At 36.4% G+C, this 70,143-nt stretch overlaps 6 protein-coding genes across 14 annotated transcripts; 2 read left to right on the top strand and 4 right to left on the bottom strand.

Annotated features, from left to right (window-relative positions):
• Positions 1–4,540: 4,540 nt before the first annotated feature.
• LOC113772658 (proteasome subunit beta type-4-like) lies at positions 4,541–8,453 on the bottom strand. 2 transcript variants are annotated; one of them, XM_027317253.1, is made up of 8 exons: positions 8,284–8,453; positions 8,113–8,186; positions 7,937–8,010; positions 7,575–7,651; positions 6,900–7,029; positions 6,555–6,714; positions 6,268–6,453; positions 4,541–4,966 (listed from the first exon to the last, which is right to left on the bottom strand). In XM_027317253.1, the coding sequence occupies exons 3-8, from the start codon at positions 8,008–8,010 to the stop codon at positions 4,853–4,855; spliced, it is 741 nt and encodes a 246-aa protein (XP_027173054.1). In that variant the 5' UTR covers positions 8,113–8,186; positions 8,284–8,453; the 3' UTR covers positions 4,541–4,852. The 2 variants fall into 2 exon arrangements, with proteins under 2 accessions (XP_027173054.1, XP_027173081.1); XM_027317280.1 differs by lacking the exons at positions 8,113–8,186; positions 8,284–8,453 and having other exon boundaries at positions 7,550–7,651.
• Positions 8,454–23,083: 14,630 nt separating this feature from the next.
• On the top strand, positions 23,084–35,799 carry LOC113763264 (E3 SUMO-protein ligase SIZ1). 6 transcript variants are annotated; one of them, XM_027307057.1, is made up of 19 exons: positions 23,084–23,261; positions 23,373–23,531; positions 24,450–24,530; positions 25,418–25,460; positions 26,147–26,219; positions 26,446–26,605; positions 27,067–27,200; positions 27,779–27,847; positions 28,407–28,494; positions 28,608–28,683; positions 29,126–29,199; positions 29,472–29,579; positions 29,702–29,863; positions 32,346–32,450; positions 32,540–32,620; positions 32,709–33,921; positions 34,631–34,736; positions 34,913–35,038; positions 35,130–35,799. In XM_027307057.1, the coding sequence occupies exons 2-18, from the start codon at positions 23,508–23,510 to the stop codon at positions 34,944–34,946; spliced, it is 2,631 nt and encodes an 876-aa protein (XP_027162858.1). In that variant the 5' UTR covers positions 23,084–23,261; positions 23,373–23,507; the 3' UTR covers positions 34,947–35,038; positions 35,130–35,799. The 6 variants fall into 6 exon arrangements, with proteins under 6 accessions (XP_027162858.1, XP_027162836.1, XP_027162851.1 ...); XM_027307035.1 differs by having other exon boundaries at positions 23,384–23,531; positions 34,631–35,038; XM_027307050.1 differs by having other exon boundaries at positions 34,631–35,038; positions 35,609–35,799.
• A 948-nt stretch (positions 35,800–36,747) lies between these two features.
• Positions 36,748–41,488, bottom strand: LOC113761887 (transmembrane protein 209). The gene is made up of 7 exons (XM_027305095.1): positions 41,145–41,488; positions 40,626–40,681; positions 39,623–40,530; positions 39,027–39,225; positions 38,732–38,917; positions 38,232–38,608; positions 36,748–37,272 (listed from the first exon to the last, which is right to left on the bottom strand). Exons 1-7 carry the CDS (start codon positions 41,318–41,320, stop codon positions 37,132–37,134), a joined length of 2,043 nt encoding a protein of 680 aa, XP_027160896.1. The 5' UTR covers positions 41,321–41,488; the 3' UTR covers positions 36,748–37,131.
• A 1,987-nt stretch (positions 41,489–43,475) lies between these two features.
• LOC113773281 lies at positions 43,476–46,027 on the bottom strand. Its single transcript, XM_027317897.1, has 5 exons — positions 45,255–46,027; positions 45,025–45,146; positions 44,683–44,906; positions 44,572–44,631; positions 43,476–44,435 (listed from the first exon to the last, which is right to left on the bottom strand). The coding sequence occupies exons 1-5, from the start codon at positions 46,025–46,027 to the stop codon at positions 43,476–43,478; spliced, it is 2,139 nt and encodes a 712-aa protein (XP_027173698.1).
• A 4,062-nt stretch (positions 46,028–50,089) lies between these two features.
• On the top strand, positions 50,090–59,407 carry LOC113751865 (2-methylacyl-CoA dehydrogenase, mitochondrial). Its single transcript, XM_027296016.1, has 15 exons — positions 50,090–50,502; positions 51,458–51,541; positions 51,621–51,678; positions 52,448–52,572; positions 52,659–52,703; positions 54,718–54,766; positions 54,855–54,964; positions 55,974–56,050; positions 56,990–57,040; positions 57,138–57,202; positions 57,960–58,114; positions 58,255–58,295; positions 58,367–58,421; positions 58,537–58,593; positions 58,931–59,407. The coding sequence occupies exons 1-15, from the start codon at positions 50,401–50,403 to the stop codon at positions 59,072–59,074; spliced, it is 1,218 nt and encodes a 405-aa protein (XP_027151817.1). The 5' UTR covers positions 50,090–50,400; the 3' UTR covers positions 59,075–59,407.
• Positions 59,408–59,652: 245 nt separating this feature from the next.
• On the bottom strand, positions 59,653–66,903 carry LOC113759542 (auxin response factor 4). Of its 3 annotated transcripts, none has more exons than XM_027302132.1 (12): positions 66,105–66,903; positions 65,885–65,941; positions 65,530–65,715; positions 65,335–65,419; positions 65,158–65,248; positions 64,299–64,463; positions 62,496–62,615; positions 62,332–62,407; positions 61,685–61,940; positions 60,845–61,593; positions 60,530–60,720; positions 59,653–60,123 (listed from the first exon to the last, which is right to left on the bottom strand). In XM_027302132.1, exons 1-12 carry the CDS (start codon positions 66,483–66,485, stop codon positions 59,970–59,972), a joined length of 2,511 nt encoding a protein of 836 aa, XP_027157933.1. In that variant the 5' UTR covers positions 66,486–66,903; the 3' UTR covers positions 59,653–59,969. The 3 variants fall into 3 exon arrangements, with proteins under 3 accessions (XP_027157933.1, XP_027157992.1, XP_027158041.1); XM_027302191.1 differs by having other exon boundaries at positions 60,845–61,590; XM_027302240.1 differs by lacking the exon at positions 59,653–60,123 and adding an exon at positions 60,134–60,330.
• Positions 66,904–70,143: the final 3,240 nt, after the last annotated feature.

Below are 70,143 nucleotides of genomic sequence, written 5' to 3'. Positions count from 1 at the left end.
GCTGCTGATATTATGCAAACGTCAATTCCATCTATCGCTGGACCTGTCCATGTTTAATTTAACGACAATAACGAAACGAAGACCACAAGCAGTAGGGACAGAAGTTAATCATGCAAGCGACTTCTGTTGATAAATAAATGAAATGCAAAAATAGCATAAGGCTGGGTCTCGATCCGGGGGGCCATGCCCAGCAAGCCTAGTTTTACACGGTCTTAAAGTTATATTTTTCAGCAGTGAACTCTCTATAAATAATGTACTGAGTAGGGACTTGGCCACATGCTCTCGCGGATGGAACAAAGAAGAAAAGAAGCATTGAGAGGTTCCTCACGCAGGAGAGATGGCGCCGATGACTATTCCGGTTTCTAGAGTCTGGAGATAGGGAGGCTCATTGGCTGCCATCTCTCTGCGTCAGGAACCTTATATCTTTGCAGCCATGTCCCTTTTATGTTTACTTTTCCAATTTCTACAAGAAATTTATACTAGTTGTTTTCGTTCACAGGGTTCATGTTGTGCAGATTTTGTGGACTAGGAAATGGTCAAAAACGGCGGTCCCCATGGTCATATCTTGTTTCCCTCATCTTCTTACGGCTTGAATTTACTATATCCATAATTTTCCTTCACGAATTGCATCTGACCTATCAGTCCCAACATTCCTGCAGTTTTGTTCTTTGATCCATGTGGCTGCCTGTGCCAGAAGTTTACCATTATCAAGTTTACATGTTCACACTTCGGTAATGTTTCTTTTCACCTTATGCTTTGGATGCTTCCATTTTAGCTACTGAACAAATCACCGACACTTTTAGTGTATGTAGTAAGAGAAGACATCCGTTCTGCGGATTCCTGAAACTTAAAAGGTACCTGCATAATCTAACCGGGACTCCATTTTGGCTTTCTCATGCATATCACTATGCTGAGAACTATTTTGTTCAGTAGAGTCAACGTCAAACCAATGGCTGTAGCTCTTTCTTGTTTTCTTTCCGCAACTCGCAAGCCTACAGATCAATGCTCATCCCTCGCGAGCCAACATCTCTTAAATTACCAAAAGAGAAAAGACAAGCTACAGTATATACTAGTACCGACACTCCTCCCCACTTGGATGCGGGGCAGGTACAAGCGTGCCTGAAATGTGTAATTTTTTTTGAAACGATATGTAAATTTCTTTTACCTCTTCATAACAGAAGAGGTGTGCATGTGAGTTACATATGTAATAATTATGCTTTTATTGTTAAGTTTTATAAGTAGTTCACGTAAAATTATACCTTGTTCAAAAAATTATTATTCTGAATGATTGTTACTGACAAGCATCCAAACCCGTATGGCCGTATCCCTCCCCACTTTGCCTGCACAGTAAATTATTTGATTGTAGTAATTCGTATTACTTGATCAGGTATATGCATTTGCCATTACTCTTAAGCTATATTTGCAAAACACTCAGCTGTATTCACACACGTGTGGCCTTATTAATCACTTCTCTCTTAAAGTAATTTTCTACCATATGATCTCTTTCTTGGATACAAGAATGATGTTGAGAAGATGTACGTGTTCTCTCTTAAAAATTGTAGTGCCTATTTTTTGTTCTGTCTGCAACTTTGCATGACTAGCTACTGATTCCATTAAAGTTGCGCTTATGATGCTGCTAAATCTCAATTTGTGAACGTAATCCTTGAAACAAAGGTATCGTTTTATGTTTCTGGAAACTCAAAACCCAAGTTGAGACTGTTGACTGCTGGGTTCAAATCCTCGCTCGGTCGCACGTTAATTATCGGTCCGAAAGACCAATCCACCAACACCTTAGCAACACAACAAATCTTTAGTGGTCCGCTTTCAAAAGCAATAGCTCTATTATTCTGCTGCAGTTACTGCCGCCATCACCACCGAAGAACCATCTTCATCAAAAACTAGAACCATAAAATTACTCATTCAGGTTTAGTTAATGGATTGGGTTTGGGCATCCATTATTGCTTCCAAGCCGTAGAGTCCGAATTAAAGTAAACGTATAATGTTCAATACTTACAATTACAGATTGATTTGGAGTTTTGGTTCAGAAAATTTTGAAAATATTTCTGGGCATCCATTTGCTAAAATCTTTCTAAATAGGAATTGTTTGAGGATGGTGACATTTTTTTTTTGTCTGCAACGATAGATGTTATATAAGCCTAATCTAGGGAAAAGGAATAAGAGGAGATGGTCAACTAAGATCAGTCACATATTATAATAAATTTGAGGGAGACGGGGGTTGAACTCTGACCTCCGGCACCATCAAGGCGGCTGTGGTAACTGGCAAGTGAAAAAGGTGATGAAAGAAGTTGACTTGGACTTGGGTAGAGAACAGACAACAGGAATTCCAAAAAAAAAAAAAAAATTCTGTGGGGTGTTTTAAATGAGTGCAACGTGTCTTCCTTTAATTTGTGCGACTGAGGATCTGGTACCAATGACGGCTTCGCCAATTAATGCCACCGTATCAGTGTCTCCCCAAGGTACAGCCATTGGAACAGGTATTATTTGTACTTACTGCAAAATAAGGAAAGGAGGCAAAACATGGGGAAAGAAACCTTTTTACGAACAATACTCGGCTTCCCCAATATAATACTCGGCATTATATTCGCGTTTTCTGAATAATACCTAAAGCCTTTTTACGAAAGAAACTTGGTAGATGGGGGCCTCCTATCATTTGAGATTAATGGGCAGATAATTGGATCATCTACGGTATTTTGCGATAATAGGCGCATTTCTGAAGTATGGGTGATAATTTTCGATCCGAAAACATGACACGAATAGGGCTGCAAACGAATCGAGCCGCTCGCGAGCGGCTCGAGTCAAGCTCGAGTCGAGCTCGTTATTAATCGAGCTCGAGTCGAGCTCGAGCTCAGAATATTAAGCTCGTTAGCTCGCGAGCCGGCTCGCGAGCTTGGGTATATATATATATATATTTTATTTTTATTTTTATTTAATAATAAAATTACGTATATTATATATATTTTTTTTTATTTTTTATTTTTATAGTAAAATTACGTATATATCCTTAATATTTTATTATTTATTAAGAAAAAATATTATTTTATTTATTTTTTTTAAAATAAAATATTTATTTTTTATTTTTTTTCGAACTCGAGCTAGAGCTCGAGCTCGGCTCGACTTGATTCGAGTCGAGCTCGAGCTCGAAATTTGCCGGCTCGTCGAGCTCGAGCTTGGTAAAATTTAGTCGAGGCTCGGCTCGATTAGCTCAAAGCTCGACTCGGCTCGGCTCGTTTGCAGCCCTAGACACGAATCTAACACGAAATTAATGGATTTGGTTTGAGATTTCACGAGTTCGGATCAGAGTCGAATCGAACTCGATGAACCCGAAAAAAGCATGTCAAATTCAGGTCAACCTGATAACCCGCTTATGAATTAAAAATAATTTAATAAATATAAAATATTTTATCTAACTAAACTAAGTTATTCTTTTTTTCCCAAAGGCATTAACCACTTAATCCTAAATAAATTTATTTAACTTGTGTGAAGTTTGAATTATTATGTTTGGACAAATAATATTTTACATTATTTTCTATTTTTATAGTGTCTTAATTTATTTTCAATCTGATTTGGGATAAAATACTTTTAGAGTGTTTTAATTTATTTCAAATTTGATTTGAAATTATTTTATCGAGATTTTTATTACTTGATTATTTAATTAGTCTTGGGCGAAATTGGTTCTGTTAGAAACTAAAGTGGTAAATTAGTAAATTAAAATTATATTTCAAGTCATTCGGGTCAACCTGAGATTTTCGGGTTCATGTCAAATATCCTAACCCATTTCGAATTGACGGGTCATGTTCGAGTTAGCAAGTTATCTATTATACCCGAATTTCAAACCGACTCATCAAACCCGTTTCTGACCCGATTGTCACCCCTCTTCCGAAGGGCTATTGTTGAAAGAAACGAATACGGACGAATGGAATTGAGATCATAGCTTTTTTTTTCTGTCAAGAGATAGACAATTAATTAGATTAGAAACACTCAGGAGTTAACGGCTAAATGACCCAGTTAAGAGTGATCTAAGGGGGATCCACAAAAAACCTACATCCAGCGAATTGGTGGAATTGAGATCATAGCACCCTCCGGGATTACTTGTTTACCTGACATGTTCAGCCAACCAATTGTTTTCTCGGGTTTGGGGCAGGATTGAGATTTACCACAGTTTTGCTACAAACTGTCGTTGCACGAATGCACTCACATAAATTTGCTGTACGAGTAAATTTTACTCCGACTCGTGCCCACTCATGTCCACCAATTCAACATGTGAGTACAAGCATGACTGTAACCGTACAAGTGTTAAGTTAACCATCCCTGCTTCAATCACTGGTTTCTTGACACTCCATGCGCAGTGCTCGACTTCTGCGCACCGAGTTGCTTTTGCGGATGTTCCCGCCTTTTCGCTGTAAGCCCAAGGAAGGCTTAGACAATAAATTTGAAGATTAATAGTCCCGTACGTCTATTTTATTGTACTCATGAAAACTGGCAGTACCACTTGTATGAAAATCTCAAAGTAACCAACAAGTAAAAGCTTGAAAACTTGTTATTCCGCAACAAATAACTAGAACACAGAACTAGAAAAACCAATGAGCAGCAAATTACTGTTTGATGGTCCAAAATAAAATGGACATCAGGGAAAAAGAAAAAAATCCAGCTTAATCTGTAGTTTTGAAGTTGCGCAGCAAAATGACAAAAAGCTGCCAAGGACTACATATTAAGCCACCCTAATACACAGGAACTCTGATTTATAAAGATATTGTTCACTTAAGATGCTGCAAATCCTCATGCCAAGCGTAAAGTTGAGCAACATTTGTATTTCAGGCACCACAGTGGCTGATTACCATGAGCCCTCAGCACCAACTGTTGGATTCTTAAAAGCAGCAAGATTCCAGGATGTCTTCAATGCATACGGCTGAGAAATTGTCACACCTTCCTCAGTGATATTTGCTATCTGCAAAATCAACTCATGTGAATACAACATCTTTCAATCAAGGAAAGTAATGTGTGTCTAAAACACAAAACTGGAAGCAGCAGCGCAAAACCAGTTCAGATGCAACAACACATCCCCAGGAAGAAGAAAAGTCTAAGGTAAGGAGAGAGCACAACTTTAGCATGAGATAAAAATATAACTGAACCATTAGTTCTCTGAGAAGCTGTGAAAGACTAAAGAGGGAGTCAAGGGGATGAAATGTTGGCAATACATGACTGAAAATTAAGCCTTAAAAAAAAAAAAAAAAAAACTGGTTGCACTTTTACTACAGAGCTTAGCAACTTTAATCCACAACTAAATTCGAAATTGCAATGCTGAACATTTTTTAACACGTGACACATCAGTGTCCTTTTATTTAAGCAAAGTTCCTCCTTTGAGTTGGATTTAGTATGACTATAATTAAGGAAACAAAAACCACAAAGGCCCTGCTAGATGGAATTTTGCATTACTGGACACCTTGCTCAACATAGGACTCATCAAATGTCCTTTCACCACAGATGAAGTCACTCCTCGCACATGAGTATCCTTTCCTAATTACACAACCCTACTGAACCCACCACCCTGTGGTTCACAGGACCAATCTATGATTCTACATGCTCCCATGGTTTTTTGCTCAAGACTCTTTGACTGCTCGTGGATCACACGGGATAGAAACCACAGTAAAAATTGGTTGCCTAGATGACTATCTAGTAAAACAACCTTTCCCAACCATTACTACCTTGAGAAGTTCTTTATCGACACCCTGTCCCATCCCTTTTTTCCAACTCTATCCCCTTTTGTTGTTCCCATAGAACTGGAAATGCTGACTCGAATCACTGACACTCAGCATAATATTCTTAGTAGTATTGAAGAAAATCCAAATTTATCACCAACAATTCATGAGGTTATTTGACCATTAGAAATCAGTATTTGTGAATAAGTTGAATATGTATCCAATGGTATACAGAGTCAAGAGCTTAAGCTTATTTCAACCTATTCACCTCCTATGGTACTAAAGCAGGTGTTGGAAAAGGAAAAACTATGTCTCAGTAAGAATACACCTAAAGGGTAGCCATTTCAGTGAAAATAAGTCAGGTGCCATGTCAACATTTAAATGGCCAGACAATGCTTGATTTTTTACATTCCAAAATTTCAATTCCTTTTTATTTCACCTCACCAAATACCCAAGTATGCAAAAGCCACAAGCAAGACATCTCAAGCTCAGCCATATGAGTGTAAATTACCAAACAGACAGCAGGACCCGAATTATACATTAAACTTGCCTGGAGCTTGTTCACTGCTGATCTATCGCGATAGAGAAGCACACGCATGCATTTCTCCAGTAGCTTAACACCATCTTCAAAACTCAAGTTTTCATGCCATTCATCCCGGAGAATAGGTCGTGCCAGGTGATTCCCAAACCCAGTTGCAACATGATTGTCCTCGTAATGCACACCAATCATATTAACCTGGGGAAAAAAAAGTCACGTGCATCAACAAAAAGTAGATACTATGCAGTCATACATACATAGCAATCTATGTATCCAAAATAATACTGAAAGAGGTTTACTGTTCCAAGATACTTCTGCCCATTCTTCACTCCACCAAGCACAAGAGAATTCCACAACGGATTAAACTGGTTACGGCGATTGTACATCACTCGGGTTAAATAGTTATGAACCTCTTTAGGGCCCAAGGAATTACCGTTGTCCCACAGGTTATCATATAACCTGCATCCACAAAGTATAGATAATAGCTATTTTCACCACAAATTGCTTCCTGTTACATGTATCTCCATCATCAGCAGTCAAAATCCCAAACACACCCTAAATTGAAGGAACATGAATACAGAACATAAAACCCATTCATTGCGCCCTAAGTACAGTAGCACCCATCCAGGATAAGAAAAACTTACATGAGTTCATCAAGGTAACGTAATATCTCCTGGAAATCACTAAGTTCTCCACTTGCGCCAATAAGCGAATGTTTTCCTACTGGTTTCATTCTCTCAACACCCTTATACCGAAGGGTTGAGCCATAGGAACCTGAAAGAAAGACATAATTACACAAGAAGACTGATATAATTAGTATGTTTTATACTCATGAATTTGTCTTTATCCCAAGCAGACCAACAGCCTTCTGATGTCCTCATTGAAAAACTTGAACCCCAAGAACTCTAGTAGTTCTTAACATGATGGTAATTTAAGAATGCAATATGGATCTATATCTGCACACATCAACCTCAGATTCTCTGGACCGGCTCACTCAAGATTAGGCAATTATAATTCCCAATGAGGGCAGAGAAAGCGATATAGCTTAGCAGCAATGTGTCGTCTCTTCACAGTTATAACCTCACCAGTTCAAGCCTTATAATCTAATTCCCATAGAAGCCTGCCACAGTTCAATGAGACTGAGATTGGAGGCTTGTATAATTGATGGGATATAATTTAACTTGGTCATGCCGACTGACATGAGCTTAACTCAGACAAATATCCTCCCAACCCCAAAAGTAAGTAAATAAACAACAGGGCATAAACTCAGTTATGAGTTGCAGCAAGTCAATACATGGATGGAGAGAAGGAGATCTGACCTCCCATATCAGCAGCCATAAGAATGCCATCCTTGTATTTAATCCCAACCACAGACGTCCCCGTCACATACGGGTACCTATAACAAAACCACTTTAATCAAACATATACATATGAATCCCACCCAAAAAAAAAAAACTATACTTAAAAAACCCCACACATTGATCATGCATGTAATAAACGTAAAGGTAACAATAGATAGTTTTTTCAACTTCCTTTTCCCGACTCTGCTTTAACCCAACCCTAGTCTCACAATTTTTAAAAAATCAACTGATAAAAAAACAAGCTAAACTGATCTCCACTTAAAAATTAAACATGAAATTAGTAATTAAGTACTAAATGAGAACGAGGGAGAAAACACTACAAAGTTCGCTGCGAATCGGCTTCAGAGATTACTGAGCTATTCTTAGAAGTAGCCGGAACTTCAGAGTCCAACATCTGTAGAAATTTTAAAATCCAAAAAAATTAAATTAAAAAAAAAAGTACTGAACTTCAGAGTCCTATTCTTAAATTAAATGAGAACGAGGGAGAAAACACTACAAAGTTCGCTGCGAATCGGCTTCAGAGATAACTGAGCTATTCTTAGTAGCAGCCGGAACTTCAGAGTCCAACATCTGTAGAAATTTAAAAATCCAAAAAATTAAATTAAATTAAAAAAAAAGTACTGAACTGGCTTCTGCTTATTTTCTATTGATAATTGAAATTGCTTACGTTCAGTTTTTGAATTATTAATCGATGCAGAAATTGGGAAGACGGGTCCACAATTTGGGCGGTGGTGTGTCATTTGAGAAGCTGTCTTGTTTAACGTTTCCCCTCCCTTGAAGAAAACATCGGTGACGGGTCGGGTTTCTATAAGAGCGGTTAGTTCCCGATCCAATTTTGAAACTGATACAAATATTGAGGCAAATAATAAGAGAAGCAAGGGACAAAATGTTTATTTCTTTGTAAAACTGACATTCCTCGTAACATGAAATTAATCTATTTATAGAGTTGAAACCAACTCCATTAATTATCCCACTAACTCCATTAGCTACACTAATTCCACTAGTTGCTCTACTAATTATTTCACTAACTCCACTAATTCTACTAATTTCATTAATTAATTAATAACGGTAAATATTTCTAACAATTCCTCCCTTAAACTGAAAGTTTCTCAAACATTCAGTTTAATAGGACTTATCAACTGCACAGACTCCAAGTAACTTCCTTAATTTCTGAAACGTGAATAACTTCAATGGCTTGGTCATTATGTCTGCAATCTGATCTTCACTTTTGCAGTAGAGAAAATCAATTATTCCATCCCTTGTGAGCTCCCTTAGAAAGTGAAACCTAACGTCTATGTGCTTGGTTCTTCCATGTACAACTGGATTTTTAGAGAGCTTGATGGCAGAACTGTTGTCACAATAAATTGTAGTAGCTCCTTCTTGCTGAAAATACAACTCTTCAAGAATATTCCTTAACCAAATTAGGCACAGGCGGTTGCAGCTACATACTCTGCTTCAGTTGTTGATAACGTAACAATTGGTTGCTTTTTTGAACACCATGAAATAGCTGCTGAACCCATCATGAACACATATCCAGACGTACTCTTTCTATCATCAGAATCGCCTACATAGTCACTGTCAGTAAAACCAAACAAATCTGATTTTCCACCATTCTTGTAAAATAATCCATACTCAATGGTTCCCTGCAAGTATCGAAGAATCCTCTTGGCAGCTAGAAGATGTGTCTCCCTTGGACTTTCCATGTATCTACTAATAAGACTTACAGCATGTATAATATCAGGCCTAGTTGCTGTCAAATACATCAAACTTCCCACAATTTGCTTGTAAAGGGTGCTATCAACCATCTTTCCTCTTGGTTCTTTGATGAGTTTTAAATCCATTTCAACTGGCGTACTAACAGAATTACAATTCGACATTTGAAACCTGTTCAGAATTTCTTGCACATATTTTCTTTGAGAGACAAAAATTCCATCAGCAGATTGCACCACTTCAATACCCAAAAAATAATGCATCTTTCCAAGATCAGACATATCAAATTCAGTCATCATAGATTTCTTGAGTTTCTCAAACATGGCACTATCATTCCCAGTAAAAATAAGATCATCAACATATAAGCAAACAATCAGCAATTTACCTCCATCTCCAATCTTTATAAAAAATGTATGCTCATATGGACATTTCTTAAATCCTTTCTTAAAAAAATAAGCATCTATACGACTATACCAAGCACGTGGGCCTTGTTTTAACTCGTATAATGCTTTCTTGAGTTTGTATACCTTATGTTCACTTCCAACCTTCACATAACCAGGAGGTTGATCAATAAATACCTGTTCCTGTAAATCACCATGTAAAAATGCTGATTTCACATCCAATTGGAAGATAGGCCATGAATTTTGAGCTGCCAATGCTATCACCATCCTAATCGTGTCATGCCTTGCGACTGGAGCAAAGATTTCTCCATAATCTACCCCAAACTCTTGTTTATAGTCTTTAACTACCAGACGTGCCTTGTACTTGTCAACTTTTCCATTCTCCTTTAATTTCGTCTTGTACACCCACTTGACACCTATAGATTTTTGTCCTTCTGGAAGATTAGTTAATTCCCAAGTATTATTTCGTTCAATAGCTGCAATTTCTTCATCCATTGCCTTCTGCCACTTCAAATCTTTGACAGTTTCTTCAAAAACTGTAGGATCATAATTGGAAAATAGTGCAAAATATGTAAGTGGGTATTCAGATTGATCAATTCCAGTTACCTCATAATCAATCATCCATGCAGGTCTTTTTCTAATACGTTGAGGCCGTCCTTCATCTTCTGCTACTGTTTGGGAAATTGATACATTATTTGGACCATTTGATGGAATTTGTTTTGCCAACTGCTGCCTGTTTTCTTCATCAACTCCATCAAAATCAGCAGGTATTTGTTGTTTAATAATATTGCTATTCCATGGCCAAAAATTTTCTCATCAAAAATTACATCCCGACTGATGACATTTTTCTTGGTGATAGGATTATAAAGCTTATAAGTTTTTGACTGATCATTAACACCAAGAAAAATGCATTTCTCCCCTTTATTGTCTAGTTTTGTCCTCTTTCGTTCTGGAACATGAGCATAGGCAATGTATCCAAAAATTTTGAAGTAATCCACTATTGGTTTCCGTCCACTCCATACTTCCTCAGGCGTCATATTTTTAACAGCAAGTGTGGGACTTCTGTTCAATATATGAATGCTCCAGTTGACAACTTCATGCCAAAAATTTTTTGAAACACCACTTTTTGTCAAAATGCTCCTCACCATGTTCAATATTGTACGATTCTTCCTTTCTGAAACACCATTCTGTTGCGACGTATAAGCTGTTGTAAGCTGCTTCTGAATTCCATGCTCCTCACAAAAATTTATAAATTCTTGTGAATTATACTCTCCACCACGATTACTGCGAAAAAATTTTATTGATTTGCCTGCTTCCTTTTCGACAAGAGTCATGAAATTTTTGAATGTTGAAAATGCTTCTGATTTTTCCTGCAAAAAATAGACCCAAGTTTTTCGACTATAATCATCAGTAAACATCATAAAATAACGTTTTCCACCATTAGATGACGGATTTATGGGTCCGCATAGATAAGAGTGAATCAACTCCAAGACATTTTTTGCTCTCCACGATTTTCCTTTTGGAAAGCTATTCCGATGTTGTTTGCCAATAACACACTCTTCACAAACTTCTGAAGGAGTTGTGATTTGAGGTAAACCAGCTATCATATTTTTCTGTTGCAGAGTTTTCAATCCACCAAAATTCAAATATCCATAACGAAAATGTCATAACCATGCCACATCTTTCGATTTTGTCGAGAAACATGAATGAGTCAAGTTCTGCAAATAGAGTGGGAACATACGATTCGCCGTCATCTTAACTTGAGCAATTAAGCCCAACTTGGCATCTCGAATCTGACATACACCATTTTTGATTGAAATCTCGTACCCTTTTTCGAGCAACTGACCCACGCTAAGCAAATTTGTCTTTAAGTTTGGAACAAAGAGAACATCAGTAATAGTGTGGGTAGAAGAATTTTCTTTAGCTTGGATAATTACCCTTCCTTTTCCCATAACAGAAATTGTAAAGTTGTCACCAAACTTGACAGTGCTACGAAATGACTCGTCCAATTCAGATAATGCCTTCTTATCTCCACACATATGATTGCTGCAACCAGTGTCTAAATACCACATGTTTTGTTGAGTTTCTTCACTCATGTGACATACCATCAAAAGAGACACTTCTTCTTCTTTTTCTGTAAAATTAGTCCTTTCTCCATTTTGTCTATTCAAATTAGTTCGACATTCGGACTGATAATGGCCATACCTATGACATTTGTAGCATTCAACATTGGACTTGTCTGCTGACTTTGGCCTTTGATTTGTTGATGGATAGCCTCCTCATCCTCTTCTTCTTCCTTGAAATTGATTTTCTTGGTGTTGGTATTGTTGTTGTTGGTTGCCACGATCATTATTTTCTCTACCTCTGCCTCTGCCTCTGTCTCTTCTTCATGTTGAGTGACTTTCTGCTGAAGCCACCCGTGCTTGCTCCTCTTTCTCTTGCTGGTTAATTTTTTGCTCATGATCCAACAAAGAACTCTGCAACTCATCAATTGAAATTGCATCAATATCTTTCGATTCCTCTATACAGCATAAAACAAAATTAAATTTTGTTGTCATTGATCGAAGAATCTTCTCGACAATTGTGGCATCCTTCAAATTTTCTTCATGGATTCTCATCTTGTTAGCGATTGCCATCGTTCTTGCGAAATAATCAGTGACTGATTCGCTTGACTTCATGCGTAAAGTCTCAAATTCGGTCCGAAGAGCTTGAAGCTGCACCCGCTTCGCCTTTGCATTTCCTTGATACTTTTTATTCATGGAGTCCCAAATTTGTTTGGAGGTATCTTTGCTAAGAATTGTCTCCAAAATGGCTCGATCAATAGCTTGAAAAAGATAATTTTTAACTTTAAGATCTTTCAGTTTCAATGCTTCCAACTCCATTTTTTGCACCTCTGACAATATTTCTCCGGCTGTTGGCTCTGCTACTCCAGATTTGACAACCTGCCAATACTCCTTGGATCTCAAGAAGTTCTCCATTATCATACTCCAATGATCATAGTGACCAACAAAGCGAGGAATTGCTGGCTGCACAAAATTGTCGGTGGCCATCGTAATTAATAATTCTCACAACTCACTTTTGTTTTCGCTCACTAGCCTAGCTCTGGTACCACTGATACATATATTGAGGCAAATAATAAGAGAAGCAAAGGACAAAATGTTTATTTCTTTGTAAAACTGACATTTCTCATAACATGAAATTAATCTATTTATAGAGTTGAAACCAACTCCACTAGCTACTGCACTAATTCCACTAGTTGCTCCACTAATTATTCCACTAACTCCACTAATTCCACCAACTCCCCGGCTTTTGTCGTCCGGATCCTATGACTGATTCCATTTTGACCCTTTCAGGGGTGGCCGGAAGAAGCCATTGATCTAGTGACCCACGGTACCCGCTTCAATTTACTCTGAAATTTAAGGTACTAAAAGATTCACAATTTTTCATCGGATCCAAAGAAGGTCAGGTACACCTTGTATGTAGGGCTGGAAAAGCCAGAGGTTTAAATTTTTTATTTTTTACATACATATTCAAAGTATTATCTTTAGAGCTAAGTAAGTAACTTTATTGAATAAATTGCAACTGAAATATGAGAGTCTATAATTTGTTTACAATATTCATTTGTATTTGTAAATGTTATGATCTTATTTTCTTAGAAAAAGAGTTTAATTAACGTAGGCAATTAATGCTGATTACATTTTTCATTAATTTTGGATTCTTATTAATATTTTCTCTTTCTTTTTATTCTTTTTTTTTCTATCAAAAGATAGAAACACACACACTCAATTATATTAGAAACACTCAGGAGGTTAACGGTTAGAGGACACAATTAAGAGTAATCTAAGGGGGACCCACAAGAAACCCACATCCAACCAATAGGTAACTGAACGATGACCCTATGAACCTTAAACCCAAGTTGAAGAGCCTATATCCAACCAATGTGGGAAGGAAGCCCCATCCCCCCCAGCACACCCTTACCAAATAAATGGTATTCTCTTTGGACGTTTGTGTAGAAACTATTTTTTAAGAAAAAAATTAAATGTTAAGAAGGATGGGACAAATATCTGTTGATCTGACTTTTTTTGAACAGGTACCCAATGACTGAATATCAAGTGCCCGTTCATTCGCGAGATAGATAAAAGTCAAAAAATAGCTAATCTACAATGTGCAGGTTGGGTGATACAAATCCCGTTGATAACGAAATTTGCAACAACGAACCTCGAATCGATGGTGATTAACACAAATTTGGAATTGGCGGAATTTTCTATTTGAACCCCTCTAATTCCCGTGATTGAAATTTCGATACATTCTCGACCCATATTCATACGAATTAGTGAATCCTAAGAACGATAGAAGGCGTGGCAATCAAGAATGATGAACTTGATTGATAAACCGACGAACACGAAAACTATTCTTGGCGTTCAATAGTAGCTCATAGAGCCAAGAGAGCAAAGTCTCAAGAAACGATTTCTGTAGAATGTTATAATCTGTTATTGAAACAGGAAAAATGATGTATTTTTGTTGTTCATACAGCGTAATGTAAAAGATACAACCAACCTTGAAACTCGGCCCATAATCCAACTTAAAGGACGGCTCCAAGCTTTAAGAGTTGGACCGTTTATTAGCTACCAATTCGAGCCCAAATACTGACTAGCTATGGACTAACCTAATGACTAAACTAGCTAAACATTCGGCCCCAGACAATGATTAATTAAATAATAGTTGAATACTTGAATAGCATTGAGTCCCTTTTTAGGTCTGCATCATTGGGTCAGTCAAATGTGCACGAGACCAAATATCCAATCCATGCCCACGCCTACCTTTAAGAATCCCACCTGGAATATACTTGCATGGTGACGCATTCTTTTGCTTAGACCATTTTTTGACAATTTATACTTTAGAAAGTAGTACACAAAAATGCCAAGTATCATGTTTATGTTTAAAAATACAAATGGCATTAAAACTTTTTATTTTAGTCCTAAAAATTGTTTTCATTCAACAATGTGTGTTCAGAACATGACTCTAGGGAGAATCGTGTCTAACATGCTATTTCTGAATATTACAACTATAAATTATAGTAAGTTTAAAGTAATTTGGAATCCATTTGATAAAATTAAAGTTTGAAATCCGAAATCTGAAATTTGAAAATTAAGTGTTGAAAGTGTTAAGTTATAGTTGTTTAATAACTAACAAGATTATAGTAATGAATTGAAATATCACACAAACATTGTGTTTCTATCTTTAAAAAATTGCTTTTATTTGTGTATTTGGAGAAGAAAAAAAAAGTGTATGTGAAAGAAAAAACAATGAAACAATTTAGCGGTAATATTAGCATTCAGCTATAAATATTTATCAAACAGCATAAATAGGTTTAGCATTAAAATTCAGACATTCATATATTTTTTTCAGTGCTTAAAATTCAGCAAATTAATTATTTCAGTATTCAGATTTCAAAATTCAGATTTCAGAATTCAGATTCAGTTTTATCAAACGGAACCTAAGTAGATTATTGTTTATTAGCAACCATTATTGTTTTGTTTTACACCTGCTAGGTGTGTTGTGTGTTTTACATAATTATGTTAGAATGACACGATACGCAAGCTAAGTTTACAGCGTGTTCTACCAAATGTTATAGGATGTCTACAATATTGGCACGTGCGACATGCACATTGCCTCCTAGTGATAGAAATTGATGGATATTAATTAGTTTGGTTAAAACTAAAGATTGGAGTTGGAATTAGGGGTGAGCATGAATTCGGTCAATTGATTTTTTGACTGAATTTAATTAAAATAAATAAAAGATTTGGTGAAATCAATTTCGATTTGGTTTTGGTTAAAGTTGAACTCTAAGAAAGCAATAATTGGTTCAAAATTGATTTTGGATTTTTAGCTTTGATTTTAACCGAAAATCAAATTTGATCTTCTTTTATTTTTTTACTATTTATATACATTTTACATGTGCTTGTATGTTTTAAAAACGCTTGTTAATTTTTTGACTCATAAAAGAAACATTTTATCTTTCGTATAGTATTGATGTAAAGATAACTTTTAAGTGCATTTGTATATTTATACGTGGTAACACGAATACAACCTTGATTATGAATTGTGAGGTGTTTAATTGTACAATATATAAAGGGAGGATAGTGGTAGTTGGTTTAAATATTTTTTTGCTATTTCTTGAACTTTTGATTACATTATTAGAAATACTAATTGTTATTCTAACTACTTACTCATATTTGTCAGTGTAATCGCTCATAACCGTGCGTATTATAACTACTAAATTAATTATAACCCTATTGAAGAAAATGTTACTAATATGTCAAAGTTCTTTAATGAAAATATTATGTGTATAAACAAAATAAGTATATTTATAGGAAAGAAAAAATATTTTTAAATTGCACACGCATTAAGTGTGTTGTTAACACTAGTTCATGTAAGTAGGAATACTGGTCTTGTAAGTAATAATAGACATACACATGCTAATAAATTCATCTAATAGCCTATAATTACATTTTCATGTTAGTTAAATATCTATTTTAGAATTGTAAAACATAAACAACTGTCTATATCATCAATATCAAATACTTACTAATTGTTATAGTTAATACTGTAAATCTCTTGCAATTCACATAAATGAGTTATGTGAGTAAATATTTTAAGTAACTCACTGAATACTTAATAAAATTCTAACCAACGCATTTAAACATCATGTATCCAAATTACCAGGGCTAAATTGCATTCTTTTGGTGAAAAACCTCAAGGAATGTGTGACAGCCCCACCTCACCCTAAGGCGAACCAAAGGGTTCGGTGGACCGCCTGCCCAACTCTCGCCAGGACTAACGGTTCAGATTAGAGCGATCGAATACGTTCCGGACCGTACAACGCGCATAGACAAGTCAAAATCCCAGAATAAAACAAAACGAAATCGGAGTCGGCCATGAATAGGAACCGACATGGCAAAACCCAACCAAACGTCAAGCAAATATTTACATCTCAAAAGTTAGCATATACAACCCAAAGGCATACCAAAGTGATTCAAAAGTGGATACATGTACGGTTTGCCAAATTCAAAAGAGAAACGGACCCAAAAGTATATTTAGGGTTTAAATCAATGAGCTATACAAAAGATATGTCTAACTAGCTCAATTCGGCAACCATTTGTCAAATCCAGTCCAAAAGTATTTATTTTCCTGTAAGGAAAACAAAAAGGAACAGAAAGGGGTCAGCTTGCGCTCAATGAGGTACCAAACATATAGCAGAAAATCATGGCATTTCACATTTAACAAATCAGATACACATGCCAGATGTAAAGTAAAGTAACTAATGATTCAAATCAGAAGGATACAGGTGGCTCTCAGGAGCCAAATTTCCAGCGCAATACTTGATCCAAACCGGTTGACTCTCCGTCAACGTATATAGAACCAACGCGTCCGTAGACCTCACTTCGCACCGAATTCCGTCCACCAAACACCCCTTTACCGGGCCCGCTCACCGTATTCGAACATAAATGGTAATACTCGAGTATACCCGGAATCAAGGGTCTCAATACCCAAAATCCCCGAACAGACTACCGTGGTTCGTTATCTAATCGTCCAGGCCCTTGCCGACCCGACTCGAATAACTTAGCCACAGGATTGAGCTCATAGGTCATAGAAATCCGAACAGATATAGACACAGATAACAGATTCAAATTTTGCATAGTAAATTGACATATGAACAGACAAGAGAACGAGTGTGATAAAGTACACCCTCGTCTCGAACAAATAAACAGATTGCAGAGCAGAAATCAAGTTAAACAACAATGGAGGGGAGTGATACACTCACCGATTCAACTGCAAAAGTTTTTACTTCAGATTGGCCTTAATCGCCAAGAAACCCTAAAATAATCAAAATAAACCAATTGAAGGTTTCACATCCATAATCGAGTAAACAAAATGCACATGAGGCTCAACTACTAGTCGTATGCCTCGCCAAATAATTACAAATGCAAGGGTACAAAACATGATTTTTGGGAATAAAAAGATAACATGAAGACCTAGGTTCAACAACCCAAAAGCCCTTTCATTTCTACCAAAAGGCAAATCCAACTTAAAAGAACCAAACGGCCTAGAAAATCGGGCAGCACTTCCCCTAAATTTCTTACTTTTCCAGCCATTAAGGCTTCATTATTTCCTCAAATCAGTCCCAACATCTCACACAAAAGTCATCTCATTTCCCAAGAGCCGTTCACGAGGCTCAAAGTAGTACAAGTACAAAAGTTAGCTAGGAAATGACCGGAATGAAAGCAAGCCCTAAAACATGCAAACAAGTACAAGGAGACTCGATAACGAGTCATAAACCAATGCCAAGTATGACCCCAATAGGGTTCCATAAACATATACAAACATTAAAGAAAATCAGAAATTTCGGACATGCAATTAACTTTGGCCCTGAAAAAAACAGGTTTTGACTTTACTTTGCGGTAATAGCACCAAATGCACCACGATTATCGGATGAGGGTGAAAGATCCACCATTTCGAAGCTAAAAGACAGGGCTACAACATCACAGAAGGTCACTCAACCCAGTTTTGAGTGCAAACAGGTCAAAAATGCAAGATACTTCATCAACAACGTAAAACAGATTCACCAAAACGCATTCTAGCGGAAACATCATAACTCAGGCTCTACAAGTCCAAATCCAGAAATTCCAAAACCAGTTGAAAGCTAAGAAACAGGGCTAAATTTCATCAGAAGGCCTCAACAACCAATTCGAAAGCAATTCCAACCAAAACAACCAATTACAGTCGCAAATCCCAATTTCGGGGAAACCAGAATAGCAATAGTAATTTCGACTTTTCTCACTCTACACTACTCCGATTGACCTGAAATTTTGTAGAAACCTCTAAAATATCATTCCCTACAACTTTCATGTTTTGAGGTAAGGCCAATTCGGCCTCTATCTAGGACCAAAAATTTCGGACAGAATGAAGAGCCAAGAACCCTAATTTTCCAGATTTCTTCCAAAACAGAAATTAATTGCAATCTTCCACTTTTTCCACCTCCTAGAGTCATTAAACATCAGTTCCCATCATCAAGGATAGCCACAACATCACATTCATATTAAACCAGAAAATTCATCAATAAATTGAAACTTCATCAATTCATCCAAAACCAAGAAGTAAACCACAAAATTCATCACTTTAACTACCACTAGGCACTAATTAAGCTTCATTAAGTGAAGGAGAAAGTTCAATCACCACTCACCTAGTAAACAAGAGAGGAAGAGTTGTTTGTCACCTTAGCTTCCCAAAACACTTCACCAAACCACTTACTAACACCTAAAGAAGAGATTTTATGGAGTAGAAACAAGTCTAAGTGATTGCTTTGGATGATTTGCACTAGATGGATGCCAAACTTTGAAGAGTTTTTCTTTCTTCCTTGCTCAAGGTGGCCGGCCACAATGGAGGTAAGAAATGGTGATTTTTGTGATAATTTTTTGAGATATTTAATCAATTGGTCAAATAAGTCAAAAAGGTGAATAGTTGTCATAAGTTACAACCACTCTTAAGGTGACACTTGTCACTTCCTTTAAAACATCTCTATCCTTTAAGTCCCTCTCACATAGGGCTGCAAACGAATCGAGCTGCTCGCGAGCCGCTCGCGAGCGGCTCGATTCGAGCTCGATTAATATCGAGCTCGAGTCGAGCTCGAGCCGACTCGAGTCAAACTCGAGCTCGAGCTCGAGCTCAGAATATTAAGCTCGTTAGCTCGCGAGCCGGCTCGCGAGCTTAAGTATATATATATTTTTTTTATTTTTATTTTTATTTAATAATAAAATTACGTATATTATATATATATATTTTTTTATTTTTTATTTTCATAGTAAAATTACGTATATATCCTTAATATTTTATTATTTATTAAGAAAAAAAATATTATTTTATTTATTTTTTAAAAAATAAAATAGTTATTTTTTATTTTTTTCGAACTCGAGCTCGACTCGAGCTCGGCTCGACTTGATTCGAGTCGAGCTCGAGCTCAAAAATTGCCGGCTCGTCGAGCTCGAGCTCGAGCTCGAGCTTGGTAAAATTTAGTCGAGGCTCGGCTCGATTAGCTCAAAGCTCGACTCGGCTCGGCTCGTTTGCAGCCCTACTCTCACATCAATCACATCTCAACCTCTACTTATCTCTTAACACCCGATAAATTTCAACCAATATCCGAAACTTAACCTAATTGGCAGAATTTTTTCGAACTTCTCACACTAGTGGGTCCCACGTCCGGTATACGCTCTTAATTTCTCAAAATCTATTCGATACTAGAAAAATCATCTAAAAACTATATTTACTCATAAAAATTATCTAGAAAATGTTCCGGATACAGAAAGTGCAGAAAACAAGTCATGAAAAATGCGAAAACCTAGAAAATGCAATTTACGGGTTCTCACAGAATGTTATTTTGTTTGATTATTTCATTGTGAGTTGAAACTCTACAAGTCAATTTTCTATTGGTCATATAAATAACAAATTTTACCTACCACTTGATGAGAGGGTCACCTTTTGTTATCTCTTCTTTTTCGTAAATGAAAGTATCACTTAAAATGAGATTGATAAACTTTAATTTCTTATGATGTCACTTTAATTAAAGTATCACATTGATAAAATTTAAAGTGACATTGATAAATTAAAGTATCATTTTAATTTCGTAAATGAAAGTATCACCTTTTCTTTTCCTTTTTTTAGTAAACAATTAATCATGTAATTTCTTATGACATCACTTGTACTATATTATTTTTCATAGCAAACCAATATAAAAAACGAGAATAGTGAGAATAACATTATAAAAACTTAGTGAATTGTCATTAAAAACTATCTAACAAAAGAAAAAAAGGCTTTTTGTTAGTGTTGATATGTGCTAACAAATAATTGATCCAAAGGACCAAGTTGATCGGATTTGTTTTTTTTTCGCAATGGTAACATTTCTAAACATGATCTATCATAATTTAGGAAGAAGGGGAACCGATATGAGTAGAAATTTCATTGGAGAAAGCCACTGAATACAACCACATATAGTAGCAATATGGTGGAAGATAAAGATTGAACTCTTGACTTCCGACTACAAGACCAAAAGGCTGGTGCCCGATTGGATTTGTTTATCTATTGGCACAATTTAGTTTGAGCATTAACAAAATGACTAATTAGAACATACAATAATTTTTACCTTTCATTGTTGTCACTACTGAGAATTAGAAGTGGATTTTCATTACTTAGATATGAGTTTATTTAAAATAATTACTGTATCACTTTTCGTGATGTAATATTTATGAGATAAAAATATTGTTAGAAGGATAAAATGTAGGCTAAAAAATGTGTTTGGGATGTAAATAAATAATTAAGGGGAAATTGTTCAAGACGTCTTTTACATTTTGTAAAATGACTTTTTTTGTCATTTCTTTTAAAAGTGTAATTTTATATCCTTTATAAATTCACATTGATCAAATTTAATCCTTACTTAGGTTTTTGACTAATTTTTTTATCGGAATTCACCACGTGTCTTGCACGTGATCATTTTGTAAAGATAAAATTATTAAATTAAATTTTACATAATTCGATTTATAGTTTCTCACATTTCACAAAATGAATTTTTTCGTCCTTAACATTTAACAAAATGAATTATTTTGTCCCTCATATTTTACAAAATAAATTTTTTCATCCCTTACATTTTTTAAAATGGATTTTTTCATTATTCATTGATTATGTGTACGAATAGTTTTTTTTTTAAATCCATGTATACATCTATGTAATTTCACCTGAATAATACGAATAATATGTAATATATCTCTATTTGATTTCACCTAAACAGATTAATCGTAGTTGTACACATTCTATTCAATATATATATACAAAGGTTTAAAATTAACAATTTTATTTTAAACCCATATATATATATCTATATGATTTCACCATGCGAATCTATTCAATATTTGTAACTTTGCTCTTTTGATAATAATTTATTTATTGAGTTGTCTAATAAGACCATCTAATTAATTAGTCATAATTCAAATTTTATAATCGTGTTAACAAATTGCAGTTTAAATCTGAAATTTCTACTCGCTACTTTTAAAATCAATAGTTGAATTATTTGCATTGTGATTGTTTTAAAATTTGAAAGTGCTAATCACTTAGTTCTTTTTATCATACTTTTCCTTTATTTATTTTTTCTGTCCAAATTTAATTCGATATAAACACTCAATAATGTTTAGAATTAAATGTCATCTTTATTTTCAATTTTTAAGTAAAGGAAATGAATATAAGTGAAAAACTAATAATTTTTTAAACTAATATATATACCTATTTGAATTTACCTGAGTAGTACAAAATAACATATAATATATCTTTATTTGATTTCATCAGTTGAAATCAAATAGTGACACATTACATACTATTCGTACTATTCAAGTAAAATCAAATAGATATATACATGGGTTAAAAAAAATTATTCACACACATGATCAATAAGGGATGAAAAAATCTATTTTGAAAAATGTGAAGGATAAAAAAATTCATTTTGTTAAATGTGATGCCGAAAAAATTTATTTTATAAAATGTGAGAGACTAGAAATCGAATTATGTAAAATTTAATTTGATAATTTTACCCTTAAAAAATGATTACGTGCAGGACATGTGGTAGATTCCGGCAAAAAACTAATCGAAAATTTAGGGAGGAGCCAAATTTGATCAATGTGAATTTATAAGAGACGTAAAATTATACTTTTAAAAGTGAGGGATGAAAAAAATTATTTTATAAAATGTGAGAGATATTTTGAACAAATTTTAATAATTAATTTTTGTTAAAATAATAGCTATTCATATTGTTATTATTGAGGAAATCCACATTATTATTCACAAAACTGCAGAACTCAGAATGCTAGTAGAATCGTAGCTCCAAAGTCAACAATAAGGTGATCCGAGCAATCCAACACCGACACGGCTCCTCTGCCCTCGAACGACACCGAAGCTTCACATTACAAGTTGCAAAGCCTCCAAACGTCGGACCCACATAATTCTGGGTCCCACCCCCTTTTTTCCGTTTTTTTTTGGGGTCCCCAAATTTTTTATAGCGGCTCTGCAAGCTAGTGCCAGCGTCAGAGGGGGAAATTTCCAAAAAAAAAAAAAAATCAAAAGGAGAAAGAAAAGTAAATTTAAAAACAAACAAAAAATGCAACACGACGCCGTATGCACCCGAGAACACAGAATCTGAACCCGGACGTGTCGGGGGTGAATAAACCGGATTTGATGAATCCATGATACGTCCGTGGGTAATTGCAGGATTAGACCTCTTAGTCCTCTTCCGGCTTCTTCTTCTTCTTCAGTCAAAAAAGGGAACGCAAAGCAAAACTCAAAAGAAATTGTGAAGAGGAAAAAAAAAAAAAAACGAAACGGCTGAGTCGGCTTGAGGAGGCGAGTTGGGAGACTTTAACTCACTGCCGTAAACCTTTTGTCAAACGGAGTTCATCAGTCCTTGTCTCCAAACAGGCTCCTAGCTCTCTTCACCGCCGTAAGTTGCCTGACTAATTTTTGTACTATCTTATTTTGTATTTTTTTTCGTGCTGATTGGATTGGAATTCGTTCATTTTTTAATTTTTTTTCTTTTTTTTAATGTAATTAGATCGATTGTAGTGTGTGGGTAGGGCACGGTTTTTGCTGATTGATATCCGTGCTGATTGATATCCGTGCTGATTGAACTGTTAAAAATCTGCGGCGGTGGCGGTGGAGGCTGCAGTGGCAGCAACAGGAATTAAACATGGATTTGGTGGCGAGTTGCAAGGTTTGTGGCTGTATAGGTGTTACGTGGAATTCGTCCATTTTCTTTTGGGTGGAATGTGCATTGTTATGTTTAATTGTTTTTTCAGCTGAAAGAAATGTTTTGCTTCAGTTATGAGTTTCGTGATTGATAAGTTGTTTTGCCGTGTTTTGTGATTTGCACGAAATTGGAATCCTGTCTAGTTAGGCAAACTCATCTCTGAAATGGGTGATGGAATAGAAGTCCTTTTTACTTGATCATGGGTTAGTTGTGCGAAGGTAGATTTTATTGTAGAGACATGAGGAAAAGATGTTCATTTCTTGTACCTACATGTGGGGATGTTAATTTATACCTTTTATTAAGACTCCCTCCTCATCAACCGTTTTTAGGTAATTTCATCAACTTGTCACGTAATTATCTTAGTTTGACAACTCATTTATGAGTCTACATAAATATTTGAAATTTGAGATGTACATAATGGACTTTGAATATGGCAAAAAATGGTTGTTCATGTACCCCAGTTTTAGGCTTAAGCTCAAGCGATATGGTATGAAGAAACGCACTCGGCATAAGCTTTTTGTGCCTTAAGGTTCTCTTTATTTTCCTTAAGCTGTGTTTTATGGCTCTTATCATTAACTAGATCCTCACTTATTGCAGAACTGCAACTTCATCTTTCAATATTATGATTTTTTTTTTAAATTCCATGCTCTAAATTTTTTCGCTCTTGGCCTAGCTTTTTAATCTTTTTATCACATTTGAGTTACTGATAAGGGGATTTCAATGTTTTACGTATTGACCAATCTGTCCTTTCTTTCTGCTGTTACGGGGTCTTCACTTCTATTCCTTCTGTTCCTGTTTTTTCGTTTCTTTCTTCTTAATGGATTTTTAAGATCATTTACATTCAATTTCAACTAAACTGGTTGTTGTGGTTCTGTTTTGTAGGACAAGTTGGCTTATTTCCGAATAAAAGAGCTTAAGGATGTTCTTACGCAATTAGGAATGTCAAAACAAGGAAAGAAGCAGGTTTGATACGAGAACTGTTCTGTTGTTTTTACTGTTGCACACTAAGTTTGTCTTTTGCCCCCTTTTGTTTCCTTTTCCATTCTATGATCTCTATTACTTCTTTAAACCTAGTTGTGTTTGCTTTGTTGGGAAAGCTGTAAGGATTATTTGGTTACTTCAACTGTTGTTTGCTATTCGTACTCAGGATTTTTGTGTCTTAGCATCATCTTTTATCTTTTACCAGCTCTTGAAATTGATCAGAACTTGTGGTTGGATCCTCTAAGGAGTTTCTGGATTAGTTGATCATGTTCGGGCCATCTATTATTTTACTATACTGTTTGGGGTTGTTCTGTGAGATTTTAGAAGTTTTCATCACTTTCTTAAGCCAAGCTTTACTGATAATCTCTTGCTATTAAAAAAGTGTTTATACAACCATTTGGTGCTTTTTCAGTGCGCCCTCCTTTTTGATTTTTTTCCCTTTAGGATTTAGGAATGTGATTTTGTATTAATTTAAGCTTGTAATTTTTCATTGCGGAAGTTAGTGAAGAAGTTTTTAACAAAATTATATGTTCAACTTATGATTTCTTGTCAACATGTGGCATAGTTATTTAGTGGATGTGAAACCGAGGGTTACGTGTCTTGGTGCTGAGAAATAATTGAGCAAGTCTGTTTTCGTGAATTTAGAAATTGACTTGACTCACTTAGGTCCACTAAAAGCATCGAGTTCCAAGGTGAATAGCTGCTCTTCTCCATCAATTTTATAAATTTCTGTTCTCGCTATGATGGGTTTCCTCTCCATGGTGTTGCTTCTCCATCAATTTTATCAGTAGTTGATCATTTGTTTATGTATTTTATTATTTTTTGTAAGAACTCTTGTGCAATCTTCTCTTTTTTTTGTGTCGATTCAGGATCTTGTTGATCGGATATTGAACGTGCTCTCTGATGATCAAGGTGCATAACTGCATTTACCTTTTGCTGTTCCTTTTTCGGGAAGTATTTGTACTCATGATACTATAGCTCCACATTGGCATGTTTATTTAAGTTGGTGTTACGTTTTCCTTCATGAAATATATATGTCTGCTTGGCACTTCTATTCTCATTGATAGTGTGGACTAACATGACTGTACGCTACTTATGCTGTCATGATGCCAATGAACAATTTGCGATGCGTATTTTATGCATGCAGCTTTTGATCTCAGGTATTAGTTATTGCCTTGTATGTGCAATCTTGTACTTGAACTAGTACAAAAATTAATGAATATTCTTACTTCCCTTTCTCTTGTAAAATGAAGAGATTTTGGTGGTTTTTGAGAGTTTCTTTTTCCTTTTTTCCCCCAGTTTTTTTTGGCTTTTTTGGGGGGGGGGGTTGGGGGAACATTTGGTGGGAATATCTCGACAAGCTACTATCATACGTGTGCAGATGGCATTGTTATGAATTGTTATGAATTTTGAGCGTTCATATGCTTTGTTACTGCTGAGATCAACTCTTTTATTTGTCATTTTTGGACCAGTTCCATCTAAATTATGGGCCATGGCAGATCATGAATGTGGTTTTGAGCTTTGGAAAAGTGAGATGGAATTTTGATAATTATTTACTTGTTTTATGTATAATAAGTTCACTTGTGAGTTATTCACAGTTTCAGGAATGTGGGCAAAGAAAAATGCTGTAGGGAAGGATGACGTAGCAAAACTAGTCGATGATACTCACAGGTCTGTCTTTTGTACTCTTTGCTGAATTACTTCTATGTTGATATTACAGGCAAAGTTTAGTTATGTTAATTTAATTTGGTTGCGTTAGTAGGGTTGTGCTTCCTCACAACTACAGATACTTGTTTCATAATAGTATTTGCTTCAGATGTTTGAAAGTTGTTTGGTCAAGCTTTCTGAACTTTCCTGAATTTATCAATGCACGTAAACCTTGTCTTGGTGCTTCCAGGAAAATGCAGGTTTCTGGAGCAACTGATTTGGCATCCAAATCACAAGGTGGTTCTGAATGCAGTAATGTAAAGCTGAAGGAGGAAATTGAGGACTCTTATCAAACGGAGAAGATTCGCTGCCCTTGTGGGAGCTCATTGCCAAATGAGACCATGATTAAGGTAAGACGTATTATACCTATTGCATCTCTCTCCTTCACAGACACACATCCATGATTATGTTGCAAGTGCATAGATGTTATTGCATGATAAATAAAGGTTTAAGTAACGAGCATATTGCTGGTCAATGTTCATGCATTCTAGTGCGTTTTTACTTGGTTTTTTGTAGTTTCTTATTTGTATGTTACTTCCCTTGCTATCTTGTTTCTGGTGCATTATCCCTTAGCCCAACTTTAGTTGAGTGCTGCATGCTGTGTTCATATGGTATTACGCTGTGCTGCATGCGTGTTCTGATGCAGGAATGTGTTTTATGATGTCTTCTAACCTTCTTTTGGATCATACTGGTTCTTTTTGTACCAGACTTAGTGTTACATGGATATGTAATTGGTTATATGATTGTAACCAGCTGTCAGACATTGAATCTTCATCTTTACTAGTAGTTAATGGTTGACTTCTGGCTACAGTGTGAAGATCCAAAATGCGGTGTGTGGCAACACATAGGTTGTGTTATCATTTCTGAGAAGCCTAATGAGGGTGCTTTACCTGTCCCTCCAGAGACTTTCTACTGTGAATTGTGTAGATTGACTCGTGCAGACCCGTAAGTTTCACTTCAGATATTTTGTGTTTCTGTGAATTATTGAACATTTAATATTGATGCTCTTCTCTATTGGTGCTATGTGTTGTCTGCTTTTGTTTTTCTATGATTCATCATTGGTTTTTTAGCAGATTGCATTATTGGAGTTATCTCTGATTTTTCCCTATTATAGTTTGTTAGCTTTACATATAAGAGTTAACAAAAAGAGCTTGTCAGTCCTTTGGGTGCTGATTCTAGTTCCCCCCTCCTTCCAGCATGCTTACTAGTTGAATGTCGTGTGTTTCAGCCTGAATATGTTTTCATGTTAAGGTTATGTATACCACCCATAAGTGTAAATTCTGATTTTAGTGATTTTACTGCCTGAATGGATCTTTTCACCCTGAAGAAGGTTGTACGAAACTTGATTGTTTGAAGTTGTTTTTCCTGTGTTTTTTACTCTGATTGGGCTAGTACATAAGTCTTTAAGAAATGAATCATTTTCCACTATGATCATTTGATGATGAGAAATTTGGCATCACAGTGTGTACTATTAGCATTGTTTTTTGGGAATTATTAAATTTGATTGCTTTTGCTGTGTGCAGCTTCTGGGTGACAATGGCACATCCTCTATATCCAGTGAAGTTACTGATTACAAGTGTTCCTGCTGATGGGTGAGTACTGTAGATTTCTTATTTTTTTTGTTCTTTTAGTTGAACAGATATAATGCTTTTGGTCCTATGACCAGAATTTGATTTTCACAATTGTGTTTCAAATTGGTATGAGATAGTGTTCATCTTCAATTATTTTGTTTTAAGGGTCAATTTTGTATAGAAAAGGTGTGGCATGATATAGGTGTGTTAGTAACTATGATTGTTGTTCTGGCACTCAGCATCTTTGAAAAATCTCTCTTACCTCAAAATTAATCATAGCGATAGAAGTTTGGCTGCATTCTGGCCAAGAATGTTTATTCAAATAGTTAGAAAACCATCAAAAACATTTTCTAGTTTGTTCATTAACTTTTCGGCAGATAGAATGAGAGATTCTGTGGTTTTTATTTTGGGGTGTGGGTTTGTGCATGTCATGTGAGACAGGATATTTGTCATACGATTGAGTTTAGCTGGATTTAAGCAACTATTATGTTTATATTATCATTCATTGATATTTGGGCATGTGCGTGCAAGTGCTGACACATATGTGCCGTAGCTTATGTTATGTTTGTGCATATTCCAGCTCTAACCCTGTACAGAGCATTGAGAAAACATTTCAGCTCACTAGAGCGGACAAGGACTTGTTGTCAAAACAAGAGTATGATGTTCAGGTTGGTCATGCACTTCGATAAATAACAAGAGTGCATATTAATTATTTTCCGGATTAGATACTTGTCTGTGGATATATTTCGCCTTGTTTTTAATCTTGTGTTATCGTGATCAGGCATGGTGTATGCTTCTTAATGACAAGGTTCCTTTTAGGATGCAGTGGCCACAGTATGCTGACCTACAAGTCAATGGTATGCTTTATTGCTTGCTTTACTTTGGAACCACATTATGGTTATGGATTACAACCTTAAAATGTAAATGGGACCTCGACACTGTTAAAACGTCTTTCCATATGAGATTAAGTCTCTTTTTCATTTATGAAACAAAACAAAAAATGAAAAAAAAAAGAAAGTCTCTTTTTCATATAAACTATGGTTTCTTAATCTCTTTCTGCTGTTGCAAATCTTGTGGATCGCTTCCAAGCTAGAAAAGCATAAACAACAACTGATTGAAGCTACATTTTGAGCATTCATAGAGTTATCTGGGTATATGGATATTATTGTAATGAAGTTGAATTATGCTAGCCAGTACTTAGATTTTTCACTGTTATGATGCTTTAATTTGTTTTTTTTTGGGCTTCACTTTAAGCTGGAACGGATTACTTTGTAATTATACTTCTATATGTTGCAATAGGTGTACCAGTTCGGGCGATAAATAGGCCAGGATCACAGTTGCTAGGTGCAAATGGTCGAGATGATGGGCCTGTTGTGAGTGTTTTATTATTGTCAGAGAAAATAATTTCTTCTCTGTTCAGTTTTCAAATTGAAAAACTACTACTCATATGCTTCACTGCATTTACTTTGTGTTTGCTTTTTAAAGTCCAGCAGCCTATGTGTGCTCTATTTGGTAATCTTTTGTGTATGCTTCTGCTTTTGATGATGAACTTAGGTGTCAATTAGCTGTCACTTCGTTTATGCGAATATATTCTTGCCATGATTCCCTTGTGATTTTTTTAGTTCATTTTGTTTTGTTTTCCCAGATCACCCCGTGCACCAGAGATGGAATTAATAGGATTTCCTTAACAGGATGCGATGCTCGTGTCTTCTGTCTGGGTGTCAGAATTGTTAAGCGTCGGACTGTTCAACATGTGGGTTAAACAAGTTACTTCCTGAATATTTGTTCCTGTTTGGCATTATGTGGGAAATTTTGCTCTCTAGGTTGCGTTGCTTATTTTTTGTTTCTTCTTTTCCTTCCTATTTGCCTCTATAGATTCTCAACTTGATTCCCAAGGAATCTGAAGGGGAGCTATTTGAAGATGCGCTTGCTCGTGTGAAACGTTGTGTTGGTGGTGGGACAGAAACAGAAAATGCTGACAGTGACAGCGATTTGGAAGTTGTTGCTGATTTTATTCCTGTCAATCTTCGTTGTCCTGTAAGGATGTTAATGTTTGTGTGTTTGGTTGTTAAAGATAGGATGATATTTGATTTCACGTCGACGTCTGATTTGAATTATATAGCTTTTTGTGGCATTTTTTTTCCCCACAATTTTGTTTAGTGTCTATAAGGGTTAATCATCCTCAATTATGATGTTGCCCAGCGATATCATTTGGTTTCTAATCTACTACACCATTGCAACCTGCTTCTTATGTTATAATGATGTTATAATGACATGCCACTCAACTTCAGAATCTTTGTCAATGGTTTTTATGCATTTCCTTTTTTTTTTTTGCCGCATTTGCTTTTGAATTAATGGCTCGTAGTCTTCTTAAATTAGACTTTCACCTAAAGAGCACTGGTTCATGCACAGAAAAGAGGAATGGCTTGCAGTCCTAGTTCTTGCTTTGGCCTATGATGGAATCTGGGAGTGTTAAAATCTGAAAGTCTTCTGATAGTTTTCAATTTTTTTGTGTACTGGATACTTTAACCACCACATATTACCCTTCACCCCTGCCAAAAACAAAAAATAAAAAGAAACGCATAAAAGGAAAAAAGGTATACATGAAGTATTAGGATGAAAGCGTATATTTATCCAAGTAACCTGTCAAGTTTGATCGGTGCTTTATAAAATTATCCTTTTCTGACTTGATGTACTATGTTTTGGTCTTGTATGTTCCGATGTAGGCATTTTAGACGAGATGTATTTCAATCTTCCCCGAAAAGTAACATATCCCATAAAAACAAATATCTTGAGTTTAGATTTGGCTTCAACTTGGTGCTATGAACATTCTTGGTGATTTGTATCCGTTGGCTCTTGTTACTTGTAAGGACACTGATTTTTGAACTTTAAATTCGTTCTCTATTGGTAATTTGGCTTCAAGCATTCTTTTTTCTACCTGTGATCTTGTTTTTGCATGTCCAAGAAGATTAATGAAACAAAGGGTCCAATTCTCCTGTTCTTTTCCTTTGTAGGGCAAAATACCTAGAAGTTGTAGTTTCCCCAAATCTACCAAGGTTAATTGCCTCAAAATTAATAGTTTATGTCCTAAAGGCACAAGTCATGTACTGTAGTACATGCTGAGTACTTTATAGCCTTCTTAGTCAATGTTCTCTTGGTTAATAGTGATCAAGATAGATTTGCTGCCTCATTGTTACTTGAACACTCAGGTTAAGAAGAAATTATAGACCACTCTATATAATAAGTTGCGCATGACATGGGGGTTACTATAGGCATGCAAGTGTATTTATATTTGTGTGTACATGTGTGCTTAATGTTCTTATAATCACAAATGGCACTTAACATGCATTCCTTGATGCATCTTAGTAATTAAATTTAGAACCAAGATATTGATTTCACAAATTTTGGGTCGAGGCATAAACTCTGATGCTTCCTGCATCATTTGCATTGTTTCCGTATCCCTTGGTTTTGGATATTAATGGAAAGAATGCTTGTTAATTTCTAACTTTTTGGAGTTTGTGCATGTTAGACATGATGTATTTCTGGTAACTTTAGTCCCTGATAAAGATTAAAAAAGGGTAAAATACCAAAAAATTCCTTGTGGTTTGACAAATATTCAAATTTAACTCCCTCTGGTTTGAAAACCTACACTATAACTCCCCGTGGTTTTGACTAAATTGAAAATTGGACAGAGAGCATCAAATCTAACAGTTGTGCGTGAAATGTCAATATTGCCCCTACTATACGTGAGATGCTTTTCATTCAATTTTCAATTTAGTCGAAATCGTAGGGGGTCATAGTGTAATTTTTCAAACCAAAGGGAGTTTAATTGAACATTCAACAAACCATAGAGAGTTCATTTATATAAGGGCAATATTGACATTTCATGTATAACCGTTAGATTAGATGCTTTCTGTCCAATTTCAATTTAGTTGAAATCACAGGGAGTTATAGTGTAGATTTTCAAACTAGAGGGAGTTAAATTGAACATTTAACAAACCACAAGGAGTTTTTGGGTATTTTATCCATTAAAAAAACCTTTTGTGACTTTGTTGCCAGAAAAAGAAAAAAGATTCTTCATGTTGGTATCCACATAATATACAAGCGTTGACTTCACAGTAGACTTTTGGTAATTTAAATGCAGTGAACTAGGTTAAGTAATACATTTTACCATTTCTAGTTGAAGGTGCAAACCATCACCATTCCTGAAGCATATGATTCTGCCTATCTCTACATCCAACTTTTTCATCTCTAATTTTGTAGGCATACTTAGACACGTGCATTCTTACATAAATATGTACCTATAAGCCTACCAATATTCATGTTGTGTTTATACTTGTCAATGTCGTTATGTAATATTACATAAGCATCATCTGTTCCAAACAAATTTCTGCACATCTTGATATGCTATCTTACTTCTCCAAAATAAGGTCATAAGTTTCACGAGTCTCATTTGATCTCCTTGTTTGTTCATTATTTTTCCTTGCAGTAATGCATTTTGTGAATTTTGTGTCTGCAGATGAGTGGTTCACGAATGAAGGTTGCTGGAAGATTTAAACCGTGTGTTCACATGGGCTGTTTTGATCTTGAGGTTTTTGTGGAAATGAACATGCGGTCTAGGAAGGTAAGCATGAAATACTTGTGTATCTTGTTGGTCTTTTTAGGACCATCCTTTTCCCTAGTTGACCAATAAAATCTTCTACATGGCTGCAGTGGCAATGCCCCATTTGTCTCAAGAACTATTGCCTGGAGAATATCATCATAGACCCATATTTCAATCGCATCACATCTAAGGTATTGCCATCTGTCATATTTTTTTTTATAACATTAGTTATGTCATCTTTACTCTTAAGCCATGTGCATTTTTCTGCATTGGGAATAGTTGCGGAGTTATGGAGAAGAAGTGAATGAGATTGAAGTGAAGCCCGACGGTTCTTGGCGTGCAAAGGTAGAAGGTGACCGTAGGGGTCTTGGGGATCTTGGGCTGTGGCATGCTCCTGATGGTTCTCTTTCCGCGGATGTAGAATCTAAGCCAAAACCTGTGATGCTGAAGCAGATTAAACAGGAAGGTGGTTCTGATGGCCATGCTGGTTTGAAGCTTGGAATGAAGAAAAACAGAAATGGTATTTGGGAAATTAGCAAACCGGAAGATTTGCAGACATTTTCATCCGGAAATAATTTGAATGAAGATTTTTGTCATAGACAGAATATTATTCCCATGAGCAGTAGCGCCGCTAGCAGTGACAAAGATGGTGAAGATCCTAGTGTTAACCAGGATGGTGGCGGGAACCTTGACTATTCAACTAACAATGGAATTGAACTTGAATCAATCTCTCTGAACATTGAACCAACTTATGGATATAGCGATCGAAATCCAATTGCACCATTGGGGGACACTGAGGTCATTGTCCTAAGTGATTCAGAGGAAGAAAATGAACCACTAATTTCATCTGGACATATCTATAAGAACCACCATACTGATGGTGGTGAAGTTTCATATTCAGTTGCTGCACAAGGAATTCCTGATTCCTATCCTGAAGATCCTACGCTTAACGTAGGTGCAGGTTCATGCCCCAGTTTTCTGAATGGCCATGATGATGATTTGATGCATATGTGGTCTTCGTTGCCTTCTGGCAGTCAGGCGGGCCCTGGTTTTCAGTTATTTGGTTCGGATGGAGATGTCTCTGATGCTTTTGTTGATATGCAGCAGGGTTCCATTAACTGTACCTCATCAATTAATGGCTACACGCTGGGTGCAGAGACTGCCATGGGATCTGCTGCTCTTGTTCCTGAGTCCTTCATTGAACCTGTTCATGGTAATATCAACGATGGTTTGGTGGATAATCCCTTGGTATTTGGTGGTAATGACCCTTCACTTCAAATATTTCTTCCTACGAGGCCAACAGATGCATCAGTGCAGGCTGAATTGAGAGATCAACCAGATGTGTCAAATGGTATTCATACTGAGGATTGGATTTCTCTCAGGCTTGGGGATGGTGGTGGAGGGAGCACTGGCGAATCTGCTGCTGCAAATGGGTTAAATTCTGGGCAGCCACTACAGTCGAAGGAAGGTGCTTTGGACTCACTGGCTGAAGGTTTATATCCGTTCTTTCAATCACTACCTTCTTATATCTTCTATGAATCTACTTACATGACACCTGCCTACTCTTAACTCTGTTTACTTTTAGAAGATCTCTAATAAATCCTGGTTCGCTAGCAAGACGAGGATTCATGTGGACTAGTAGTTTGTGTAGCGTATGTGGTGAGATTTGGGCAGAGACCAAGAAGCAAACTCTTTGTGTACATTGGTATATTATCCAGAAGACAAAGCCATCATCCTAAATGCTATAATCTTGCCTCTTTTGAACAAATTCCCTTTTCTTTAATTTTAATTTTACATTAAAGCATCTATTTTCAAGGAGCATGACTTTGGGATGGTTGGAATCTGAAGGAAATGCATCCTTGAGAAAAGAAAAAGCAAATGCCGGGTTTTCCTTTTTGATGCTACATTTGTCAAATGTTAACCATCAAAGCAGTAAAGCTATCATATCCCATATCAAAAAAGTGTGATTGAGGGATTACATGAGCTTTTGACCTGTTCCCTTGGTTGCACACAAGCAACTTTTCCTTTCCACCTTATTTGCAATTAGAGGACTTGAGAAAAACTTTGATGTCAACATGTGCCCTCTGGGATAACACTGTTAAGTTATCTTCCTTTTGCTTGATGTTTTTAGTAGCTTCATGCTTTCTAATCTTTTACTTATTTGCTTAACACTAGGACTTCGTTTCTACCTTTTTCTGTAGCTTCTTTGCTTCTTGGCATGTCTGATGGCAGATCTTCAAAGGCGAGTAGGGAAAGATCAGATAGCCCTTTTACATTTCCTCGACAGCGGCGTTCTGTGAGGCCGAGGTTATTACTATCTATTGATTCAGACTCTGAATAAAGGAGTTGTATTTAGTTGGGATTTTTTTTCTTGCAAAAATATCAAGAATGCTTCGAGACATCCTTTTGCTTGTGGAAGACATATAAGGGGAAAATCGGTCTTCATTCTTGTTCCTAAGTTCACCTGTATTTGTACAATGTAGAGGCTGCAATTTCTCCTGTCAGAAAGTCATCTGAGATATTTGTAGACACACAGTGGAAGAATTTAGTTGAAACATCCCCCTGCTTTAAAAGTTTTGCTGCTCGAGAGGGAGTTCTCTTTTGAATTGGTTAGTAGTTTGCTGCTCATTTTCCATTCTTGTCCAGTTTTACAGTTTTTTGATGCATCAAGTGTTTCTGATCAGGTCATTCTTCTTCCAGCAGGTCCAGTAAACATTCCTTCTCTTTTTTATGCTGATGATTAGTTACTAGGTTTCTCGCTTATAATGTAAATGCCTATGTGGGACATTAGGGTGCCAAAATGGAGGAAGAATCCGACGGGTAAATTACCATGGACGTAGTGGGGAGCAATTTTTAGCAACAAGATTATCCTCTTTTTCTCTCTTTTATTGAAAAAATACCTTGTAAATGCCTGACCTCACCTAAACATTAGTAATTAATAGAAATAGTATAGTTGGAGTTCATCAAATTTTGGTCTTTCTTGTATTTAATGTCCAAGTACTTGTTACGAGTGCTCTTCTTCTCGTTTACGGTGTCCCAGCACCTAACCTCTGTAGTGTTTCAACTCTGAATTTGGATGCCTTGTTCTGGCAAAATCAAGGGAGTTTCCAGTATATTGGGTGAATTTGATCCTCATCCTTGTTGCTATGATCAGCTATATCTGTACGTTGTGGTTGCAGTTTCACACATCAGGAAGCTTCTGACATGGTTGTAGACAGAGCGCAAAACTTCTTGCGGAACATCTCCGCTTTAATACTTGGGGGGACGAAATCAGGTTGTACATTTTTCAAAATTTTTGTTTTCAATTAGAACGAAATGTGTAGACCTTTTTTGAGGTTTGTTGTTCTTACATGTCTATTTATGTTTCTTATGATTTTTTTATGACTTTTCATGAATGTTAAGTTTCTTTAACAATAATAATAATATGAAAAAAAAAGAGCGTTTAATTTCCAAAAGTTACGGGTACAAGGTATGAAGTATATGATAAGAAACAAGAACTGATGAAGTTGAAGTAAAAATTCAAACCAAATGAAGGAAATTGAGGATGTTAACGATGGAGGTAACATGAGTCATGAATCTCTCAGCACGGGAGCTAGTACTAGTAGCAGTGGCATGTCTGCCTAAAGATGCTTATAGCATAAGCATGTGCGAGTTCTAAGAGTCGGCCAGAAAAGGTTGCGAATATAATAACGTAATAAAAAGTGACAAGCCTAACGTTTGGCCTTTTTTTTTTTAAAAAAAAAAAAAAATTTGATGCTGTTAGAGGGGGATGTTCCAAGAAGAGTCAATAATATCTCAACACATCTCTAAGATTACCAGTCCTGTCTTTGCGAATGATATTTTCTTTATCTTACGGATATCAAAATTTGAAGCTGATTTACGCCAAAAATATAATCAAGGTTTTGTGCTGTTTTGATTTATGAGTGCTAACAACCGTGTGTGCCTAACTTTTGATTATGTGCTTTCAAACAATATATAGTTATGCTTTCGTTGGTCATATTATTTGCATACAGGAGGAAAATATGCAAAACTATTTGTAATTATCTTCAAATAGCCAATCTTACAAACTCTCCTTAAAAGACGCGTGGAAGAAAGAGTCTGTGAAATTGCCAAATCTTCCAATAATCAAGGCAGATCATCTTTGAAATTCACAAGATGAACATGGTGGTTTTGATATGTATGGGGAACGTCGTCGGTAAAATTTACTAAACATGGTGGTAACAAAACCCTTTCAGGAAAACCGTTAGGCCATCTCAGTAGTAGAATGTGCTGGCATCTTATTATCTTACACCTGATTCTCGGTGTTCCTGGAGACTCATGAACAGTAATCTTATATCCAATAGTTTTTGAATAAATGACGAGCCAGCGACCGGGAAATTGACTGGGCATCAATCATGCAACAGAAAATTCCGCCGTCAAGTCACAGAAGTTCCCAAAAGCATACATGGAAAAGAATAATGTTATCAAGTAGTAACCTACAGAAATTCTCATCTAAATTTACAACAAAGCTTCAACGCACTGGGAACTTGTTCTATCTCATGTTATCAAATTTCCTAGCATGTTAATCTGACAAAAGTCATGATCGTCAAAATTAGGTTCCTTTGACCAAATGCTATCTGCATAGGTAACAATCAATGGGATCCATTCTTCAGAGTTCACCCTTGTACTCCTGCCGAACAAACATGAATGACTATGAAGTTTCTCAGTTTACAGTTTCAGCATGAAAAACAGGCAGAATGCGCAAGGCTGATGAACCAAGATGCATCCCCCGCACTATGTCTCCGTAACTAGTCTTAATCTTGTAGCACAAAAGTAAGATGGAGTCCCATAGTGCTGTTCTTCCCTGCAGGTAGAAAAAAACAGGGTCAAAAGTCCAGCAAGATACTGTACATGCTTCCAGAAACATCGATTGATAACCACAAATAATAATATGAGACCCGTGTGAATACTTTTATAAAATTTCCTTCTTTTTTTTTTTTTAAATAAACAAGGGAGGGGTGGGATTTAAGAAAGAGGAGATTTGCTTTTATTACTCTATTCCAGTAGAAAAGAGCAAGGAAGCTAAACAGGAGATATAATCCTCTTGAAGCAGTGACTAATTGGTCCTCAAAAGTGGTACTGCAGCCTAAGAACAAACTCAAAAATATGCAGACTTAACAAGTGGTTTTAGAGTACAAAGGTCCAACTCACAAAGAATGTAGGCAACATGTGTTAGCGGAAAGATTTCATCAACTTTCCAGCAAGGCTAGCATTTAATCTTTAAAACATTATTTAATTTGGTCAATAATTGAAGATTAAACTAAATATGAAATGTTGTTAAAAGGAGTCTCTGATAACACTTTTTCTTGTTATTTCCACATTTTAAAACCAGAATGCCAAAATCCTATTCACGAGCCAAAATTGACTGCCATTTTGATGATCTAAACTACATTAAATTTGACAATGACAAGTTCTCTGACAGGAAATCATCGATACCTTAACATCACAATCTAATGCTTTCTGCTTAATCAACATCACTATTTCGAGGCCAATATCCTAAAGCAAAAATAATGAGACTCTTAACCTCGAACTCGATGGTTTTCAATTTTTCAACATCCCTCAGTCCTGGGAGCAGAAAATGACTGACTATAGTGAACACTGGAGTGTATTCAAGATGCCTAGACCGAGGAACTAATAGGGGAGAACCAGACACACGCATGACATTATATGCATCATATTTCCAGCATATTTTTCCCATTTGTTTGTTGTTCTATGCTAGTTACTCATTAAAAAAAAAGTTTATCCTATATTCTATTTACTTGCCTGGAGAGAGAACTGAGGCTTTTTATCCCAGTACAACACAAATATCGGAGGGCTTTGCTTCCCAACAGCCAGTATACAAGCTCCTGGATGCAGTATGGAAGGAAAACATGATACAACAGCTATGTACTTTTCAGGAAATCTATCTTTTGGAGGCAGAACACCTAAAAACAAAGGGTTCCTGCTCGACTGTGATCCAGCATAAGATGTGGGATCAACATGCAGCATCCAACTTGGATGTTCCAGGAAAGCACAGAATAGATACAGAAGTAAATGAGAATCTGTAGGAAGCTCGAGGGTCCACTTCTTGTTTACTTTGTCATAGACTTCTCCATTTCCCAGATACTCGTAGTTCTTCACACAGGTTCCTTCAGCAAGCTCTGCAACATGCTTAGTAACTCAGAAATAAGTATATCCAAAACAAGTCAGTTACTCCTTGAACAGAGCAGTCATATCTACAGATGTTTACCTACAGTGAACAATCATCACAAGGAAAAAATTACCTCGAATTCTTTGAACTGTATAATCTGCCCGGACACTGCTTTGTGGTAGCAAACCCTTACCCCATTCTCCTTTCATCAACGTATGAAGTCTTTGATGTTCTGTGATTGCATCTATGCACTCTTGTAGGATAGGGACTAATGAGTTCTGCTGTGGTGACCGTTGGATATTGCCAAGAGGTAATTTTGCTACAAGGACAAAAATGTCCACATGAGATCCTTTGAGGAGGCCCATACAAGAATACTGCACTTCCTTAACAAGATTTGTTAGAGAAAATTAGGGGACGAAGAAACTTACGCAAGCAAGCATCTAGTGCTTGGACAAGAGTGGTACGTAACTGCTGAAGAAGACCATCCTCATCAACAGCAATTGCTGGCTGCCATTCATTAGTTCTCTTAACTGGAGACAAGGTGGCCATAGTTCCTTTACTTGGTGTATCACTTCCAACTTGAGTGATTGTAATTGTGACACCAAGCTTAGCAGCTGCTTGCATAACCTAGATAAGTATGAGAAGTTTAGAATGCTTCCAAAATAGAAGTGGAAAACGACAAGCATGGAAAGATCTGTATGGCCATATCACATATTCTGCCTCCTCCACATCTCTTGGTCAATCACGTGATTGTAGCAGAAGGAGACAAGCTTATACCATGTAAATTGGCCAAATCACAACATGGTACATCAATCTACCCATCCGCAATAGCGCTTGTTATTGTTAAGATATAAAAAGAAAACATGACAGGGAATGATATACTTAAAGGCATGCGCAACCTAATTTTCCTTCCACAAGCATTTAGTGTCAATAGACAACCTAAGAATTTCAAAGCACTAAGGTAAAATAAATCCTTATCTTAACAAATATAAATCAGAGTATTTGCCACGCTATAATAACTTACCCTTACATGACTGGAATCAATCTTGGTAAGTAAAGGATTCAACAAAACTGAAGAAAACCACTGTCTGAGGCGATCACGCCACTGCTCAATCTCTGGATAGATGCCCAGATGCTCAAAAGCTTCAATGGACTCTTCTATAGACATAGGAGGTGGTAGATCGCTCTCCCCTTTCTTTGGCGGGGTAGAGAATTTCTGGGATCCGGGTGACATTCTAACAGGCCTCAAAGGCGTGCTCCTGGTAGTTCCAGAAGTATTAGCCGAACTGACAATTGGAGTAGGACTGGCTCTGCTGAACCCATTGATGGTTGCAGGAGGAGTAGCCAATTTACTCGCTGATTCAGAGATTTTCTCATCAACATCTGCCAAAAACTTTTCAAGCTCTTGTTCTGTTGTTATCTCCTTATGAGAAGTGGCTCGTTTGTTAGACCAAGGATTAGCTAGAAGTTTATCTGAACCCGGTGAATTCTGAACAGGTGACTGGGAAGAGGCTGTTGGGACAAGGTACAAAGATGGGGAAGATGGCGATTTTGATGAGCTGCTGAAAGCATGCATTTTGTTGCCACTACTCATGCTTGACTTGTCACCCCTTACTCTGGAAGAATAACCTGGAGCAGGAATTGGCTGATGAAGTGGGACAAGAGTTTGCGAAGGAGATGCAGATGCATTTTTAGACTTAGGAGGTTTCTTAGAAGAATCCACTACAGCTGGTTCAACTTTAGGCTTCACTCCTATAAGACCTAGTTGCCGAGTAGTAAGATGCAACTGCTCCTCTTTTCCCTTGGAAGACGACAAAATTGTTACCTCTGCAGCATCCCTCACTTTCCATATCGAAATGGCTTTGATAAAGGCAACCACGGTGCCAAACAGAAGTAAGCTTGTGATGGTTTGTATAACTTTAACAAAAACAGCTGAACATCAAAATAAATAAATAAATAAATACCATAAGTTTGCTTAATCTCATGGATATAATTCTCAAGGAAGATATTCAAGCTAAACTACTCACATGAAACATCTTGTGGAACATTTCGAAGCCTCAAAATGTCAGCCAATCCCTTCTCCCTTCAAAATGTTCAATAACAAGTGCAGTTAACCATGTCAAATTAGAATCGAACGAGCTAAGTTCACGAATTGACTCTTGAACTACAGTTCTATTTCATAACAAATTGAAAAATCATAAAGACCAAGTTCTTTTTAACTTTTGCAACCAAAATTATCTAACAGCACCACATTTTCGCCAAAACAACTAAACTCCCAAAATTATGCAGCCTGTTACATTTCGATTTTCAAACGCATTAGTGCAAAACTAATTTGTGCTTTCCTTTCCTCCTAAAATGCGAATCCTTTCATCAGTTTTGAACATTAAATTGGCCAAGAAAGAAAGAAAACAAAAAAGTGAAGAAATTTCATGTCCAAACCACAAATGCAGATAAGAGTAATTTAGTGGAAACCCTAAGTAAGTAGGAGCCATCCAAAGTCAATCTCAGTATGAATAAGACAAATTGCAGCATGTAGAGTAATGTACCGGCAAGTGGCGGTGAAGAGAGCGACGGCAGAGGCGGAAGAGAGAGCAAGGATGACTAAGAAAGTGGATACAGAAGGTCGGCGGCTTTTGGAGGTTAGGGCAGCTGAAAGGGCTGGATTTTGATACACCGTAAACTTCGACGCCGGTGGCGGCTCTCTTCGTCGTCCTCCATCCATCGGGGAACACTTTTAGGCTTCGGTTATCCTTTCCCAGTCAATATATTCTACTACGTCACATGTGAAAATCTGAAATTTGTTCACATTTAACAAAGTAGTAGTAGCTACTACTGCTGCTACTTTTTAAAAAGGCTCTATTCCGCCATTGCTGAGAAGACCATAGGTGGAGGGTTTAAGAAGATGGCTTAGGATTCTAAAAATTAAATTAATTAAAGGGATAATATCAGAAACCTCCCCTGAGGTTTCTTCAAATATCACTTAGCTCCCTTCACATTTTAGAAATCTCTCTTACCACCCTTTGAATTGACATTTTCTTAACAATGTCAGCCCCTGGTGTCTAAAGTAACATTAGAATATTGGTTTTGGAGGAGGGAGAGTATTTTAATTCCCTTCATACTCTTAATTTGACTGAATCCTGTGATTAAGAAAATTAGAGTAGGTGGAATGTGAATTGGAGATAAATTTGCTGGTATGAGCACTGTTGCATGGCCGTTGGACATGTAACGGCTAATTTGAGTGCTTCCAGTGGTATTAAAAGGTGAGGGAACCGCATGAAGTAGCTGCAAAATTGAAAGAGGAAAGCAAGCAAAGAAATGGCTAGTTCATCCTTCCAAGATCAGTCATACAATTCACCTTCATCATTAAGCATGAAGAACCGGTATTGCAAATGCAACCGGAAGGCTACATTACGAATCTCAGAGAGTGAAAGAAATCCGGATAAGCTATATTTTAGTTGTTCAAAGTGCAACTACTTCCAGTGGTATGAAGGAAATGAAGGTGAAGAGTTGCAGAGGCAAATAAATGAAGGTGAAGAAGTGCAGCGTACAAGAAATGGTGTTGATTCTGTAGTGCTTCCATTGAGGAAAGCAAATCAGGAATGTAACTTTGTGCCTCAACAGAATGCATGCATCACTTTCTTGTTCATCATCAATCTTGTACTCTTAGCAATTTATCTTTTCATTCAAATTGTTAAAGCAATCACAGTTTCTTGTTCCAGTAATAGTAGATGTGTTCCAAGCTGTTTGGCCCTTACTGGTCATGCATGAAAGAACCAGAAGGCATGTGTAACTTGGACATGGTGTTAAGCTATGTGAAAAAGAGTTGAAGGAATGTTTTACTTCATACGTATGCCCCCATATTTGTTGCCTATCAGTGTTATACCAAAGTTAAGCTAGACAGAAAATGCATTAAGCTATCAGGTGTAGTTCCTTAGGTACAACAATACTCCCCAGCTAAGTTCATTGGAAAACAACAGTACTAGTTTCACACATAATCCTAAGGAATCAGAATCATAAAGTTAAACGAAAAAACACAGCATGACATTTTTGCAAGAGCATGGGACTGGGAAGCAGCAGAGCATACTTGGCAAGAGTAAATTGCAATTCCCAAACATAAGTACCAAAACATCAGTCTTTGAAGTTGTTCACTAGGACTGGGAATGCAATTAACCACTTGGCATACGTTACATATACAACTAAACAAAAATATGTAGCAATCAACAAGAATCTCATTTGCAACATTATCTAAGAACATCATTCTAGATGATGAGGATTGCTACGTATACAAATGTACCAGATTAGCTTCCCAAAGCAAAACTCATAATACTAGCACTAACTAGAACCTCATACTGGTGCTGCTATTGTCAATGTGAGATCCCATACCAACATAAGTGGATATTGAAGATGCAGTGACTGCTGGAGTTTGTTCTGAGCCAACAGCAATGGAAGGTCTGGCTCTCTTATTGTTGTTAGCAACAGTAGTCCTCTCAGTTCCTGCATTTGGCCCTCATCTCTGAAGCCATGCAACAAATCTTATTAAACTAATGGCTGGTCGACAGTTAGAATAGTTAACAGGCAGAATGATTAACTATACCTTTCTGGTATTAGTACTAGTGCAGGCAGAATGATTAAGTTGAACATGAGCTCCATCAACACGATTTTGAGTGCTTCCATTACTGCCTTGACTTGATACAATGACTGGGACATTTCCTTGTGCATGTTCCTTACAAATCAGATCACAAAGCTAAGCTCATTTGAACAGAATTAATACACAATCAGATACTATAATTTGACATTGCTTCAATTACCCATAGAACAGATCCTGCTAATCCAGCATTAGCAATGCCTCTTCCTGGTTTTCCTCTTCGACTTGCTGCCTAATTTGTATAAGTACTGCTCCCTCTTTTTTCAGCAACAGGAGCTCCTTGACAAGTTCTCCTATTATGTCCAAATCTGCCACACTTTGAGCACCTGAAACTGATTGATCTCTTGTGTTGAGGTGCAGGAGCTCCTTCATCAGCTGCTCTTCTCCTATTTCTTCTTGGTCTACCAGCTCTTCTTCTAAGTAGTGATAGCAAAACTACTACTGGTGTCACATCTTTCATTGGAGGCCACCTATTCATATGTGGAATTAGATTGATCATGAATGCATACGTTTTCAAGTATTGATCAATGGAAAAAGCTGCATCACAGTAGCTTTCCAGTTTCTCCCTTCTATAAAGAGCTCCTAGTGCAGCATGCTTGTAAGGAATGCCTGTCAACTGGAAAGCCCCGCATTCACATGTCCTCTCAGTTAACTTGACTATATAGGACTTATCATAGTCTGCTACTTCAAACGTGTTGTCACTTGTCATTATCAGTAAACACCTTCTTGATTCAGCTGCAATATCCTTCAACTTGCCAATCACATGTGGAGTAACACTAGATGTCCATGTGCAGCCTTTTTGATACCTCTTATGCAATTTTTTCATGAATTTTTGCCTCAATCCTTCAGCCAGAGCAAGTATATTCTTTCCTTTCAATTCTCCAACCCATGCATTAAAAGATTCTGTGAAATTATTGGTGACATGATCACACTTAATTTCAACAGAAAATGCATGCCTTGCCCAATTACACTTAGGAATGTTTGCTAAGTATCTCCAAGCATCTATATTAATATTTTTTATTCTTTCCATAGCCTCATTGTGTCCTATCAAATCATAACTTTTAGCTGCTTGCCAAAAATATCTCCTCAGCAGCAATCCTGGAAATTTGACTTTGAAGTTGCAGTAGATGTGCCAACAGCAATATCGTGCAGCAGCTTCAGACACTTGTTCCTCATAAGCAAGGTTGAGTCCCTAAAAATATAAGTACAAGGTCATCAGTCCCTATACAGAAGTTTCAGTAGCTTTCTTTCAGGCACTTGATTCAGCCACTATAACAGTCATGGAGGAAATCTGAAACATGCTTAATCACAGAAATGAAGAAACATACCTTCTGTCTATCACTCATGAAGGTGAGTGGAATATTGGCTGGAAATGGTCCAAAGAATTCCTGGAAATAGTAAAAAAACTAACTCCAGGCTTCCTTGTTTTCACACTCTACCACAACAAAAGCTAATAGAAACAAACTATTGTTCCCGTCAAGAGCAACAACAGTTAACAGAATGCCCCCAAATGCACTTTTCAAATGGCAGCCATCAAAGCCAATAAATGGCCTGCAACCTGCCAGGAAACCATCTCTTTGTGCCTTAAAAGAGATAAACAATCTCAGAAATTTAGGCTCTACCAGAACGTTTGGCCTATCATAGTGAATCTTCATGATGCTTCCTGGGTTGTTCATCCTCAACAGTTCAGCATATTTTGGTAATTTTTCATAGGCCTCACTGTGTGATCCTTCTATCTGTTCTAAGGCTTTTTTTTTTTGCTCTGTAAATTTGCATTCTACTTGGCAAGACTCCATGCTTCTGCATTTCAGCCTTTACTCCCTTGCTTGTCAATTCTGGGTGATCTCTCATAACAGAAATTAACTTCTTTACAATCCAATCTGATGTAGCTTCTGAATTTTTCCTATTTATGACACACGTATGCTCAGGTGTATATGTCTTAATCATGAATGTGGTTGTATCACCAACCGGGGATGCATGAATCCTCTAGTTACACTCCTCAGTACCATACTTGGCAGTGCACCTGCTCTTTTCATTTTTCAACCTCACCAATGAAAATCCTTTCTGAATAGCATAGTCCTTCAATACTGCTCTAAATGCATCCACATTGGTAAATAGCATCCCTTTCTCAAACTCAATGTCCTCTCTTAGATTGTAAGTCCACATTTTTGACTGCATAATTGCTCTCATAGGATCAGTCTCTTGGTCAGATTCTGAATCAGGCACAACTTGTGCATCCTCAATCTCCTCATAATCAGACAAGTCATTTTCGTCCTTATCACTACTAGAAATTAAAGCCCTATCTTCAGCTATGACATCTTTCAAATCACTATCTATGTCATCCTGCCAAGAGTCATCAGAACTAGAAGCATAAATCTCATCATCACCCTCACTGTCAACTACAGGAATAGGAGCATTTTCAATTCCTATGTCTTTCTGTGCCACAATAAGTTGGTTATTCCTGTCCTCTACCATATTCTCCTCTGTAGTAGGAATAATATTCAGGTGCAACAAGTACAGGTTTATAACAAGATCATTTTCATGAAGTTTGAACATATCAAGGACTGATTTGTCACTACTGATGTCCATAAAACTTGTTGTCCTTGGAATCGCACATTTCATATGCACAAGCATATTCAAATTTCCAGGCAAATCATTCATTGCTTTATCAGTAACATCACCAAGAAGGTCAATATATTGGTAGTTCTTTGGATCAACATTAGGAATTCTGACAGTGTTTCCCATGTAATGGACTAGAATATCATGTGCAATAATTCTTCCCATCCTACATATCAGTGTGTTTGCAAGAAAAGTTTGAATCAGTAGCTCTAATTTCACATATTCTCACAAGGGACATAGTATAATACACGCATGCTTAATCAAAGTCAAACTCAAGTTGCAAAGCTAAGCTACAAAGTTAAGCTACAAAGTTAAGTTGTTGTTATGTATTACAGCTTAGCTTCAACTCAATATTCATCAACTTTTTTGAACTAATAAAATAAAGGTCAAGCATAGTTCATCAAATCAGACAATCTTTACAGCATCCATCATATGCAATACTTAATATAAGGTCCACTGTTGCATTCACTCTGGTTGGATGTTAAACTCGGTCATCAAGTCCAATAAATCACAAAAACACAAGGAAAACAAAGACATTATAGGCAAATCATGACCAAGAGTTCATGACACCTGCATTTTCTCCTGTTACATGTTCATCATATCAACTACCAATGGAACTCAGCCACAGCAAGTCCAACAAAACAGAAAAACACAACAAAACAGAGATCATTTCGGCAATGTTAAACTCATAACACTTCATGACACTCGACAAGTTCTCATTCAACATGTTGATCATATCAACTAGCAATGGAAGATTTTTACCTGTTGTGCATCTCAGTTTTGACAAAATCACTTTCACTCCAACCGAATGCATGCAATTCAATACTTTGCAATATTTCTCCTCCTCTGCAATGTCCAGCAAGAGATTTCCAGAAAGATACTATCAAATAACAATCACAGTTATAAGTAGTATTTCATTCCTCTTCATTTTCCAGGCTATTAGACGTCTTATCACAGCAAAATGATGCCATGCAACTCGTACGGAACCCATGTTTCTAGGCGGCAAAGCTTTCCCGGGCTTTATACAGTTCCATGCTTGCTTTCTCAGACATTTTTTGCATTTTATCAGCTGAATAAGTTAACAGTAGAGCAAAGGGTATTATTGGCAATTGATTAGATTTCTTGTTGACTGCTGACCCATTATCACTTGAGGGGTGGTAAGAGAGATTTCTAAAATGTGAGGGGAGCTAAGTGATATTTGAAGAAATCTCAAGAGAGGTTTCTGATATTATCCCTTAATTAAATTAAGCTCGAAGTTGATAACGGTGCCAGATCAGTAATTGTTAATGCCAGAGCAGTTTTTGCTAAGAGAGCAGAAAGGTTATGCACCCAATTTAGCTGGGAGGAGCAGGACTTGAGCTAAAAGAAAGAAAGTAAATTTATACAAAATGATGAGTTTGGATACTAATTTATAGATGCCAAGTATTCAAATTGTCGTAAAAAAATTAATTCTCTCTTACAATAAAAAAAAAAAACTAAGCCAAAGACATAAAACTTGTCCGAATAATTAATCCTAATTTCAATATTCTTCCAAATATTCATACTTAGCATCATAAATCACCTCACAATTTGTCGAGGATATTTTAGTCTAATAGTTAAGATTAAAATTTTGGAATTTAAAAATGTCGAGTTCTAATTCTCCTTTCCTCCCCCACTTTTTAAATCTCATCCCTCTTTTGATAAAAAAAAAGGGTAAGGAAAAAAAAACACCTTGCAATTTCTAAACATTCCCATCTAACAACAATGCAGCATGATAGACTCTACAAATTAAAAATTCCCACCATTCGACGAGAAACACCATTGGAGAAAGCCATTGAAAGTGACAAGCAACAAATAGTGGTTGGTGGGAGGTAATGTTTAAACTCTTGATCTCCTACTCACAATCAAGATTTAAAGTTTTTGTGGTGATCAACAGATTAAATAGTTGTTGGCTAAAATTTCCCACCATTTGGTGTAGGCAAAAGCATAGTAGAAGTTGGATTGTTTGGGTGTGGACCTTAAGGTTTAGTTTGGGAGTTTATGACATAAATAAAAAAAAAAAGAAGAAGAAAAAACATATTATAATGACGTAATGTATATGAAGTGAAAAGGTGATTGAAAAATACATTCACGAAAAATGTAATTTTTTTTTAATTAATTGCTTTCCAAACAAGGCCTTAGAAGAGAAACAAATAGAAGGGACTATTATATTGTTTGCAAGTATTAAGAATAAGTCAAATGATTTTGAATACGTAAGTTATTAAATTTTTTTTCAAGAACTTTTTAAGGATAAAATAGACATTTGAAAAAAAATTAACAAGCTTCCTTAAAGTTTCCTTCCATTTCCAGCCTATTTGGACAGAAAAATTTTGGCTTATATATCTTTGCACTTCATCCTTCTGAATCCCCTCATTTTTCCTTTCTTTCTCATTGAAAGCTAATACGAAAAAAAAAAAATACACTGACTTACTCTTCTTTCCCTTTTCTAAAATGTTTGAAATCCAAACTCTCAAACGAAGCCTAAAAGTTTTAGAGATAGGATGAGAAGAGTGCAACTTTTATGCTTTCCCACAAGTCAATTTATTAATATTTGAGGCTAAAGAGAAGAACATCGTGATGTATAAGAGATTACTTGTAAAATATTATTTAAAATAATATTGTAATATTTTTCGTAATGCGATATATGACATATGTGAGATAAAAAAATATTTAAAAATTATATTTATGATGCAATCTAAATAATATTTTAAAAATTTTCTTGTGAATCATGCTAACCAAAACTCTAAAATTCATTGCGAGTTTGAACTGAAAGAATGTCATTACTCCTACCAAAGGTAAAATCTACATAAATATGTATGTCCAACAACAAAAACAACTCAAAAAAAAAAATATTTAGAAGCATTTACGTCCCAAGTGTCAATGATGTGGCATATGGCAAAGGCGTAAGCATCGAAAATGATAAATTTGTTCGGGTCCCTTCGGGGACATCCGATAAATTTGTTCGGGGCTTATCTCGATTGAGGGCTTGGCCTCCAGACAATAAAATACAAAGAGGAAGGTTCGGGATTGTGAACGAAAGATAAGAAGGCTTCTATCATTGCTTTGCCACAACCAACCAATCCAAAAATCTGTACATTTAAAATTTGTCCTTACTACAGCTGATCTCCTAAAATTTTCATTATAGTTTCTCTATTTATGGCAAAATTTTGGTGTCTCTTTATTACAAAATCTTTGCTCTTAATTTCTATCTTATTGCAACCAATCTATTGGAGCTTTTGCATTTCTATAATGTTAAAGCAGCATTTGAAGTTACTCTTGCACTCAATAGTATTATCCAGTTATAAAACGACTAAATTTATTACTTATTAAATTTACTCTTGATGGTTTAGAAATTATACTTACCTCCCTTAATTTGACATTTTGGTAACAAATCTTAAAATAGAGTGAAAAATTTAATGAATATTCTAAAATGCCCTTATCTTATAAAGTTTAATTTGTTCTTCTAAACAATTATAAAGTAATTTAGTGCAATTATTAAAAAAAGAGGGTTAAGTTCTTCATATGAATATTTGTTATTTAATAATCAACTATAACAATAAATTTTTTGCTATAATAGGCTATTTTTTATAGAACTTTATTGGGGGATATAGATTCTTTTACAATAGAGAATAAAGTATTATTATTATTTTTTAAAAGTTTGTGGACTACTTTTTTTTTAATAAAAGTTTATGGACTGGTTTAGTGATAGAACTACCATAGTTTGGTACTGATTTTGGGCCATTTGTTTTTAATTATTGCTGATTTATTCTTGATTTTAATACAAAAAAGAGTTACAAAAAAATAGATGATGTTAAAAGTTATTAAAAAAAAACTAGTTTAATGTTTGATTTGGATAGATATTAAGGACAACATTGATAAATCTTCTATACTTTTAATGAAATATAAGAGAAATGAATAAGAAAAAAAAAGGAAAACAAAATTATAAAATCCATCATTTGTATAAGCATGGCAACAACAGAGTTTTATTAAAATATTAAAGTTAGTATCGTCATTTTAAATGAATAAGGGAGATAAGTATAATTTTGAAACTTTAGGGGAGCCAGGTGAAATTATTGGAAACCTCAGGGGAGGTTTCTGAAATTATCTCTATAAATACACGCTAATGGTATAATAGTATATAATTTTAAACATTAGCCACGCAGCCGAAAGGATGAAGGCGACAAGCTGGAGCCTACACATTCAAGAAAAAAGGGATGCAGCCTAGTACAATATATGCTTTCAGTGATTTTGACGTGTTAAACTGATATACACTAAGTTTGTTGGACCTTTCTAATGCGATTGTACGGTGTATCCATTCCCCATCGTTACTGTGCCATCATCTCTGCACTCTGCCGCTAAACGTTTCTCATAAAGAATCAAAAGCCACTTCTTCCTCTTCTCATCTAAATATATCTAGTCCCAACTTCACTTCCATACCCAAGATTTTAGAATCAGCAGAAAAGCCTTAAACTTTTTTTTTTCCTTTTTTGGGTTATTAGTGGTTTGCTCTGATTGAGAAAATGTGGGCAGTGAGGTCCTTGGCCTCAGGTTTTCTGAGAAAGCAGAGGCAGAGCGCTGCTGCTTTCTCCACTTCCTCATTCTTTGATGATTCACGCAAGCAGGTTTTTGTCCGAACACTCCCTCTATACGATATTGGGTCTGATTTGAAGTGTATGGGCAGTAAAGATTCGATTTTGCAGAAGGGATCAAATGCAGGCTTACATAATATTGGAGGGCCTACAAGTTTTGGGCCATATAAAAAAAAACCTACCATCCCTTTCGGACTGATTGCTGGGATTAAAATCTTAAAGAACATCAAATTTATTGAATTCTGTCAGGCTACTTTAGAGAGTCAGAATTTTTAGAATTTGAACATAAAAACCAATCTTTTTCGGACCAAATACAATCATTTCCATGTTGTGTATTTCTGTTCTTCTTCTCCTTTTTCTTTTGCTCATTTTGGTATTCTCTGTTCCTTTCTTGTTATTAAGTTGTTTGGCAATTACCAATTGTGTTTTGGTATAGTATATGATACAGTCTTTTAATGTGGTTGTTGATTTTAGCAGGGAACCTTTTGGTGCTTCATGTAATGTCATGTAATAACTCTTTTGTGGATAACTTTTTCTGTTATTGTATTTTATTTATTACATTTTCTTGTTTTGCTTTTTCCTTTTTTCCTGTAGATAGAATTTTTCTCATTACGGTCAAATTGATTGGTTTCCTTATCTTGTTATAGTTGCTACTCCACTAACCTTTTTTTCTGAAGTTCAGAAGTTTGTAAGCACTTCACGTGTTCATAGTTCTGCAAGTTACTGTACCAGTAATTATTTGTACTCGTTCTGATTGTAGTTCATGCATAGCTTCTATTTTCTTTGGTGCCAGAAAAATTTGTAGAGGCTTATCTGTAGATAGAATTAATGAGTTCAACTTGTCTTGGCAAACTCAATGGCGCAAGCAGAACATACTAGAGTTGATTGTGTCTTTCTTCCACTTTTGTATGTTAAGACCTGAGGTTTCTTCCTCTATTTCCGTTACAACAGTTCTGTCTGACTATTTAGTTCGATTTTTTTTTGGCAGTTTAAAGAAGGTGTGGCACGTTTTGCTCAAGAAAATATTGCTCCTTATGCATCAAAAATAGACACAACAAATTATTTTCCAGAGGTCGTGTGAGATGGTTTCCCTTGATCTTTATAGGTGATTGGCTGAGTGATGGAAATTTGACTCTGAACTCTTGTTACAGGAGGTTAACTTATGGAAACTAATGGGAGATTTTGGTCTCCATGGAATAACAGTTCCAGGTACACCGTAAACCTTTCTCTTGACACTCTAATTCAGCTTTGCTTCCTAATTTTCTGTGTTTGGCTGACAAGAAATGTAACAACACCAATGTGCAAATGACACACTGGAATACCGCTGCCATTCCTCCAACCTCAACAATTATTCCTGTTCTCCTTTAATTTCCTCCTAGGATTCTCAAAAGCAAAATTAAAAAGTAAACATTTGTCGATTGCTCTTCTTGGATTGTAAGGTATTGAATGTTCTCTTCTTTGGGGAGAGGTGGAAGAAGATATAAATATGCTAGGGTCACCTGTATTAGGTAACAAAGAACTAAATTCGTTTCATTTTGCATGCTGTAAACCAATAAGATATGAATGTGTAGGGATTAGTTATGTAGAAGGAAGTATGAAGATCTCTTTTGTCCAATGGCGTATAGCATTGGTTGCCTCAAGATTTTAAGTGGCCTATGCAGTATCATAGGAATGTCTTCAACATGTCCACTCACTGGTTTGAAATAGTTTTACTTCATGGTGCAGGCAACATTGTGTTGGCTCTCTCTCTCTCTCTTTCTCACTCATGCACGCATGCACACATTACTGCTAAGCAAGTACTTGGCATTTCTTAAAAGTTTCATCTGTGATATGATGTCATTGCCAGCATCGAGGAGGAATTTGGATATTCAGATGTTGACGGATGTAGCTTTGTGTCTACGTTGTTTTTGGATATCAATCTGTGTTGTACTGCAAATTGGATTTATTTTATGATTTAACAGTTTCTGCTCTTGTGTAGAGGAATATGGAGGACTTGGCCTTGGCTATCTGGAACACTGCATAGCTATGGAGGAAATTAGTCGGGCATCTGGTTCTGTTGGGCTTTCGTATGGCGCCCACTCCAACCTTTGTATTAATCAGTTGGTAAAAATTTTTACTTTCGAATCAATCATAAGCAACTCATGTTTCATTAGTGATCATGACTTACCGAAGCTGGTCACTGCTTGTAGGTGAGGAATGGGACCCCTACTCAGAAGCAAAAGTACCTGCCAAAGGTTAATATTTCTTCAGTTCATGGGGCCTCTTTTTTGTCCCTATGAAGTTTCTTGTAATCATTGTAGTCAAGCATATGTGTTTTTGATTACCTTTGGAGGTCAAACTAATTAATCTTTCTTTCCTTTTTTTTTTTGAAATTTGTATTTCCACTATCAAGTTGACAAGTAGTACTTAGGACTTGCATTTGGGACTATAAGTTCCTGCATAACCTCCACAGCCTGTTTTGGAGTGTTACCAAATTCTATTACCATGCATGTACATTGCACCACCCTAGCAAAATGTTAGTAGAAACAGACCTTATCTACTGGTGACTATTGGTTGGCTAGAACTAAATGCCATGGTAAAGTAAACCTTAGTCTAGGAGGATGAAATATTTAGTGTATTTACTGTTTCCAGTAATTATGGTAAAAGAATTCACTTAAATGAATTAATGGCTATTAACTCCATATTAATGAGTTTTGGTACATTGATGGTATCTGTCTATTGATGATCTAGCTAGTTTAGGCTAAAGCCACAGGTCTTGTTATCATTAATTGTAGATCGTGCATGGTTGCGTAACACAAGGAGTTTTTACACGGCTACTTATTGTAGTCAATTTCTGTGTTCAGTAAGCTCATATTGAATGTAGGTACACAGAGTCTCAGTCGCATATGAAGTATCCTCTTCTAATATCCTTATTCTCCTTTTTTTTTGTTTTTTGACCAAACAAGAAAAAAAATACTATTCCTTTTCTTTTCATAAAATAAAGGGTGTAACAATTTCAGAAAGAGATTAGTGAGGGTAATTTAGCTTTTATTGTTAATTGTTCTTAGGACTTGCATTTGAGACCATAAGTTCCTGCATAACCTCCACAGCCTGTTTTGGAGTGTCACCAAATTCTGTAACCATACATGTGCATTGCATCACCATAGCAAAATGTTAGCAGAAACAGACCTTATCTACTGGTGACTATTGGTTGGCTAGAACTAAATGCCATGGTAAAGTAAACCTTAGTCTAAGACGATGACATATTTAATATATTTATTGTTTCCAGTAATTATAGTAAAAGAAGTCACTTAAATGTATTAATGGCTATTAACTCCATATTAATGAGTTTTGGTAAATTGATGGTATCTGTCTATTGATGATCTAGCAAGGTCTTGTTATCATTAATTGTAGATCGTGCATGGTTGGGTAACACAAAGAGTTTTTACACTGCTACTTATTGTAGTCAATTTCTGTGTTCAGTGAGCTCATGTGGAATGTTGCTACATTGAGGCCCTGTTTGATAACTCAATTCAGCACTTAAACTTAATAGATTCAGATTTTAACACATTCAGACCGTTTGATAACAAAAATTGAACCTCTGAATTAATTAAGTGGCGCTGAATTTCCTAGGCAAAACTTGCTTCCAAAATTAAGTGATAAGCTATTCACTTATTACTGAATGTGATATGCACTCAAATGTATTAGATTTAATATTCAACAATTCAATAACTTAATGGATTCAGACTTCAGATTTCAAATTTCAGACTTCAGTTTATCAAACGCACCCCGAGTCTTGGTTGCGTTTGAAATATCCTCTGATATCCTTATTCTTCTTCTTTTTTTTTGTTTTTTGACCAAACAAGAAAAAAAAATACTATTCCTATTCTTTTCATAAAATAAAGGATGTAACTATTTCAGAAAGAGATTAGTGAGAGTAATTTAGCTTTTATTGTTAATTGTTCTTGTATACACGTAATTGTTTTCTTGTCACTTGAACTGCACCTTCCATTTTGATTACTTGATAATAGATGGATTTAAGCTTTACAATGACGATTCAGCTTGATATTTGTGTATACCAATTATTGTCTTGGATAAAGGATGGAGTAAATTTGCTTTTGTTTCCATGATAGTGTGTCATTTGGTTTTCTTTTATGTGTCCTCTTTTTCATTTCTTTCATATATCAGTTCCAAGTTTACAGCTTTGTATTATTGGTACTGACTGGAGAAATTACTTTCTAAATTTAACTGCGGCTTGACTTTTTGAAGCTAATCAGTGGGGAGCATGTGGGAGCTCTTGCAATGAGTGAGCCAAATGGTAACTTGTGTAAAACCATTTTATTTCTGTTAGCTATGATCACAGATCACTATGTCCAGCGAATAATTCCTTCTCTTGCCTTATTCAGCTGGTTCGGATGTTATTAGCATGAAGTGTAGAGCTGATCGAGTTGATGGAGGTTACATTCTAAATGGGAATAAGATGTGGTGCACCAATGGCCCTGTGGCTCAGACGCTGGTATTCTCGACTATTATTCTCGTCATGAATGGGAAAGATTGCAATTTTTGTGCATACTATATGGATGGTGTATTCCCAAGTTGGCATAATATCAGAGGCATACTTGTTGTTTGCTGAGAAATAGGAGTTTCTTGCAGCACTCTATCTTTTTAGTGTCATAAAGCTTCTGCTCAGAGACATCATGTATCAGATCTTGCTAGATGATTTTGGCTTATACCTTGAAGGCATCAATAGTAGCATGTAGTCATTTTTTATTATGTGCTATTTTCTGCTCAATGGTATGCACTTGCACATATCTTCCATTCAAGTGCGCGTGCTTTTGTGTTCTCCTATTCAACCTGCCTATTAATCACTGTGTCTTTATTGCCATCTAGCATAAAAAGAATATCCTCCATGATCTTTCTCTAACCTTGTGCGATATCTAACAATATTCACTTTTTGCAAACAACAAATGCATGGTCATACTTCAAGTAGCTATGTTCTGTTATTAGGTTACCCACTGCCTGTGATGTATGAGTGAAAAAGGTCCTCAGCTTTTGCCTCTTAGTTTAGAAAACCACTTCTCAATATGTTTGGCATTAGGTCTCTCACTGTTTTTTGATCTGCAAGACTAGGGATGAGATGTTTTCCTTCCACTTTTACCTTTTTCGGCTTCAATGAGTAAATGAGTATATAAAATCAATAATTGCATTATTAGCAGGAGCGAAAAAACCAAGTACCAATGAAAAGAAGAAACTTTTTTCAACCTTTCTTTTCAAATTTTAATTTGGCGTGATTCTTAAGACATCTTAACAAATAGTTGCTGAAAGATCCACCTATCAGTATTTTGAATTTGTTGGCTTTAACTTCACCTATGTCCTAGATTGGTACTAAAGTACACTTGGCTTGTTCTGAAAAATGACCATGTCCTATTCTTTTCGTTTACCCCTCCTTCTAATGTCTTCTGCTTTTGTTTTTAAGAAAGTATCTTTCCTTTTTTTCTGATGGACTGATAATTGGACTGGATTAGGTTGTCTATGCAAAAACAGATATTGCTGCTAATTCAAAAGGAATCACGGCATTTATCATCGAGAAGGAAATGCCCGGGTAAGCATCTATTGTTAATGGTATTCTATAAGAGGAAAGAAATGCTAATTTGCACCCAATACATGCACGACAGATTAAGATAACATGACATGTTCTTCTATGAAGTTTGCAAGTTATTAGGTAGCAATTTGTCTCTTCTGAATCAACATACATCTAGTACCATGGCTTTAGGAAAATTTCTTTAGTCATCTGAAGTGACAAGTATGGCTCACTGACACTATCTTTCATTTAGATTGATGAGCTGATTTTTGTATATAGCCACTGTTTTATTCCCTGGTTTCAGTTAAAAAAAATAATGCATGGTACTACAAATTAAGATAACATGTGTTCTACTATTAAGTTTGCAAGTTATTAGGTAGCAATTTGTCTCTTCTGAATCAACATACATGTTGTAGTATGGCTTTAGAAAATTTCCTTAGTCATCTGAAGTGACAAGTATGGCTCATCAACACTATCTTTCATTTAGATTCCTGAGCTGATTTTTGTATATAGCCACTGTTGTATTCCCTAGTCTCAGCTTTTAACTGAGATGATAGAGCACTAGTAGGAAAATGATACTCTGCTACCATTCATAACATGCCATTTTTGTGATTATGAAAAAAAGAACGTATAGGACATTTTAGATTTCCTTTTTTGGATGATGACTTAGATGTGTAAATCCTTTTGTTCTACTTTATGTTATGAAAGGAGTAGAATGCAGATGAACATTTTATAATACCAAATAACATGAAATGAAGATGATTTGGTTTATCAGACGTGCAAATGGATAGTTTTGTAACTATTTTTAATATTTTTAGTGATTCAGTAAAGGATTTAGAGTTTGACATGGGCTGTTGAACTCTATAGTCCTTAGCATAAGATGTCTTTATTAGAATCCTAGTTTTAAAGAATTTACTGCTATCAGAGCATATGTTTATGATTTATGCTTCCTTAATGCAGGTTCAGCACAGCCCAAAAATTAGATAAACTTGGAATGCGAGGGAGTGATACGTACGTTTGTTTAAGCCAAGATAATTTTCCTCCTGTGAATTTTCATTTCTTCTCTGATCAATAGATGGCCTAATGATTAGATTCAACAAAATTGCAGATGTGAGCTCGTTTTTGAAAATTGCTTTGTTCCAGAAGAAAATGTTCTAGGGCAAGAAGGAAAAGGTATAAACACTGCCTGCTAAACTGTTCGTTTATGATGGGCGTCTTCCAATTGTGATCTCAACATGTTACTGCTTCCAAATTTCAACTGTAAATTAGAGGCCATGGAGTTATCACCTGCTTGGGTTTAGAGCTTTTGAATCATATAAACTGAAACAAAATGTGGTCAATAGAATAAAAGATGAATATAAGAATTGTAAGAAACTGAAACAAAATGTGGTCAATAGAATAAAAGATGAATAGAAGAATTGTAAGAAACTATAAATATTGGAAAAAGCACGGTTCTCGGGTAAATTACCCAACTAAAAACTTTTTTAACTAAGATGTGGCAGCATTCACCAAAATCCAATTTTTACTCATACGACATACATGCTGAAGCACTCTGACATGATGCACATGTTAAAGGTCAAAGTTGTCCACATTGTCACTTGCCCAGTTACTAACCCAAGACGCAGAAAAGAGACCTGTGATTTTTGTAGTTTTCTGACCTTCATTTACTTAGGGAATTATTACAGTGTCTCCTATTATTGGGTTACGATACCATCAGTATTTAGTGCTGCCTGGAATCAAAATAGATCAAGGTTTTCGTCGTACCCCAGTTCGAGCTGTTTCTGATATTTAAAACAGTAAAAAGGAAAAGGCTCTGAATAAAAGTTTAGCAGCTCATTGGAAGCGATTTATTTGAGGATTATCCTGAAGTCTGTTGTCTAATTTATGGAAGGCAGGAAGTGATCAGTAAATGCCATTCCTTCTGCTGCAGGAGTATATGTTATGTTGTCTGGGCTAGATTTGGAGAGGCTGGTTTTGGCAGGTGGACCTCTTGGTCTTATGCAGGCTTGTCTTGATGTTGTACTTCCATATGTCCAACAGAGAGAACAATTTGGCCGACCAATTGGCCAATTTCAATTTATACAGGTTCTGAACTGATTCTTAATCATGATTATATCTGGAGGCTTCCATGCAAACTGGAATACTGTGCAACCTGTTAGATAACCTTTTTCCCAGTAAGTAAAGGGGAAAAAAAATTGCTAATAGTGCAATCTCACATTTGGCAGGGGAAACTTGCTGACATGTATACATCCTTGCAGTCTTCAAGGTAAGATATTAACTAATTACTGCATTGTTCAATGTCCTTTCTATTCGTGACTTCTGGAACTTATGTTGCAGATCGTACGTGTATTCTGTTGCAGTAGACTGTGACAACGGAAAGATTGATCCCAAGGTAATGCAAAATTTAAGTCCCATTCTTGACTTGGCTCTGGGGTGTGTACGTATGACCTTGTAATTCTGACATTCTGGCTCTCTGTCTCTGGTGTGTGCATACATTTTGTTGTCAGGATTGTGCTGGGGTTATACTCTGTGCAGCTGAAAGAGCCACTCAAGTAGCTCTTCAGGTAAAAAGTATCTCTAAGAGCAAGTTCTCTTGATCTAGAGTTGCTGATATTGTTTCTAGCAAATTGAAGCCATTTAGTCCTATTAAACTGTGACGTCATTTTTTCGACCATTTTTTGATTGAATTTGATCTCTTTAAGCCCTTTTAACTTTCTAGACGTCCTATTTGTGGATGTTTTAAGTATCAGATTTCTGAGAATGAATAAACTTGTTACGTGAAGTCCCATAACCCGTCCCTAGCCCAAAAGGGAAGATATAACCCTTCTATATTGTGAACGAGTGGAAACAGATGCAAGTTAGAGACGAACTCTGATGATTGATTTTGCATTCATGGTACAGGCTATCCAGTGTCTTGGTGGCAATGGATACATCAATGAGTATATGACTGGACGCCTTCTTCGGGATGCCAAACTATACGAGATTGGGGCAGGCACCAGTGAGATTAGAAGAATGATAATTGGTCGCGAGCTCCTTAAAGAGTAGTTGAGAAGAAAATTGCTCAAAATTGAAATTGTTGGCCTGAGCTATTTGCGACCTCTCTCCCTTTTGTTGATCTCCTAGTTGCAGCAGCTGCTTGGATTTGGTTGGAGCAGCATGACATGGCTCGCTGGAGAGTCTTGAATACCCACCCCTCTTGCTGATTGCTGCTACGGAAGGAAAAATGCAATTAGCTTCCTCAATGGAGACTTGTAAACTGTGGAAGATGTATTTAAGATAAGAAACCTTTCTTGATATTCATTAGTCTTTCTTAATCTCACTCTTAACCTCCCAAGTTACTACGAGTTCCTAATCCATGTTCTTTCTTTTCGGCTTTTACTGGCACTGATGAACAACCTATGATGGATAGGTTCCATTCAGTTTAAAGCCTCGTCCAGCTCATAGCAAGTATACACAGCTGCCCCTTTTCAACCTGGATGCAGTTCGTCTAAAGATATTGTAGTGTTTAGGGACACCGTAATATGCATGCTAATATCAAAAGTATGTTAGTTTTGACTAATCAGTGAAGTGCTGGACCAAGCTTTTGGTTATCTCTACAGAACTATTAATATCACTCCATAGACATGTTAAACACAACAATTCACTGGTTTGACATTAAAGTTCTTCAACAAACAGATACTCATAGACATAAACACACCACACCGGTGTTTCGATAAATGGTATACTTACAAGACAACAAAGACACGAACTGATGGGCAACCAAGTTCTAAGGGGTACATGCACAGCATACGACAACTTGAAAAGTTTCAGAAATAGGAATATATACATAGGGTGTTAAAAGCTTAGGTAACAGCTAATAGGCAATCAGATGCCCAGAAACATCAGCAGCATCATCCTCGAACACCCTGAATTTGAAGTCCTGACTACTGTTAGAGATGAATCAGGGTGCAGTAACTGAAGACTTGGAGCCATCCATTACTGCTGGTGATTCTTCCAAACAACTACGAGTCTCATCACTGAGCACTCCAATGGACATTTTGTGCACTTCTTCTATGGTTAATATGTGGATCTTTGACACGACGTCACAAAACTCACTGAAAGTGAAAAGAGACACTGATTATTTCGGTGATTCTGAAAGAAAAACCCAAAATGCAAAACAGTCCGGTAGAAAAGCTCAAAAACTTGTTGACTTTCGCCATGAAGAAATGCTACCACAACTGAAAAATGGTCAAAAAGTAAAACAGTCCTGTAGAAAAGCTCAAAAACTTGTTGACTTTCGCCATGAAGAAATGCTACCACAACTGAAAATGGTCAAAAAATAAAGTTTAGACAACTTGGATCACAGCAATCTTACATGAAAGAAACAGTAACTATACATCACCAAGTAAAGCGGCTTAAGCTGTCAATTATCATTGGATTGTAATTTATTTGCCGCTTTCCACTTTATGCCAAACATGGATATTTAATAGACAATTTGATGTCTGTGAAAAGGATACTTACGGCCACGGATCATCTCCCACAACCATCATGTCTTTCTCACTGTCAGTATACAGGACACGCCATCCCTTGCCAGGCTCCCTTAACATTCCCTCCATGCTAAACAGCTTCTCGAGCTCAACCAGCAGGTCATCATAACTTTTCAGTTTGGACAGATCAATAGCTCTTCCCACCAAATTGCCTTGTTTGTGAACCTTTGACCAATAAAATGAATATTAACATGATTGCATCAATGTGTGTGTATAGACACATACATACATACTGGGTATGCAGTCTCTCTTTTTTCTGGACAGTTTACTCACAGTTATTCAAACTAACCTTTGTACAACTTCTCCTGCTAGAACTCTGTGAACTTGATGCAGGGGCTTCTTCAGTCAGGGAAACCCCAAATAGCTTACAAACAGATCCAGCTCCCTTGTTCTCGTCTTTTTTATTGTTCAAGGGTGTTCCTGTAGTGGGGACAATAGACTTCTTCTCGAATGCCTTTGGCTCATTTGCTAGAGAGAGATGTCTTCCATCCTCCTTAGTTGGCCCATCCCTGAAGGACTTTGAGTTTAGCACATGGTTTTCTCTCTCACGATTGGCCATATAGGAAAGCATGACAGGATCTTGACCAGCTTTATAGACCCCATTGTACGGGAAAACCACGTTTCTAATGCCTTCAGATGCTAAAGGATAACAACTGGGAAAGGATCTTTGATTTATGTTCAAAATGTTGCCGCCCAGCTCAGGTTTTCTCCAACCGCTAGGATTGAGTTCAGTTTTTCCAGTTAGAGATTTAAGTGAGCAAATTTCTTGACCTTGCAAGACCTTTGGAAAGCTATTTGTTTCCATAGAGCCTGAGTAGGTGATGGAAGGCTGACTTCTGCTAAAATCACTGTAGTTTGCCTTCTCCATCCCATTTGACACAAATTGTTGATGTGCAACAGGATGCATCTCAAAATCCAACTGGCGGTTTATCTTATCACCGCCATAAAGAGGTGAAGCTAAACCTAAATTTTCTTGACCTTGCAAGACCTTACCGGATCGTGCAGACTCCGCAAAGTCCCAAAGGGGAACCTGACCTGCTAAATACAAGAAACCAGAATCAAAAGACTCGACATCTAAGCTTCACTATTGCAATAGAATGCAGTGTGTTCAAATAGGGAAAGTCTGTACCAGGAATATAACCATTCCATACAGGCGGTGTCATAACAGCTTTGTTAGCCCCGCTAACGTTGTTGGTATATGGCATCGGTGATAGAAGATCAGCACCATTTCTAGAGCTGTTCTGCACATCTGCTTGCATGCAGGTGCGCAGTTTCTTCATTCTGGGAGAAGTCTGGATGCTCATGTTTGCAAAAGAAGCTGAAAAATCAATTTCCCAGGGAGAAACTCTTTCATGACGGTTGCTAGCATCTTCTTCCCACCTGACCTATTAGATGTGTAGAATAGGCAGCTGTTATAGAAAGATGACAAGGACCAAAATGAACTTTTAATAGTCAATTTCCATCTCACTAATATATATTTATTCTTCTCAGCATCAAAAAATCTTACTACTGACTGAGAAAATGTGACTTTATTGTAATCATGACCAATTGTCTTGCATCACCGCATAAATTACATGGTCTGTAAAACTACCAAATGGTGGCTCTCGGAATAAAACTGTGAGTAGTGAAAATACACAAGATAATGGGCGTAAATGCATTCAAGCGGCGTAGAATGTCGATTGCACCCAGCCATTTAGGACTTGAGAAACCACAAACAAAAGATCGAATCCGATACAGGAGCCTGCTCATGTATAAAGAAAATCAGAATTTCCTTACCATTAAGCATCTCCACTTTGAGTTTGGCCATCTGTGGGGATCAACATCACCAACTCCAGTCACTACACCACTGTACCTATAAGAATAAGTAAATTTGTTTCACGAGGAATTATTTTTGTAAAAACTAATTAATATGACCATAGATTGTTAGACATATAGAAAACCTTCTATCAGGAGCATTGTCCAAATCAATGCTGATTTTGAATCTTGTCCCAACAGGTATCTGGTTATTGATGCTTTTCACGTACTTTTGATATGGTACAATAAAATCAGCATGACTTGCTCTGCAATGCAATAATTGGGGAACATTTATGAAGGTTTTCCATTGACTAATGCAACAAACTGTAACAAATCCCATACCTCTACACATAATTCAGCATTGGTATTCAAATTTGAAAAGTTTGTTCTTTAACCACTAACTTTTATAGGACAATGCAGCCAAGTAAGAAATAACTCGACATGTTGTCACACATGAAGATTTATTTTGAAGTCGAAAATTCTTAAAAGGGTAAAAGAAAACTTGAAAATTGCAACTAGTACAAACTTAAAATGCAATAGCCGTTAACATGAATCTAGGTCCAGTGAGCACAGTGGAAAGGAAGTATGCACCAGAAAATTCTAAGAACGATAGACATGAGAACATGGTTTCTAAGTCATTGCAATGAAATTTTGTTATTTGAGGGTAGTAACTATGAAATATATCAAAGAGAATCACATTAAACTAGCATGCCTAATATTTGCAGCATTCAATAATTTCCAGATGCAGATTGATGAAAATGAATATTTAGATATCATTGCTTTTCTTATCAAGAAGATTGAGACAAGATGAAAGTGGACCCAATCATTTCCGGGTGCAAGATAGAGAAGGGAAGGGTGAATCCAAACAAAATGGTCTGAAATAAGAAAACAATCATGCATCTCATTGGGACATAATATTCCTTCCAACGACCTTAAAATCATACAGAGTCTCGTCTATGGGTCTAGCAGATGTCACAACAGTAGACTGCCTTCGTTTGCTGTCTTAAGCACAGCCAAATCTGATAACGGACTGGCTCAGAATAGGGCTAGTGGTACAAGTTTCGGGATTACCATACAAGTTGCAGAAATAGACCAGACAAAACATGGAATGTGTTGATAATCTAGACATAATTGAGAAGTGGCGAACAACAACTAAACATACGAAGGCCTAAAAACTTTTATAACCTCTAATATGAGGTGAAAAATTGATTAAGGCTTCAATTCCATATATCATCTGCATGACCAAACAAGGAAAATGACCATAAAAGGCCTTTTGACGACATGCAATCCTTAATTTCCAAACACCTCCTTGGATACTAATGGAAAAAGAATTTACTTTATAAAATTTCCAGTATTAATAGATAAGATCTTGACTCAAGGCAATGTTACTTGGCATACTCAAAAGTCTCTGAACGCAGAATCAGTTTGACTGAGACATTACAATGTAGTCTCAGCAGGGAAGCTAAAGTGGAGGTTATTCATGCATCTATTGTCAATCTGACAGTATGATAATGGCAATGGGTTTGGAAATTGGGAGGAAGATTTCACTTACCAATTCATCCAATGCCAATATCAGTCAAAATTGGGGTAGCTCCTATCTTCTTGAATTTCACAAATTAATGACATTTAAACATTATAAAAGAATCGCTTCAACCACACTTTTAAACATCACCCTTACCATAATCAGAACAATAGGTAGATGATACATGCAAAGGCAATAACATAAAGCCATCAACATAAACAATCAGACCCTGCTTAAGGGAAGACAAGTCATTAACCACCAAAACTCAAAAGGCATTGTAGATATGGGAGAGTTCAGGACTGCAAGGAAAAAGCAATAAGAAACAAAGATGATGAGCCATAAAGCTTGAAAGAATACTTGTTCTTCAGTCAAGTAAAAGGCCAAACCAAATCCTTCAAAAATGTTAAAATGATCAGCTTATAAGTACCTTGTGCTGTAGAAAATCTTGAAAGCAGTATTGCTTGAGACAGCATTTGCAACTGGCGCAAGAACTCTGGGATAAGCATTCTGGCTTTTAATAATTAACTCAGAGAGGCCATTTCGAAGTCCAGCAGCTCTTCTTATTCCTAACCTCAGGTCCCCGCCTTCACCCCTGAACACATACGAAAGTTAAGGACATCCATGTTACCAGCCAAAATATACTTTCGTGATACTAAAAGATTCGAATGAGAGGAAGAAATGCACATTCCAAGACGATTAGACAAAGGAAGTATATAGCCTATACGCCATTGCTCAACATGTTTATTTTTGCAGAATTTCAGACTGTATATTTTCTTTGGTTTGACTAAATCTACTGCATGCTCGTTTTCCAGAAAAAACACAGTGCTTACAACTTCAAAGAACTTAGTAGTGCTTTCCCCCAGTCATCTTCTCTTGGAAGTGTATAAAAAAATTAAGGACGTCCAGGCTACCACCCACGATATAACTTTAGATCTCTTAAAAATTGAAATCAGAAAAAGAAATGTATATTCCAAGACTTTTGACAAATTAAGTGCGTAAATCTATGCCATTGCTTTATGTGTTTAACTTTTTCACAATTTTCAGCTGTATATTTTTCCTGGTTCGACTAAATCTACTTCAAGCTTGTTTTCCACAATTCCTTTATTTTTTTAGCACTTTCCGCAATTCTTACTATTTCAAAGAACTTAGTAGTGCTTTTCCCTTGCTTTCTTTCATCTTCTCTTGGCATGCTTCCAAGATGATTCCAACTTCCATTGAATTTCTTCTTTCTTTTATCTTTACTTATAAGCCATTCTCTATTCAATATCAACCAATATAATATGTACCTGAGAAAGAGAACTGCATCACCGGAAACAAGATTCTTTTGGCTTACAAAAATGCTCCAACCAGTTGTAAGCAAATGCCGCCTCGGCTGGCCTGTAAAGTAAGCATTACATCTTCAAACTAATATTACTAAATAAGAATCTCTCAGGCCACATGAGTACTTTAACCAGTAATTGTACCTCTATATATATGCCGAAATCTCCATTCCACACCATGTATGTCCCTAGCAACAAGTTCCTGAGAGGGCCGCGGCTCTTCATAATTCTGGCATAGAAATTGTGGCTCCAACATTTAACAGAAACATTCAGCCGGCTAATGAAAATTAAAAACGTTGAAAGAGAGTAAATGCTATAAAAGCTAAAATTCAGTCAGACCAAAGGTGGGAAACAGTCTTCGGCAGCTCTTCGAGGAACAGAAAATCCACCATGGGTGCTGGTATCAGAGGCAGTAAGAGTTTTGCAGAACATATGAGAGGTTGATTTTATTGGCACTGCTTCAGTCCTCTCTTCTTCGGTCCCCGCCTCTTCATGGTCTTTTCCCCCTGAACGCAAGGCTAGCACCTGAAAGGATATGAAAAGAAGTAACTGAAATATCACCAACAAAAAAAAGGAGAAAACATTGCAGCAAATGAAATTCAAGACCAAAATTTTTTTGTCCCACTATTCATTTAGGATTAGTTATAATTAAAACTTTACACCAATATAGCTATGTACTGAATCCGAGTAATACCTCTGATATAGGGAGCAGAGTCAGCTGTGTGTAGACCTCGTCATTCTCCTTATTAGCCTACATCAGGAGATTTAGAAAACCAAATTTTCTATCAAACAAGAAAAGGAATGAAAAGATAACAATAAGATAAAAGTAACAGAAATGGCCTTAAGTTGAGGGGATTTTCATTAGAAAGTACAGGGGATTCATTCAAGAAAAAGGACAGAAGCCGATTACTTACAAGTAGCTCGACCTCTAAAACCTTGCAAAAGATCTGTGGTTGGAGATCAAAAGAAGGAACTTCCAAAGCAGGAAAAGAAGAGACAGAAGCAGCCTGTTCCAAGTGACCTTGAGGGAAGTAGACCACCACATTTCCTTTCTTGGGCAAGCTAGTGACAGGGCCAGCACAGGCATACCAGAGCTCCATGAAGATTTTTGACGGAGGAGGAGGATTAGAGGAGGAAGCATTAGAAGAGCACGAAGAGGTGGAAGTGGACAAAGAGCAATAAACACAGCCAAAGCCACAACCACCTTTGTCACATTCCCCGTTACAGCTGCATGCATTAGCATTCTTCTCCACCTCACTACTCTCTACTATTGCATGGTTCAGATCAATTTCCATTAAAGGCCTCAAGCGGTGCCTTGTTTGTTCTCAGTATCGCATTACACCTGGACAAGAAACCAAAAGGGCCAAAACTAACCCTCAACAAAGAAAATATAAAAGGAAAAAGAAAAAGAAAAGCAAGACAATTAAAGTTGCGGGTTTGAGAGCAATCAAGTTTGTTCTTGAAAGAGTATCCACAAAGCTAAAAGCTTTTTGTTATTAAAAAAAAGGAAATGAAGTCAAATCATGGCAAGAATTTCCCAATATTTAAAGTAGGTGGCTTTAAAGCAAGAACGGGAAAGAAATTCATTCAATTCATGTTTTTGGCAAAGAGGGAGAAGAAGGAGTCTTGGGTGGAAGAGGGTAGCTAAAAGATTGAGAAGATAGATTAGAAAAAAAGGGTACAAGTAGTATCAAATAATAACAAGAAATTCAAAGTATGATTCCTCCCCCATTTGCAGTAGTTCTGAGAAGGGGAAGCAAGCAGAAGTAGGAGACATAGACAAATGCTTAGGAAGCACAGAAAACAAAAGGCAAAAAAGGCCAATGTGATAGTGCCCTTTTCGACTACAGAGAGGGAAAGAGACTGTGTTGAGTGGGGGGGACAGGCATTAGACAGTACAGAACCCACACACACACACACACACACACTCCCTCCTCACTCACTCATCCCGCTTCGCCTCCCGCAGCCATCCCCCTCAAGCCGTCACCTTTGCTTTGCCTTAGCTTTATTTTTCTTCGTAAAAATTTGAAATAGTAGCCAGTAGGTGATTTTTTACTGTGGGAGTGAGGCAATCCATCCACTAACACCAAGAATTCATTTTCCTTCCAAAAGAACAAAAAGGGCATTTGCCAATTGCATTCAAACAAAAAATACAGCTTTTTTTTTCAGTCCAAAATAAAAAAAAAAATTTGTTAGTTGGCACATTTTCATTCAGCTACCATGGCAATTGTAGCACAGCTCAATTGTTTCTGGAAATTTAATTCATGCAATTCCTGTGCCTAGACCAGATTTTGGCTTTTTTTTTCCTCCCTTTCAAGAAGAGAGAAGATGTTCTACAACTCATTTTGCGAATCTTAACCATCTTAATTTGTGCATAGTAATTTCTGAGTGGTCTACTGCTACCTATAACTCAGTGGGATGAGAGACATAAAAAGTTGACATTTGGAGCCATTAAACACTCCCACTCAATGTGAATAGGAATACACAATTTTACAGCATCCAATTTCATGATTGAAAAGTTTAGTGAGTTTATCTTAATCACTCCCTCCAACAATTGTTGTTAGTCTTCTTTTGTAGAACCTCTTACTTATGATTCTTTTTACTGTATCGTCCAACCTTACCCAAACGGATAAATTTAGCTAACCATTTTTTGATAAAAGTTGTGGTCAATGATTCAATATAGTTGGTCCTTGGCAGGAAGACTATCTATTACTACCATATATACATATATGGGGTATGTACAGTTATAATGGAATCAGTAACGGGCATGAGAAATCATATCAAATCAGGCAAAGGGTACAGAGATACATTAAATATATTATAAGAAATAAATATGAATACAGTTAGTTATAGACCTCGAGAGAGAGAGAGAGAGAGAGACAGATGGAGGAGTTGTCAATGTAAATGGACCCCCTAAACTTTGGCTGCAACTATACTGCTATGGTGGGTGGGTGGGGAGGGGGTTGGGGAAGGTGTTTGTAGTTTAGGACTCAGTGACTGAGAGAGGCCATGCTGCTGCATGCCCAAGCACGGCATGGCAGACGCAGTCAAGAATCCTGAGTGAGTGACTGAGTGAGTGAGTCCGCTCTCTTGGTACTACTGCTGCTGCTGCAGCTGCTGCTATCATCTACTATGATCTATCAAGACTATCTCTCCAGTCTCATCACCCTGTCTGCTCTGTGTCTTGTTACTGTCAATGTCCACCCTTCCATCCTTTTACCCCCCGCGCTGCGCGTCTACTTTCTTCCCATATTTCATATTCTATATTCTTGAGGATGATAAATAGACCGTACGCTAGTTATTCGTCTCATTTTGGTTTTGCCTTTTACCTTGGGAGCTTGACTTCGGCAGCTGCGTGAGTACTTGTTAAGATGAGGGATTTCAAGCGTTAGTTTTCTTTTAAAAGTGAATTTAATGTCAAAAAAAGTGATAAAATACGAGAATACATTAGGTGTGAATGTGTGCATTCGCAAAGTAAATTATATATAATTATGATATATATATACACATAATTAATATCTATCGAATGGATATTACAGAAGTCCTTATTACAATATTATTATTAATATAACGTTTTACAATCTTCTGCATTTTAGCTTGTACCGTTGGATGGCAAAAAAAAGAAAAAACCAACAGTGTGAGAGATTGCAATAATTCACTTTTTTTCCTTTTTTGCCATGATTAAAAGAAAAAGGAAATCCTAATGATTAGGATCAGATCAAAAGTACTCCTCAACTATGGAAATACGTTATGAACTAGCAATAATTTTTATTTGGGAGTTCAATTGTTCATCCATAGTAGCGCGAGGCATGCATATTTTTTAAGAAAAAAAAAGAAGAAATACTTCAACTTTTTTTTATTTTTATAGATTTTAGAAAGACCAATATTTTATTAAATAAATTCTTTTATTGTTTTAGATCTTCTATACATTAACTATAAAAATTATTTTTATCTCCTATACAATAAAACTTCATAAAAGTAACATTTCTAGCAGGTCATATTATCATACATTTTATTACCATTAGCAATATTGGTTTCTAAATTTAAGAGATTATCGTACATAACACTACTATTATTTGAAATTTATTGTCTATCATCATCATTTAGCTTACATGTCCTCTAGCTAATTGGTTTTCTTACTTTGCAATTTTTTATATACAAGACATAACACTTTTGCGATTTCTAAGTACTTCCGTGTTAATATTCCATTTCAAAAACTCTCATTGTTTAAAATTCCTGTCCTCAAATTATTCCTTAACTTTTCAATAATCTACACCTATAAATGATTCATTCGTCTTTCCCACTCAACTCTATCCATAACCCCATCAATCTTGATAGATGGGTCTTTTCGACAGTAACTAATTTTGTCGAACTCAAGAGGGTTTTTTTTTTGGGGTCATATTATTCCTTTTTTAATTTAAAAGGCTGTGTAAACAACAAAACTCCAATAAAAGTACAAAAAAGTAAGAGTATTATCCCACGCATGCAAAGGGAGAGTGGAATAAAATGCCCTGCAAAAACTGCAGAGAAAAAGTCGATAGTATCGGGTGGCCTGCGCCTTTGGCGCTGCCTAAGTGCCCCACCGGCCACCACATCCTTACGTTACTACACATTCCTTTCTCTCTCTCTCTCTCTCTCTCTCTATATATATATATAGATATATCTATATATGTATATGTATCTATCTACTTTTTTGCACTAGTACGATACAAGAGTGTGTATTTGTAGTTTTCTACAGCCATATCAATCTACTCACAAACAAAAAGGCTATCCAAGGCCTAGGAATGACCGACTCAATTCACCCCTGGGATGGCCAGTTAATTACGGAACTGCCACTGTCCAGTGTCCCCCACTTTTATCGTTGCTGTCTCAGTCACTGACTCGAACATAACTCAGCGAAAGCTTTAACAGCGCACGAGCATTAAAACAAAAGACTGCTACTGTTACCCGATT

Source organism: Coffea eugenioides, chromosome 1 (genome assembly GCF_003713205.1).
Source record: "Coffea eugenioides isolate CCC68of chromosome 1, Ceug_1.0, whole genome shotgun sequence".
Taxonomy (NCBI): Eukaryota; Viridiplantae; Streptophyta; class Magnoliopsida; order Gentianales; family Rubiaceae; genus Coffea; species Coffea eugenioides.
This window is presented reverse-complemented; position numbering and strand designations above follow the sequence as displayed.

Coding starts and splice junctions, on each gene's coding strand:
- LOC113772658 (XM_027317253.1), bottom strand. CDS start 8,010: ATGTTGGACTCTGAAGTTCCGGCTACTTCTAAGAATAGCTCAGTAATC. Junction 7,652..7,936: donor GCCGATTCGCAGCGAACTTT/GTAGTGTTTTCT, acceptor GTTTTGTTATAG/GTACCCGTATGTGACGGGGA. Junction 6,715..6,899: donor CGTTACCTTGATGAACTCAT/GTAAGTTTTTCT, acceptor TTGTGGATGCAG/GTTATATGATAACCTGTGGG.
- LOC113763264 (XM_027307035.1), top strand. CDS start 23,508: ATGGATTTGGTGGCGAGTTGCAAG. Junction 23,532..24,449: donor ATTTGGTGGCGAGTTGCAAG/GTTTGTGGCTGT, acceptor TCTGTTTTGTAG/GACAAGTTGGCTTATTTCCG. Junction 29,580..29,701: donor AGCGTCGGACTGTTCAACAT/GTGGGTTAAACA, acceptor TTGCCTCTATAG/ATTCTCAACTTGATTCCCAA.
- LOC113761887 (XM_027305095.1), bottom strand. CDS start 41,320: ATGGATGGAGGACGACGAAGAGAGCCGCCACCGGCGTCGAAGTTTACG. Junction 39,226..39,622: donor TTGATTCCAGTCATGTAAGG/GTAAGTTATTAT, acceptor ATACTTATCTAG/GTTATGCAAGCAGCTGCTAA. Junction 38,918..39,026: donor AGCACTAGATGCTTGCTTGC/GTAAGTTTCTTC, acceptor TTGTCCTTGTAG/CAAAATTACCTCTTGGCAAT.
- LOC113773281 (XM_027317897.1), bottom strand. CDS start 46,027: ATGGGAAGAATTATTGCACATGATATTCTAGTCCATTACATGGGAAAC. Junction 44,907..45,024: donor GAAGCATGGAGTCTTGCCAA/GTAGAATGCAAA, acceptor TGAACAACCCAG/GAAGCATCATGAAGATTCAC. Junction 44,436..44,571: donor TCATGAGTGATAGACAGAAG/GTATGTTTCTTC, acceptor TTATATTTTTAG/GGACTCAACCTTGCTTATGA.
- LOC113751865 (XM_027296016.1), top strand. CDS start 50,401: ATGTGGGCAGTGAGGTCCTTGGCCTCAGGTTTTCTGAGAAAGCAGAGG. Junction 52,704..54,717: donor AGCAAAAGTACCTGCCAAAG/GTTAATATTTCT, acceptor GACTTTTTGAAG/CTAATCAGTGGGGAGCATGT. Junction 56,051..56,989: donor ATCGAGAAGGAAATGCCCGG/GTAAGCATCTAT, acceptor TCCTTAATGCAG/GTTCAGCACAGCCCAAAAAT.
- LOC113759542 (XM_027302132.1), bottom strand. CDS start 66,485: ATGGAAATTGATCTGAACCATGCAATAGTAGAGAGTAGTGAGGTGGAG. Junction 65,420..65,529: donor AAGACTGTTTCCCACCTTTG/GTCTGACTGAAT, acceptor TTTCTATGCCAG/AATTATGAAGAGCCGCGGCC. Junction 61,594..61,684: donor ATGGAATGGTTATATTCCTG/GTACAGACTTTC, acceptor TCTTGTATTTAG/CAGGTCAGGTTCCCCTTTGG.